The 58062-nt window shown below is 36.8% G+C and overlaps 3 protein-coding genes across 3 annotated transcripts; 2 read left to right on the top strand and 1 right to left on the bottom strand.

The window, feature by feature from the left end:
- The first annotated feature begins 2110 nt into the window (after positions 1 to 2110).
- LOC311098565 (uncharacterized protein) lies at positions 2111 to 7467 on the top strand. The gene is made up of 5 exons (XM_084138810.1): positions 2111 to 2333; positions 3514 to 3562; positions 3647 to 3715; positions 5300 to 5384; positions 6282 to 7467. The coding sequence occupies exons 1-5, from the start codon at positions 2262 to 2264 to the stop codon at positions 6334 to 6336; spliced, it is 330 nt and encodes a 109-aa protein (XP_083994936.1). The 5' UTR covers positions 2111 to 2261; the 3' UTR covers positions 6337 to 7467.
- A 157-nt stretch (positions 7468 to 7624) lies between these two features.
- npc1l1 (NPC1-like 1) lies at positions 7625 to 24738 on the bottom strand. Its single transcript, XM_084138809.1, has 19 exons — positions 24506 to 24738; positions 21860 to 23177; positions 21025 to 21289; positions 19991 to 20091; positions 19734 to 19906; positions 19519 to 19647; positions 18945 to 19127; positions 18079 to 18193; positions 17513 to 17778; positions 16569 to 16658; positions 16239 to 16429; positions 15461 to 15588; positions 15242 to 15374; positions 15064 to 15122; positions 14566 to 14716; positions 12948 to 13179; positions 12742 to 12855; positions 12472 to 12634; positions 7625 to 8801 (listed from the first exon to the last, which is right to left on the bottom strand). The coding sequence occupies exons 1-19, from the start codon at positions 24566 to 24568 to the stop codon at positions 8587 to 8589; spliced, it is 4089 nt and encodes a 1362-aa protein (XP_083994935.1). The 5' UTR covers positions 24569 to 24738; the 3' UTR covers positions 7625 to 8586.
- Positions 24739 to 49626: 24888 nt separating this feature from the next.
- On the top strand, positions 49627 to 51438 carry LOC311098508 (general transcription factor II-I repeat domain-containing protein 2A-like; the record flags this gene model as incomplete). Its single annotated transcript, XM_084138744.1, has 1 exon — positions 49627 to 51438. The coding sequence occupies one exon, from the start codon at positions 49627 to 49629 to the stop codon at positions 51436 to 51438; it is 1812 nt and encodes a 603-aa protein (XP_083994870.1).
- Positions 51439 to 58062: the final 6624 nt, after the last annotated feature.

Genomic DNA, 58062 nt, shown 5'->3' with positions numbered 1-58062 from the left:
AAGGCACAAGGCTGAAATCTATTCTGTTTTGAATGTGTGGTTCACAGTTTTGACAGCAGTGTGTTAGCATTTGAACAAAGTGCTGTAAATCCACAGTGTTGTGCAGGTTGTGGTTAAAGTCATGGGATAAGTGTGTAGAGTTTTGAAAACTGTGTTCAAGCAATGAAAAACGAACTAGAGTTTGGTCCACATGAACTGCTGCTGTGCAGACTGTAGTTAGAGTTTTGCACATGTGACTCCAGTTGTGCCCACTGTCGTTTACCAATCGAAAAAAACTGTATTGCATTGCTCATTGTTACAGTGTGTTATTTTCAAAATATTCAGTGCTGGTTCACATGCTGTGTTTAAACTTTAGTTCATAAGTGAGTTTTTTTCTCTCAGTGGAATTCAGGTGTGAAGGTGTGCTTTTTGAATGTGCTTTTTGAAAAATTACACCCCAAAATAAAAAGTCTTCCATTATTTACTCACCCTCATGTTTTTTTCCAGAGGTGGACAGTAGTGAAGTATTTTTACTTTACTCAAGTAAAATTTTCAAGTTTTCTGTAGGCTACTGAGTGTTTTTCTTTGGAAATCTTTTACTTCACTACATTCCAAAGCATATGTTGTAGCTACTTTTTACTGCACTACATTTCATAAATAAAAGTCCATGGTCCATTTTTTTTATTTCTTTTTTTTTTTTTTACCCTTACTGAGTACAGTTGAGACACTTTTTGCGTTTTGATACTGAAAAGAAGTGAATATCCACATGACATGCCACATGACATTTCATTAGCTTGTAGACTAAGATATTATCAATCAATAATACCCACAAGTAGTTTATATTTTCCACAATTAGCTCATAAAAATAAGGTGCTTTTTGTCTCAACTTTGTCTCAACTGTACCCATATGTGGTACAACTGAGACAGTGCCATGGTACTGTTGAGACACCCATGTTTAATGATGTAAAGGTAACTAACCATTCATTGTAAATATAAAAAATAAAGACAAATAAAGAAAATAACAATTGGCAACATTTTTGTTTATTCATCCATTTATATTCATTAATTTTATTTAAATTAGCACTGGCTAAAATTTATAAAGCAGGAACAAGATATGAAACAATAGGCCTATTTATTAATAATACACAGTTTAAATATCAAATTTTATTTTCATTTGCGTCCTATGCTGGCTAATTACGACGTTTAACCTGTTAGCATAACACTGAACAACTAAACAGTGTGTGACCTAATAGAACTCTATCGGGGGTACAGTAGATACACGTGTCTCAACTGTCCCCCGCTGGCCCACATTTCTCTAGATTTTGCAATTACCTTGCATGACACAATACCATGAAATATGCCAGTTTTTAGGGCACAGAATAACGTTTGTGGTGATACAGTTACGTTTAACAGTCACATAAGGATAATAAGCTATTCATTGTGGAGAGTGCATGGTGAAGTGAACGTCATACCTTAGAAAAAAAAAACTTTTCCGATATCTTCGGATCGGAGATGCGTTGTTCAAATTTCCCACGATCAAAGAGGACACTAATACGCATGTGCACAGCAAAAATCACAACTTGTGCTTGCTGCACGCAAGTTATTTAAGGTGTCTCAAGTACATGTCTCAACTGTACACAGTCTACCCTACATTATACAAGTACATTATACATTTTGTACTTTCTTACTTGAGTAAAAGTAAGAAAGTACTAGATTTCCAACGTAATTAAGTATGTAAATGAAATTAAAAATGAAACTTAGTGCAGTAAAAGTACGACATTATGCTTTGGAATGTTGTAAAGTAAAAGTTTTCCATAGAAAAACGAGTTGAAAAATGTAGGCCTACTTAAGCCAAGTAAAAATACTGAACACAAAAGAGCACAAAAGAGGAATTTCAAAAGAGGAATTTAAGACTTTGCAGTTCTACACCATGTCAATTTGTAGCTTTTATAACTCCTTCTGAGAAATATATATTGTTTATATATGTTTTGTAGCATAAACACACTTTTATAGTGTTTATAGTCAAACCCTTTTACTTTGTTATTCTTTAGCCTACCTAATGAATCCGAATGAAAATGAAGTCTGCAAAATAGGGTGAAGAGACTATAGATAAGTAGAGGCGGGTTGTTGCCCCGCCCACTAGATTTATGTACCACGGCCACTTTAAGAGCAAACTCGGAGCGAATTTACAATTTTTTTTATTTTTTTTTTGGAGTCTCTTCGCTCTTTTCACACTGGCCGCCTCGTGATGATCAAGGGAAGACACACACACACGCTGAAACATGTGGACGGAGGTTAGAAACAACAACAACAGCTCTCTTCACGAAGAACCACAGGACCACAGTCTCAAACAGGTAAAGCAAACGCATGAGAAACAATGCAATGCAATACTAAACTATGTTCTGCAGTATGTGTTATACATGCTCCACCTGTTGAAAGGCTTTTTAAAGACAGTGTCTTTTTAAGATGAGGAAAGTAGTACTGTTTCATATACAAAATAGGTCAGTGTATCAGCATAGCTAACCATTTATTTATTTATTTTTTTGTTAGTATTCATTGACATAAAGTTACATTTTGCAAGACAGATGACTGCATTTGCAGCACAGATCAACTGTTGTTTTGAGGAGCGAAACTACTTCTTGGGAAACAGTAAACTCTCTCTCAATCTCTCTCTCTCTCATTTCCTGTCTTCCAGCATGTTTTGGAAACTTTCAGTCATGGCATAGTTTCTTATCTTTGTTAAACACATGCACTAGAGTGCCCTCTCTCTTTGTCCTTTAAAGCCAGCATGAAATCAAAATGGACTATTCTTTTTGAATTTTTTTATTGAATGTTTCAGTATTTATTATTTTAAAAATAATTTTTTCCAAATTCACTTCCCCATGTAATCTTTTCTCAAAATAACTTCCCCTCCCTACTGGAATGACATTTCTTCTCTTCTCTGTTGACACTTTTTTCAGCGCAAGGCCCTACATTTTTTTCTTTTTTGAAACGCACTTGGATACGTTGCAGTAGGGTTAGAAACGACCATCGTAACTTTGTTTCATGCTGACTTTAAGCACATATCACTGCTTGGATAGACAGGCTCTGTTGATACTTTTGACAAATATGTTTAAAATTATGTACACTTGTATTTCATGATGACTACTTCAGCTATATCAGTGGCCTAGACAATTCTGTTTTATTCTACGTGATGGGGCAGGTCCCCCCTCACGGGAGCTGCCATTTTGGAATCACATGACTAGCTACCCGCTTTATCTCCATTAACAGACATGCTCTTATTAATCATGGCAGAGAAATAAATGCTACTTGTGAGAAGGTAATATCGAGAATGATATCTGTTGCTGTCATACAGTTACAGCATATAGGACATTATATCAATGCAATGTAATGTCACTTTATGCTTATTTATTCAACTCCTCCCTCACTCCCTCTATTATGGTATTTAACACCCACTTTTCCCAATTCAGTCGGGTAAAATCAAGCCACACCTATAATTTTCTCACTGAATATCCTGTTCTTTTCTCTCCCCAGATAGTTTCCCAAGTGTCTTCATGGCTCCCCTTCAACTCTGATAGAAATGGTAATGCATTAGTTAGCCTAACCCTAACAGCCTTAATTACATCATGGTGTGCATGCTTTAATGTAATCTTCATTGTCTCCACAGGCTCAGTAACGGCCAGCCCACCCCCTCTTGCTGAGACCCCCGTGAACAGAGAGAGTGGAATCATACCAGGTAGAGTTTCACTCTGATTTCCTGAGGTCACAATAGAGTGCAAAAGTGATCGCCTTTTCAGCTACACTACCATTCAGTCAGTTTTTTTATTAATACTTTTATTCAGCAAGGATGGATAAAAGTGATCATATATAATGTTACAAAAAATCCAGTTTAAATTAATGCTGTTTTTTTTTTTTTCAATATATTAAAGTATCCTGGAATTTCAATGTTGTTAATCATAAGAAATGTTCCTTGAGCAGCAGATCAGCATATTAGATTGATTTCTGCTCGTACATTTGAAGTTGATTCTCTGAGATTTGTTCACCTGTCAGTGATCTGACCTGCCCTTCCTCTTTTATTTCTGTTGTCTTCCTCACTCTCATTCAGTCAGTCTTTGGCCAATTTTCCTCAGTCCTACCATGTTCATTATCTGTTTGTTTACAAAAGAAGTACAGTTATAAATGTCGTCATGTCTTTCTTATCATTATATGTTTTAAAACATACAAGTCCTGTCAAAATACAACCTTAGGGAACATGATTTATCTGACAGCTCTCTTTTCTAATTGCTCTTTTTCTTATGGTTCACATTTTTTTGTTTTTCTCTTCATGTTCCGAGAAGAGTGGAAATCAAGCATGAAATTAATCATTTGATTTCACAACTTGTATGACCTTTTGCCTGAGAAATGCAAGGGGTTTACAGTATTTTTGTAGAAATATCAAACTCAACGAATTCAAAAAAAAAAAAAAAAAACACCATACTGTATGTATACACAACATTTCTAGAGAAATCTCTCTCTCTCTCTCTGTGTGTGTGTGTGAATCGTTATTAAACTTGGAATTTCTGGACAAGGGCAGAATATCAGAGGCTGAGCTGATCATTTGAAATGAGGACATAAATGTTTGTTTTGCAAAATGTTTATGAAAATATAATTCATTGACTACACATAGGTTGGCCCCAGAAGTATTTGGACTCCTATATCAGACTTAAACATTTCAATATTTCATTGCATTCCATAAAAGAGATGAAACCATGCAACTCACCTGGAAAGAAATGTCGCTAGAGCTTGTCTCAGAACTAATATGATTTTGTTTTGTTTCCAATACAAATCTTTCAAATGTATGGAATATGTAGTGTTAAATCATTGCTAAGGGCTGATTTTCCTTTTACCTGCTCACAGGTTTAAACAGGTTTCCATGTCATAACTGGAATTTTCCTCCTCCTCCATGCTTCCTCATTAGAGTATATATCTCTTTAAACACACAGGGTTTATGCCTTTCTATGTCTTGATTCTTAAATAAAAAACACTAATTAAAAATGTTCTTTCTCATTTAGTGAGACCTTCGACCTTTTAGAGGCCTAAGATACGTATATAAAGCAGCTATGATGTTTCATAAACTGACAATATGATATGGAGATGTTTACTAACAGTACCAATGTATCCACTAGGAAGACCAGTGACTGGATTGCAGCCTCTCATTCGGTCACACTCTATATCAGCGTTATCTCATCTCTGCGTACTGTATAAGATCCAGATTATGTGCCTCTTCAAATGTTTTGAAGACTGCAGACAGCGGTTTAACAGGCGTTTGGTGTGTTTGCAGGTGCGATCGCTGCCGCAGTGTTCATAGGCCTTCTGTTAGCCCTCTATGCTGTTCTTTGGAGATGCATGGGTACGCAACCGAAAAGGTATGAACCAGACAAACCTTTCACAAGGTACAAGTGCAATGCTGCGTTTTGTTGTATTTTGTTTAGCATTTTACTTTTTTGTTTTGATTTTGTTTTGTTTTGTTGCAATTTGTTTAGCGTTTTTACTTTTTTGTTGTGTTCTGCTTATTGTGGGGACCGAAGTACCCCAGCCGAAAAGTTGCGAACCAAACAAACCTTTCACAAGGTGCAAGTGCACTGCTACTTTTTTGTTTTGTTGTGTTTTGTTCCATTTTGTTTAGCATTTTACTTTGTTGTTTTGGTTTGCATATTGCTTGCATCTTTTTTTTGCACTCGTAAAGGTACAAACCAAACAAACCCTTAACAAGGTACGAACCAAACAAACCCTTCACAAGGTACAAGTGCAATGCTGGGTTTTGTTGCATTTTGTTTAGAATTTGTTTTTGTTTTGATTTGCTTTGTTGTATTTTGTTTAGAATAATACTTTTTTTTTTGTTTATTTTTTGTTGCATTTTTTTTATTTATTTTTTTAGAATAATACATTTTGTTACATTTTGTTCAGCATTTGACTTTTTGTTGTGTTTTGTTTAGTGTTTTTGTTGCATTTTGTTTTGCGTTGCAGTGTGTGGGGTTCACAAGTAAAACAAATCAACATTATAACATTAAATGAATGTGGCATATTCATTCAAAAACTGTTGTTCTCATTAAAATTTTATGACATTTTGAAATAATATAATTTTCCAGTTTTTTTCAAGTTGTTATACTGATATTTTAAAAAAAAATTCTTTTAAAAAAGAAATGAAAAAACAAAATGTATATTAACTTTAGAAAAAGTAAAGCAGCAGCAATTTCGGATCCACTGTAAAAATAAATAAACAATAGTATTTTAATAACGAATTTTTGTTTTGTCTCTGTTAGGAGGAAAAAAAGAACAAGTTTGAAGGCTCGTGAACAGCGGTCTCTTATGTGCTGACCCCTGGACGGGAAGTCCGCCTGTCTACCAGAGATTCTGAGTTACTGTTCTTAGGTCAGATCTTCTCCTGCTCTGTATCAGCACCCTCATGAACTGTGTTTAGGTCTTAACTCACACTATTTGAGGGAACATTTTGAGGTGCTTCTGTTTTACAGTTCTACATGGTCCTCAACAGATCAATATATGCGGTCTTTCATAAGTCACCCATCAAGTTCTTAATCGGTCTGCTTGGCTGATCACCAGACGTTATCCAATTGGACAGGGGGAGTTACATTTTGGAAAATTGTCTTGATAATGTGGAATTTAGTCATTAAACTGAATAATTTTGTGTATATTATATGTATATATAGAAAATAACAAGCCCACATGTGCTCTTGAGCTACGTATGAATAGTTTACTTGTGTATGAGATATTTCCAGAGTGTATAATGTAGGTGTAGTGATAGGCCACTATGGCACAACACAACAAATGTCCACCAGATGGCAGAGGGCTCTGTGTTTTTTCACTTGATGAAACCAGGAAATCACGGGATGTAGGTTTATCTTCATAGACTTGTGTGTTTTGGGACGTTTATTTTATTGCTGATAGCGCTACGCTAATTAATCCATGGAAGATATAATAAATGTTAAGAGACTAGGCCCTTGTTTTCCTCCAAACTTCCCCTTTGACCATAGTGAACTCTGCACCAGTGAATGAGTGCATGTGTGTGTGTGTGTGTGTGTCTGTGAGTGAGAGAGATTTCCCTTATGCAGCAGTATTGGGCAGAGAACAGCACATTTCTGGGTTAAAGGCTTTGGGATACGTGCTAGTTTAACATAAGAAAAGGGAGTTGCAGATTGCAATTTTTTTTTTATCGCAGGTGCTTTGTTTGCACAATTGCTGTACTGTTACTTTATTTTATTTTTTGTTTTATTTTTTTTATTTTATTTTTCATTGTGAAGGTTGGATTTCCTTTTATTTTGGATGAATTTAAGTCGATACAGTATGGCTCTGACTCTGTGGCTGTATAAAACAATTTTTTCACTGCATAAATGTTTAGTATAGAATGTTATGATCGATATGTACCTGTAAATGTGAACTTTGATATAATGACTTTGCACAATCACATTAAAATCATTTATTAAACGCTTAGCTCTGGTCCTTGATTATATTCTGATTGGTTGAGCTGCGTTCAAAGCCGTTGTAAATTACTCTAGTGTACAAACATACACCAAATAAATATTTTTATGGACTAACCACTCCGCGTTGGGCCTTACAATGTTCTTAATTCACTGTAAACCACTGCTTCATAGGGATTATTGCTTTATTTAATAACAGGCTTAAACATAATACTTGATAGATAGTATTCATGTGAGAAAAGGCAATATTACAGTATAGTTTATTATTTAATTCATATTTCCTGCAACAGAAATATAACTATTTTCATTTAATGTGCCATTTGACAGTGTTTGAAAGTATTACAATCATGTTTTTAAATATTTACACTGTAATACATGTCCTTAAAAATTAAAAATGAAATGCCTCTGAAATGGGTTTGCCTACAATCATACAGTCATAAACTGTCGTAAAAGTGCTTTTTTGTAAGTTTAAACTTTGAATGCAAAGTTGAAATCTATTTAACATTCAATGAATTTTTGCAGAATGTAGAAATACACACAGTGCATTTAATATTACTACAGTAATGCTTACAATACAAGAGCGGACACTCTTTAAACTGGAGTGTTATTTGAGCTACTATGTTATTTGTTATTTATTCTATTATAAACAAGACAATTACTATCATGCAAAAATGACAATATAAAACCTAAACAACAACAACAATTAAATATAACATTCAACAAATATTGCGTAATAAAAAACTAAAATAATTCTCATCTACTGTAGTAATTTCCTTATTTCTAAAACAGTGGAATTGAGCTCCTCATTTGTATCCATATCACTTTGTCTCATATGTGACCTGGGCAAGTCGATCTCGCTCTCGCTCATGAACATCTTCAGAAGGAGACGGACAGGTTGATAGCAGCAATGCTATTGAGAAGCCCACATAAGGAGGTATAGAGCTGAAATACTGTAGCATGAGGTGATTCTGCTTGGAAAGTTTCAATGTGGTTGGTTGTTTTCCCCTCCAATGCTTACATGCAGTAGTGTATGTAATGGCAATCTTATGTCTGCCTTTCATGACTGCAAATTCAGTGTAATAGGTAAATGAACTGGAAGGAAGAGGAAGAGCAGTTTGTAAGAGGTCTTAGGCTACAATATGGCAATATCCAATTGGGTGGGTTCTTGGGTGGTGTTGAAGATAATGTCGGACTTTACTGGACACGAAGGCTCTACGGGGATTTCGCCGTTCGATTTCTCGTGGTTTTCGAAGCTAACATTGTCATATGTGGCTTTGTTGTTGAGCTCCATCTCCTTGGCTTTTTTCTCTTGAATCTGCAGCAGAAGTGCGTTGTTCACACCAGGACCTGAGCAACACAGACATTCAATTTTATTCATTCAAAGTTAATAAAACCGTTCCATTTTGTTTAATCCAAACCTGTTCTAACACACACACACACACACACACACACACGCACACACACACACGCACACACACACACGCGCACACACACACATGCGCACACACACACACGCGCACACACACACACACACATTATATATAAATGTATTTACAGTGAGGAAAATAAGTATTTGAACACCCTGCTATTTTGCAAGTTCTCCCACTTAGAAATCATGGAGGGGTCTGAAATTGTCATCGTAGGTGCATGTCCACTGTGAGAGACATAATCTAAAAAAAAAAATCCAGAAATCACAATATATGATTTTTTAACTATTTATTTGTATGATACAGCTGCAAATATGTATTTGAACACCTGTCTATCAGCTAGAATTCTGACCCTCAAAGACCTGTTAGTCTGCCTTTAAAATGTCCACCTCCACTCCATTTATTATCCTAAATTAGATGCACCTGTTTGAGGTCGTTAGCTGCATAAAGACACCTGTCCACCCCATACAATCAGTAAGAATCCAACTACTAACATGGCCAAGACCAAAGAGCTGCCCAAAGACACTAGAGACAAAATTGTACACCTCCACAAGGCTGGAAAGGGCTACGGGGAAATTGCCAAGCAGCTTGGTGAAAAAAGGTCCACTGTTGGAGCAATCATTAGAAAATGGAAGAAGCAAAACATGACTGTCAATCTCCCTAGGACTGGGGCTCCATGCAAGATCTCACCTCGTGGGGTCTCAATGATCCTAAGAAAGGTGAGAAATCAGCCCAGAACTACACGGGAGGAGCTGGTCAATGACCTGAAAAGAGCTGGGACCACCGTTTCCAAGGTTACTGTTGGTAATACACTAAGACGTCATGGTTTGAAATCATGCATGGCACGGAAGGTTCCCCTGCTTAAACCAGCACATGTCAAGGCCCGTCTTAAGTTTGCCAATGACCATTTGGATGATCCAGAGGAGTCATGGGAGAAAGTCATGTGGTCAGATGAGACCAAAATAGAACTTTTTGGTCATAATTCCATTAAACGTGTTTGGAGGAAGAAAAATGATGAGTACCATCCCAAGAACACCATCCCTACTGTGAAGCATGGAGGTGGTAGCATCATGCTTTGGGGGTGTTTTTCTGCACATGGGACAGGGCGACTGCACTGTATTAAGGAGAGGATGACCGGGGCCATGTATTGCGAGATTTTGGGGAACAACCTCCTTCCCTCAGTTAGAGCATTGAAGATGGGTCGAGGCTGGGTCTTCCAACATGACAATGACCCGAAGCACACAGCCAGGATAACCAAGGAGTGGCTCTGTAAGAAGCATATCAAGGTTCTGGCGTGGCCTAGCCAGTCTCCAGACCTAAACCCAATAGAGAATCTTTGGAGGGAGCTCAAACTCCGTGTTTCTCAGCGACAGCCCAGAAACCTGACTGATCTAGAGAAGATCTGTGTGGAGGAGTGGGCCAAAATCCCTCCTGCAGTGTGTGCAAACCTGGTGAAAAACTACAGCAAACGTTTGACCTCTGTAATTGCAAACAAAGGCTACTGTACCAAATATTAACATTTCTCAGGTGTTCAAATACTTATTTGCAGCTGTATCATACAAATAAATAGTTAAAAAATCATATATTGTGATTTCTGGATTTTTTTTTTTAGATTATGTCTCTCACAGTGGACATGCACCTACGATGACAATTTCAGACCCCTCCATGATTTCTAAGTGGGAGAACTTGCAAAATAGCAGGGTGTTCAAATACTTATTTTCCTCACTGTATATACAATTTTGTTCTCTTTTTCCAAATTCTAACACAATATATACAAAGAAGCACACACAAAAGTGTTTGGTTTGTTCAGGTTTTGGAATTGAATACTAGTGTACTGCATATAGTTTGGACTGTATCATTTTTATTTTTTAACATGATCCCTTTTATATTTCTTCATCAGTTACACTATGTATTTTCTCTTTTCTTACACACTTTATTTGCACTATTTAGATTTAATAATACTGTTTTATTTGTATGTACTGTAGCTCAGCTGCAAGTACAACACAAATGTACAAATATTTTAAAAATGCTATGCTGTGTCTTGAATACAGTTTTTCTAAATTCAAACAGTGGTGTGCTACATTGTTGTAAGATGACCTCTTTAAAATGCATTTAATTCAGCAATTGGTGTCTAGTTATCTCATTTACGCAACCGTTTAGGGTCAGTAAGATTTTTTTTTAAAATAAATTAGTGTTAGTTTTAGTTTTATTAAGCAAGAATGCATGCATTAAATTAACCAAAAGTGAGAGTAAAGATATTTATAATGTTACAAAAGATTTCAATTACAAAATGCTGTTCTTTTGAACTTTCTATTCATCAAAGAATCCTGAAAAAGATTTATCTTGATTTCCACAAAAATATTAAGCAACACTACAGTTTACAACATTGATAATGATAAGAATCGTTTTGAGCAGCAAATCAGCATATTATAATGATTTCTGAAGGATCATTTGACACTGAAGACTGGAGTAATAATTTAGAAAATTCAGCTTTGCCATCGGAGGAATACATTACATTTGATCATATATTCAAAAAGAAAACTGTTATTTTATATTGTAATAACATTTAATAATATTTCGGTTTTACTGTATTTTTTGGTCAAATTAATGCAGCCTTGATGAGCATAAGAAACCTCTTTTAAAACCATTAATGGCCGTCGCCATCTTGGCGGCGCGTCACTCACGGATAACCGAAAATAGGCAAAGAGGCGAGATTAGCTGAGGTGACGTGACGGCTAACAAACAGCAGACAAACGGCTAATAGTGACAGCAGCGGCAATCCACCTGTCACTCAAAGTGGCCACGCCCTTAATTATGCAGAAATTGAAGGCTTGATATAATTTTAATGGATAAGTTATAAAAAAATCCACCCCCCTCACAGTTGTCTTGAAGGGCAAAATCAGCTATATAGACCAAAACCACTTTGTACAGGGCTGTAAACATGTTTTCTGCTGTAAAGTTGGGCATATTAACATGGGATTGACTAACGCTATCTCACGACCAATTCGTACGAATTCGTCCGACCTCACTCGTACGAATTTATACGATTTGTCTAAACCCACGTGATGGGTAGGTTTAGGGGCGGGGTCAGGGGTAGGTCATTCGTATGAATTCATACGAATTGGGCAATTCGTAAAATATGTACGATTTAGCAAAAATCTTACTAATTCGTACGAGTGAGGTCGGATGAATTTGTACGAATTAGCCACCTCGTAGAATTCATACGGATTGCCATGAGATCAGGCTTGGATTGACTCTCTTTTGGAGCCTGTCTCTAGAGGCCAGTCAGTGAATTGCAGTTTAAGTCACTTCCATGTTGGATTCAAGAGAGAGACCGCAAGGTTGCTGCTAGGTCCTACTCGACCCGTTCCAAGCTTGTTTCAAACTCGATTTCGGGAAGCGGACGCATTAACAATGATGATAAAGACCCTAGTCTCCAGCATCAGTAGCTACCGTGCCTCTTGAAGCCAGGTGAGTCTGAACATAGCCTTTGTTTAGAATTAGAATTAGTCTTTTTGAACTTGATTAAGCACCAATGACATAAAGACTGATTATGTAGTTATGCGCTTGCAGTCATTTTTGCAACATACCGAAGAAACTGAGCAGAACAGGCAGAAATATGAGGCCATGGACCATGCCGAGTAGAGTGATGACCAGATTGAGTCTGAAGAAGAAGATCTGGATGAGCTGGGCTTTAGCAAATGCCAAAACTATGATTCCAGGTAGGTTGGTCATTGCAACTCCAGCAAACACCTGGAAAAGAGAACATAGACATATGTAATGGCACCACAACTAGACTGGAATAGCATAGCTGAGCACAGATTCATCAAGTCTAGCATCTTTGTTGTTCTGGTACTCACAGCACTGCCCATGTTCGCTGTGGCTTCCTTTGCTCTTTCCACCTTTGTGTGGGCAATGCTGAGAGCAAATGAGCGTGTTATATGAGATACAAACTCCACCGATATACCAACAGCCTGCAAAACAAACCGTGCGTTAATAATGTCAGGGATTGCTAATGACACTGTCATTGGTTTTATGAAATGCAAACATTCTCCGACACACTCACAGTCACAAGGTTAATAAGCGACACAGCGTTGAAATCGATACTCCACAACGTCATGACGCCAACCGTATCCACAGTGATCATCACTATGGTGAGCAGGTTCAGAAAGCCTGATCTCAAGTCCATGCCGAGCAGGATGCAACACACAACGAATGTGGGGAGAAGACACAAGGCAATGTTGAACAGACCCTCATTCACGATGGTCAGGTACTGTTCGTAATACACGTACGTCACACTGCGAAATGAAAGATCACAGAGTCAGGGCACAGAGATTTTTGAACCTGGTTCTTCTTGTGCATTTAATGAAAACTTTAACGCATGTCTTTTACTTGTATTAAGAACTAAGAACTTTTTTTTCTTTGGCCATATTTTATCTTGGACACCCTTGTGAAAGAAGTACACTTTAGCATACTTTTAAAAAGAGCTGTTATTATGGATATGATATACTTTAAAAGAATAATATTAAGTGGGAACTAAATGTAATTTTTGCACAATTAACTGCATGCCATTTACTTAATGGCAACATAGTTTAAATGTATATTACAATGCAATTAGTTGAACTTAAGAATGCTTTTTGACATTCTTGAGTAGGACTTAAGAACATCTTTAAATGCAATTTCATAATTACTTATTGTCTCTGAAATATGGTTAAAGTGTACTGCCGAATGTACTGACAAGCATTTATGCAAACTAAAATATATTTTAATGTCATTTCTAATGAAATATGTATGTCATGTATTTATAAATACACATTTGTAATAATGAAGTTGCAATTTAGTACATTTAAAATATTTTTTAACTTTAAATGTAATATTGAATAACATACTACAGTTAAAATTTAAATCAAGTACTTTACATGTGCTTTACCATATGTTTGTAAACATCAAAATAAGTGTACAGTACTTCTTTAAAGCACCACAAAAAAAAAACAATGATTTAAAATGTACTTTAAAGTAAAGCTTTTAATTTGTCATTATTACAAGTGCACTTTTTAAAAGTGTATTTAATTGTGTCAAGTAACAGTCATGAAAGTTGAAAAATCTCTTTAAAGTACACTTGAGAGGCCTTTTATTTCATTAACAATATATTAAAAGCAAGTAGAGTTAGTTAAAAATATACTATGAAGATCTGAAGTACTCTACAAGTGCACATTCAATATAATTAGATAGGGCACCAAGTGAGCCACCAATCACCACTCAGAATTTACGCATATATCACTTTTCATGACTTTTAACACGAAGGAGGAAATGGCTCAGAAAAATTAGGAAAAAAAGACATTTATTTTAATAATAAACATAATGAGTGGTATTGCTGTTTTCATTGATTTCATTAATGCCACCAGCACATATCTGTTAACATCTCAAAAAAGAGATGTGTTTTAGGGTTTCATGACCCTTTCAAATAGATGCGTGACATCCCTGTTCTATCCTGGAAATGGAAGAAATGTATCAAGTAGCTCAAGGATTTCGTGATGTAGTTTTGCAATTTATGAAGTAGCTCAAGGACGCGTTATCATTCAATAACATTACATTTCCTGATTATCGCTTCTTATCTTATCCCGTAGAAGAAACAGCAAGGGTGAGGATGGTAAGATAAGGGAGGATTAGAAGACGACACCTACGTGTAAGGGAAGACCTCAAAGTCAGGAGAGGTGCCGGGGATTTGCCTCATGGTCAGCGTGATATTACGCGCCAGTTCTCTGACCATTTTCAGCGCAGCCGTGTACTCCTGCGAGTTGACCAGAGGAGTGTGGTAGGCCATGAACCGAGAAGCTGTAAATGGAAAGATGTCATGATAAATTGTGAATAGACTGAAACACTTAAATGTGTCTTAAATGAGCTGTTTGTAGGCCTTAAAAACCTAGAAAAGAATTAGCAGTTTTCAGTTTATGAGTAAAATAGAGTCTGTGGCTTCGTCACATTTTATTCTATAACAAATTACAGTCATACCTCAAACATTGTGAACAATTCACCAAATAAGGGCTTCAACTACCATAAGGATGTGAGTTGACGTGTATAACGAATTGAGAACTGTTGTAGCCATTGTAGCTTAGCGTCTTTTTAGCTTTTAAAAAAACGACAGTTTCAAAATGTTACATGTACAAATTGATGTATCTCACCTATTACTTCCCCAGTTTCATTGTCTCTAATTACAGCTTTATCATAAGCTCCCAAACCACTGTAAATGAAATAAAAACATTTTTAGTAAATACGCTATAACCATGGACGTGTTTTATTCTAAACATTCAAAGCTTCTATTCAGTCCTTCAGATGACCAGATGTAGTAGCATTTCTTACCCTTTTGGACACTGAAGGTCAGGTCTGTTGCTCAGAAAGTCTGGCAGGAATCTGTAAAACTCTTCAACACTAGGCCGCAGAACCCCATCTTCGGGGTTTTTCATGCACTTCTCGGTACACGTAAAAAAACCCGCTGTCAAAAAGTTTAAAATTTACATTTGTTATACATAAACATAAAAGCTTTAATAGTTAACTGGTAATTTATACATAAACACTTACTCTCATTGGCAGGACAAAATGTTCCATTGTTTGGGCCAGTTGTATAGATACGACAACATTTGGATCCAGGGTTCAGCCAATCAATATAATCATCCACCCAGGAGGATGCTGGGACAGCCAAATAAGATCTAGAGCAATCAGCGAGATTGTGATTTTGTGAACTTGAACTCCTCGTATTTTGTAAAAATGTATGTGTGTAATGAAGCAGCACAACTATTTTCAATATTTTTAATGATTAATTAAGTAATGATTCTGAAAATTCAGCATTGCCATCACAAAAATATATTAAAATGGAAAAAAAACAACAAATAGAAAAGTTGTTATGTTTTACTGTTTTTTGATCAAATAACTGCATCCTTGGTAAGCAAAAGAGACTGAAAAATCTCAACACCCAAACTTTTGTATGGTAGTAAAGCCATAGCTCATAATTTATCTGGCTCTTTACCAGTATTATAAAGATCTTTATCTCTATTCTAACATTATAATTAGAATGACTGCAGAGGCAGTATTCAAAGAATACTAAGAGGTAGAAGTGATAAAGCTTTTTTGTCATAGTCATTTCATTGTATAATTCTCAAACACTAATAATAGTATCTTGCCAGGACCGTGTCACTGTGGACTTTCAAGATCGATAACACAAATCTGTAAGTTCAAGGTCTGATGTGATGCAAAGTAAGGTAAAGAGTAGAGGAGTGCAGAACACCAAATCACATTTTTAGTTCACTGAAAGCAGAAAGACTTATAGTGGAGATATAAAGGGGAGATATATAGTGCTCACCGGTCAGGGTACTCAGTGGCGTATCGGATCTTCTGGGTAAAAGAGAACTGGTCACATCCCACACTAGAACACACTGCATTTAAGCCCTCCGCACTGGTGAAATTGAACCCTTTGGTCGTGATAAAATACGTCGGCACGCCAACCTCAAAATACTTATTGAGGTATGCGAAGTAGTCCAACATGTAGGAATCCTGGTAATATTTACACACAGGGGAAGAGAGAGACAACACGGTAACTAATTATTGAATAACTGAAAGTGTTTTTAATTGGCATTTTGGCATATTTGCTCATGTATTTTTATTGGTGTGTTAAATAAACTTCTGTACTTACAGTTGGCATGGACAGTTCCTGATCTAAGCCCACTTTTACATTGAACAAGAGGAACACAGAGGCACAGAACATCACAAGGAACACCACCATCTAAGAGAACAAGACATCATGATATTAAACTATTACTAATTGTATTATATAAAAGCATGTAAAGAACAAAAAAAACACACACCATACCATCTTTTTTTTTGAAAGATATGCATGAAATTCTAGTGTTTTAAACAATGGACACTTGTTTTACTTTTTTAATTTACATTTATACTGGAATAAAATGTCTGATTCCTTTATTCTGTTAAGGTTGATTTCATATTTTTATGTAGCCTAAAAATAGTAAAATGAAATGAATGAACATTTTGAGAAAATTATAGCTTTTAATAACTTTTATTAGTGGGCAAAATTGTTGGTTGTGTTGGAAATCAGGCCAAGGACAGCTGAGGAACTTGTAAAATGTATATAAATTATAAAACTTTACTTAAAGCCTTTATATATGATTCATTATAAAAGTATTTTAATGCATTAATTATGTCTTGTATGGTCAATATAAATAATTGTAACCACAGTTATAATACATATATATTCATTGTTAAACCTTTAGAAAGCATTAAAACACGACAACCACTTTCAGATGTAACAAGGAATCTGCAAATATAAAAATAATGATTGCTTTATGAAAAGATTTAATGCATTATAAAGTATATTATGAATACCTTTATAATGCATTATACATAAAGGCTTTAAGTGTTAACACAATATTTTTTTACAAGTTGTTTAATTTTATATCTTTATGATGAATTTTCATATTTTATGACTGAAAGTCTAGAACTGGGATAAAGGTAAATCCATTGAATATATAAATAAAAGACATTTGAAAAGTAGCAATTGTAATAAAAATCATAAAATGACTGTAGTTAAAGAAACCATAATACTGTAAAGTAGGAACGTACCACTATTACCCTGCTGACAGGGTTGAGCAGTGCAGGGGCGTAGTATTTTTTCATTAATGGGAGCAGGATGCCCTGGTTGGGTTTGGATGGGTGTGGAGTTGTCACAGTAACACAGCAAGCTATCTCACAGCGGTTTGCATCTTGTCGTCGAGCATCAAGTGAGAGCAGAGCCACAAAGGCAGTCATCTGTAGAATGAAGTCCATGAGCACAGCCAATGCCGCGTATTGGGCAAACGACTTCACCGCCGGCATAGTGCTCAAAGCACCTGTAAAGAGACAATGAGGGTGTGTTTACTCGTACATGGAATTAATCTGAACCCATTGACTGCATTATATATGACTCATTCAAAGTACATTATTGCCACTATACATCAATCATATCTCTATTTAATTAGGGTGGTACATATCTGATGCTTTATGTTTCGCTGACATGCACATGTGAGTAAAGTTCAGGCAATTTAATAAATGTTCCTCGTTTCTATCAATAATTGTATAAAAATACAATTTCTCTTGTTCTTGTGTTTTATGGGATGAATCAGAGTTAAAGATTAGTGGGAAATTCTCACCCAGGAAGAAACAAACAGATTCAGACAAACTGCAAAGGAGCATGCTGGGAGCCACATTTCCAAGAACTCTCCCGATATGTTCCTCCCTCTGCTCTCCTGGTCTGCGCATATCTCTCTGATTGAGATTCAACATGGAAAAGACAGAAAAAAAAAAAAAAGCGTGGTTTATGAAGTTATAGTCAGTAGTGGAGACAAAGTAATATCTTCTATTTCTAATATATGTATGCATGTATATATATTTATGCATGTATGTGTATGTATATGTACTGTATATTTATGTATATGTATGTGTATTTGGATGGATGGATGGATAGATGGATGGATATACACTACCATTTAAAGGTTTGGGGTTGGTAAGATTTTTTTAGATTATTTTTGTAATGCTCAACAAGGTTGCATTTATTTGATCAAAAACAGAATTGCGAAATATTATTAAAATTCAAAATAACTGTTTTCTATTTGAATATTTAACAATATAATTTATTCCTGTGATGGCAGAGCTGAATTTTCAGCATCATTACTCCAGTCTTCAGTGTCACATGATCCTTCAGAAGTCATTATAATATGATGATTTGATGCACAATAAATATGTTATATTATTATCACAGTTTAAAACTGTTGTACTGCTTTTTTTGCACATTTATTTTAATTGAATGTATCCATGCAGAATAAAAGTATACATTTCTTTAAAAAACAGAAACAAAACCAAACCCCAAACATTTGAACGATACTGTATAAAACTAAGAACTGTAAAAGAAGTCTGTAAGTGAAATAAAGTGATTTGATTCACCATTTAAAGCTGGCCCCTAGAAAGTATGTCAGAAAGATAAGTTACAAAGAAAAACAGAATGAAGAAAGAAACATACCTGATATTCTAAAACCAAAATGAAGATGTTATCAGCTCCCACAGCAAGCACGAGGAAGGGCACCACCTGCAGAATGACCAGTGAGGACGGAACCCCAATCCAGGCATAGAAACCCATTGAGGCCAAGACAGAGCAGCCGACGACCAGAATACCACCCAGTCCGACCAAGAACTTTGAGTCTACCTAAGAAGACAACCATACAACCATGGTTTGTAGAAGCAGCATTAGAATATATTTAATTGTCAAACTATGGATAGTTTATCTGAAATACTTTTGGAAAGTGGAGATAAACCTCAATCTATAAACTAAGCTTATTACCTCCATACTATATCAACTGAGAAACAAATGTGAAATATTTGGAGAAAAAGTCATTAAAAACGGAAAATATTTAAAATATAGGTATGTGACTTAGTTTTTGAAATCCAGAATGTATCATTTGAATTGCTCAGAACAGTTTATGTTGAGTTTCCATTAGGCCTTCATTTTGAGAAAATAAATGCTTCTTCCTTTATTCCCTGTTATCAGAAATTAGGAAATTCCCAGTAAGCTATTAACCACTCCGTTACTCACTCACCAGGATACGCTTCCAGGACGAATATTCCCCAAGAGCCACAGCAATGTAGAGGAAGATGACAGCATAGCTTATCATGAATATGGGGATATCCTCTGCAGTCGTTCTGTTAATCTCATCTTCCAAAGACCTCTGAGGAGCACCAGATTGTTCGATTATGAGACTGTTAAACACTGGCATCTTTGATCTATACAGCATATGGTCATCCAGAATCTCACCTCAGCCATGTAGGCAAATGTGAAGTTTGTGCTTGTGTTTTTCTGATATTCCTGGACAATTTTGAGGAACATGCTTTCCCACTGTTGAACCACCTTAAATTTAACGTCGGATCGTGCGTAATTGTTCAGGGAGAAGGTGAGGATCAGGGCCTCAGCAATGGTGTATGCCTCATCTGAAAATGTAATGGAAAGCTGAACGTCAGCTCAGTAAATCTTTAAACAAAGATGAGATGCTAGCAGACAGTTTTGTGCCTTACCCTCATATCCTCCTACAGCCAGGAAGGGGAAGACAGGACCGCCATAGTCTGCCATGCAACTCATGCCAAGAGCTGTGATGTCTTTAAATGATAATGGAGAGCTGTGGGCGAGCAGAATGTAATTATGTTATGTGTGATATTGTTTGGAGTTACTTTGTCTATTTTTGCGGCAACAAAAAAACATTGTTTCTAAAAGAAGCTCAATAGGTGCTGTTTCATTCCTGAATGATTCAGTGATTTTGAATGATGAAATTGGTTGAGCGAACGATTCAATGACTCTCTCATAAAGTCTTCATTCGAAATACCATACTACTCTTATTATTTATTTTATATTATAGTAGTAGTATGCTATATAGTAGCCAGTCTCTGGCTTCAACGAATATGCATGCTATATAGACTTAACTATACTATATAGTTGGCAAAAACAGTATATAAAAGAGTAGTGTTCAAATTCACAGTAGTCATAAAACACAAAGTATGCCATGAGGCCATAGAAGAGGATTAGTGACACAACTAATTCTGGTAGGTCAGATGACAATGACAATATAAGGAAAGTAGTATTTCATCCATTTGGATTACATTCATACACATTCTTACTAAAACATTTATTTTTAAAAACTTATTTAAAAGAAGTACCTACTCAGAGTATGCGAGTATGTCATAAAGACTGTGACTGAATTCGGAGTAGCATACTAGCATATATTAGTTATATTAATATAAAATATTTTATATTGTAGTAGTAGTACGTATTAGCTTAAGAGAAGAGTATGCTACAGAATTCTGAATTGAACCAGTTCTTATTTCGTTCCTGAATGAATCATGTATTTGAATCAATCGGTGAGCAATAATGATTAAATGACTGACTCATAAAGAGTCAGTTGATGCAGTTTATGATGTAAACTGCAGAAAGTCCCAGCATTCAAAAACATGAAAAGTCCCAGTGCTTGAAACAACAACTTGTTCAGTGGAACTTCAAAAACCTGGAAATGTTCCTAAGGTAATGTAACAACTACAGATATGGACATGTGACTTACTTTACACAGTAGATGAAATGGTCCCTCCAATCCACCTCCTTAGTCACGCCGAGCTCGGTCATGTTTGCTTTGGCGTTTAGGTTGTCCAAGCTATTTTGGAAGTACTGCGGTAGACTGTTGACAGCACAGTCTGTTAAAGAGGGGTTGTCTGGATTGAGTGGCGCATAGCAAACATCTTTAAGGCTTGCAGTTCGGTTTAGATCATCTGACCAGAATTCAATTGCCTGGATTTTCTGCTGAAGCTCCAGCAGCTCTATGATCAAATCTGTGAGAAAGAAACATACTTATAGAAACAAATATAGTAAGCCTATATTTGAATGACTGAAACCTAAGATTCAGGAGAACAGAAAATTCTCAAAAATGAAAGCATTGCTACATAAAACACTCATTAGGACTGCTTGAGGCTAAGGCTACACATCCCAACTTCACAGTGGTTATTCCAATTGTGAATGGATTATATACAGAAAGCTATGAGCAAAAACTTTTTCCAGTGATATTCTCACCGGTGAAGTACAGTATGCTGGACTTTTGCAGTCATGTGGTACAATGGACTGCAAGCTCACATTCAGATCTATCTCCATTCAATCAACAACTGATGGATAGAACCCATCCTACACCTTTTTTCTTTTTTCGATAATCCATTGTACATTACAATACGGAAGAGATCTGTCGCTACTTCTCTAGATCTAAATAGTATGCGTAATACTTTTGACACGTTTCACAATGAGTTCATTTTTGACAACCTTATTGGTAATCACAATTCTTTTTTTTGATTGATTGTGTAGCCATCAAACTAATTATTTTGACTAACAAGTGAAACAACAGGAAGTTTTACCTTTAGAGATGATGCCACTGAAGTTCTGTTTGCCAAAGAGTAAGGAGTCATAGTAGTGGCTGGGCCGGTCTGGAGCGGTCAAGATCAGCTGATTGGTGCGGTAAAATGGATCAAAATGTGTATCATGGAAGTCCTTCTCACGCATGGCACGACTTTGGGGTGCTGACCAGAGCTGGACAGGATCTGTGGTCAGTTCTATGTCTTTTATTCCCACTGTGAATACTATCACAACCACAAGGCAGACCGGAAGCACAAACTGAGGATACCGTGCCATAATCGTTCCCCAGGTCTGGAAAAGAGACCCTAGGAAGTCCTGAGTGGCAAGACTGGCTCTGTCAGAGCACGTAACATCTTTAGGACTGATTTTATGGTTAATCTCATTTTCGTTTTGGTCCGTGGTGCTCTTGTCCTTCCGAGCGCTCCTTGACTTTTGGTAGTAGGTGGTGCACTCTAAAACTACGTAACACATAAAAAGGAAAAAGATGCAGGCAAAGACTGTGATACAGATGACAAGGACGCCGTTAAGTCTACCAATCATGAATGGTTTTGGTAAAGGTGGTGGCGGTGGTACAGCTGGACAAGATTGCTCACAGTCCTGACAGGAACAGGCCTCACCCCCTGTAGGTGTCATCTCGTTGCAATTCAATGCTCTTCCTGCAAACGGAAACGCTCCTTGTGGGAGTCCAGCGGTCTGTCCTTCTGGCAAGAGCCTGAAATTAATATCCAGAGGAGCCAGTCCGTTGCTTGAGTCACCCTGGAAATCTAACCAGCGTTGCGGTGTACACAGAGTCGCACCATAGCGGCCACACATCGTGGCAATAGCGAACCCTCCGGTGGCTGGGATTCGTACATTTCTGCAGGATCTAAACGAAGCATCTGAGAAGTTGGTGGATATGTAAGCCTCGTAACCTACCACAGCTTCCTTGACAATGCCAGATGGCTGCATGATGTTCGCAGTTTTGGTGATTGTTAACAACTGACTTTGGTTGGGACTGCAGGTGGTGGCACAGTGGAGATGTGCAAAGTTCTCTGCGCAGGATGGGCATCGGATCAGCACGGCTTTGGACAGCGTCAGGCTGCTCTGTAGAGCTGTGAGCTGCCTGATGGAGCAGCAGCCCAGTGTTTCACCATCACCGTTGGCAAACATTGGGCATACAGATTTGAAAAGTGCATAGTGGTCTCCCGTCACATTAACGGCTTTTCTGTAGTCCTTACAGGGTACCCTAGGGGGAATAAGAGACCCCACCACACCAGGGTTTTTGCCACAGTCCTCATAAAACGAACAGTAGCCTGGTTCATGCTGAGCACCGGTGAGAACCTGCAAAAGACAGAGATATAACATAGATAGGGATGTAACAATATGTAGTTTAGTCAAGTGTCTTATACAGTAGATCTGTATCGAATCTTTAGCACTCAGAACTCTACAATAAGGATTTTTCCTGCTGAGTTCAGTTTCTTGCCTGCATTTACATCAAAGATTTTTCAATGTTTTTGAAAGAAATCTCTTATGCTAAAGTCAAAATGTAATTACAATTTAAAAGAAATGTTTTAATATAATGGTAAAGCTGAATTTTTAGCATCATTACTCCAGTCTTCAGTCACATGATCCTTCAGAAATCATTCTAATATGCTGATTTGCTGCTCAAAAAACATTTATTATTATTATCAATGTTCGAAGCAGTGTTGCTTAATTTTTTTGTCGAAATATTTTTTTCAGGATTCATTGTATTATATATAAATATATAAAGCAACAGTTTAATTTAATACATCCTTACTGAATAAAAGTATTAATTACTAACCACAAACTTTTGAATGGTAATGTATTTATTTATTTTTTTTTTATTCAAAAAATGACAATGAAAGGAAATTAAATGTTTTCTTTACAATTTGTAACAAATCATTTTCAGAAGTATCTACACTCTGGCTCACACACATTCCACAGTGAGAAAAAGTGTGGATGTGATCAAATGTGCTATTTGTTTCATATTCACAAAAATGGATCCACAAATAAATCTAAAGTGATTCACAAAAATTACAAACAAATACACAAATAAATCAAATGAGATTACCAAGCATACATTGATAAATGTATTGTGTTTCATGCAAACAGATTTTAAACTTTTGCAAATGCCTCTGACCAATCAACCAATCATATTTTGTACCACAGTTATAGCAAGAAAACTTTTAATGAAGCTAGAGGTGGCGGAGTCTGGATGGGTATCGTTGGAAAAAGCATAACGCCAACTGTTCTGAATTTAATGATAACCAGAATCCATCAGCAAAAACCATGGGCATGAATGTTTAAACGTGGAATTATCATTTTTCATTTATAGACAATATTCATTCTCCACATGCTGACAGACGATTTTGTATGGTCAAAATTCCAGACATATTTCAATATCTCATTATTATGAAATGCTTCACATTTATTTGTGGATCAATTTTCTACTTCGGAAAATGAAACAAATAAGTATGACCTCAACTTATACTATTGATCCCTATCCTGCATATAAAGGAGACTTGTGGAAGACAAAACTCTTCACTTTGCTATTTCAATATTTAAAGCAGCCCGTTTCAGATATTTTGTAGTATGATTCTGCCATTCAGATGATTTAGATATACAAAATATGACAAGTGAAGACTTACCACGCAAACAGCAAGTGACAACAATGTAACGGACCATTCCCAGCCCTTTCTTTGGGAATACATTTCTCTTCCTAAGTCTTTGCTTTTCTGTGTATGAGGAGTGTTAGTTCCAGTGGAGAGATGAAGGCAGGAGGACGTCAGGAGCTTCGGGTAGCTCTACCTCTGCCTGTGCTGATACTGTAGAGTAAGACAGGGGGAAATGAAAGCCTTCCTCACTCTCATTGGATGAATATAAGTGATACTGGTGATGACCAGAGTCTTATCTGGCCTGATGTTTAAACCACCAACCAGAATGGACAAAAGCCAATCCAGCTCAATGATCATTAACTAGATGGGCAGACTAAACCAAAGGTGTGTTACAGATGCAATGGAACTTAGAAAGAACAAAACACACCCATCAAAATCTGATAACCACCCGGTGACTCTCATTAATAAAGTGCATGAAACTATGGTCTGAGCAACTGCAAAACAACTACAATTTTATTTCCCCTTTTCAGTGGGGTGAATCATATTTGTACACAATGTGTGACATAAAATTATGTCCTTCCAGTGCTTGCTATTTTATTTTTATTTTTTATTAAAAAAATACTTTTTTTCTTGCAGTGACATCACATAACCATTTATTGGTAGAGAGTCTAATGAAAGACATTCAATCAAGACCTCTGGAGTTTCATCAGTGCTGAAAAACAGGTAATGTAATATTTACAGTATGACAAGACTAAAGAAGTTTAATGGTTTTGTGTGGCCATGAAATCACAATTGACCATTTCATATTGTTTTTTTTCATACACTTATTTTTTTTTTGTATTTGGTATTGTACACTACCATTCAAAAGTTTGGGGTCTGTAAAATATAATGTTTTTGAAAGAAGTCTCTTATGCTCACCAAGGCTGCATTTATTTGATAAAAAAAAAACTTTTTTTCTATATTAATATATTATAAAATGTAATTTATTCCTGTGGTGGTGAAGCTGCATTTTCAGCATCATTACTGATTTGATCCTCTTTTGTGTAAACAATTGTTTTTTTGTTTGTTTTTTCAGAATTCTTTCTTTGATGAATATAAAGTTCAAAAGAACAGCATTTATTTGAAAAGTAAATATTTTGTAACATTATAAATGTATTTACTGTCACTTTTGTTCACTGAACAAAAATGCATTAATTAAAAAATAATTCATTGGACAATAATTTTAATTGAATTAATTATATGCCATGTCTCTTGAAGCTGACCACTTATGGCATTACTTCTAAGCAGAAGCTTTAATATAATTTAAAAGTAAGCTATATAATTATTTTAACAATGGTTATTAGTTATTTGGTAAGAAGCTTAATCGCTTTTGTTGTAGCATTCCTCATTTAAAATGCCTTCAAATGAAAGTGTTTGCTAAAGGAATAAATGTAAATGTAAAAGGTATAAGGGGACAATGCAAAATAAACCAAATAGATTTTAAAAAAATCAACAAATGACAACAACAAAGAGAGAAAGTAGAATAAAACTGGAGGTGTTTGGAGGAACAGAGTACATGTAGGCTACGTACAAGTATGCAGCAGTTCACTACATCGTGCAACATGTGATCTGTTTGGAAGAAATCTATCAGCAGAATTATTTTGTAATCTATCAGTTTTCAGGCATCACACTGGTTTTTGCTAGTTCTTGTAACATTTATAATTTCAAAGAATTTCTTATTTTTTTCATTAATAAAAAGGGGTTAAATTAAGTAATGTCATGGTAAAAACATGGTAACATTCAACACTTAAAAAAAAAAAAAAAAAACTGTGCATTCACTCATTAATGAGAAGTTACTGATCAGATGGTTTTAGTTCAAAAATATTAAGTTATGTTTTATAAGCTTATATTCCACAGGGTCCAAACAGACCAAGAAATGCAACAGAAACATAGCCTAGTTTTTATTCTTTTATTTTTATGTATTACAAGGGACAGGCACGTGCACAGGTAGGGCTCAACCTGTGCAGCGCACATTCCCTTTTTGCCCTTAAACTCCGAAGTGCCCTTTTTTTTGGTGGTGTTTTTATTTTATTTTTTATAAATCAATGCTTTTGTTCACCCTTTACGTCTGTCTGTCTGTTTTACAAATATTTAGCCTAAGAAAGTTTTTAAAAAGAGCTTGTGTAAATCTTGTTCGATCCTCAAACTGTCAGTAAACCTGATAACTCCGCCCCCTCTATGCCGCACAGCAGACAGCAGCTGAAGGTTTGCAAGGGTAAACAAATATCTTGTTGTTTGAATAAGTACTAAACACTATGTCTATAAAGGCTCATATTTTATTTATTTGATGTCTGACTGAGACATGTGAGACCTGAGAGAGAGGTCTAGCATTTGCCATAGTCATAGCCAATACATAGCCTACACTTAAATAGCCTGTGCATACAGTAGCATTATCATCTTTTATAAAATGAGATTTTGGCCAAATGTATTTTACAACAAGAAAAACTGAGCGCCCATATAGCTATAACAAACTAGTTTGTAACCCGTTAATGAAAATGTAATGTGATGCCGCCGGCGCCATTTTAATGACAAAAAGCACATTTGCACTCATTCGCTGGTCAAAACCCCCCGTAATCGCATTTGAGTTAGACTTTTGTAAAATGTTAACAATATATTGATAAGTAATACAACAATATAGCCTATATAATTTGTTTTTACCATCGGAAAATAAGCACAGGTGCGCCCATGCCCCTTGCATGATGATCTTATCATCAATCTGAAGTTAACTTATCCAATTGCTTTAACTGATACTCCTGAAGGACGACTATGTAAACCTTTGTCCTATCTGGTACTGGTTCATGGGAAGTGGATCTAACCCTCAAATCTGTTATTTTTCAAACACAAAATTAAAAATTTGTGTTTTGCCTTTAGAACCTCACATCCTCACTACTGGAAACTTTTTCATTGGCCATCAACAAAAAAAAAAATCCTAACAACTTTTGCTAACAAACCAACATCAGTACTACTCTGAATTGTTTTCAAACAATATATTTATTTTACTTGCATAAACAAAGAAAAATAAAAAGATGATAAACAGCCTGAATCTTCTTTTCATGCTGCAATAGTTCATCAGGTGGCAGCAGAGTGAAATGTGTTCACTCTTTCCTTTTTTTAAATTTAGGCTATTTGGTCTATGAAATTTTTATATACAAACAGACATTCATTTTAAATATCATTTTATTTTAATTTCAGAATTATTGTATGTGTGCGTGTGCAAGCATGTTTAGAAACAAAACACAGGACCAGTGGGAAGGAAAAAATGTGCATGTGACTGTAGGAAAGAGTCTAAATATATTTAACAGAAGTAATTTGAGACAAATCCAACTAATAGATGGATAACCCGCATAATTTCACGTGTTTCATAAGTTCACTCAAAACGGACCTGAAGGCAAAGGGTGTAACAATGTAGATTAAATGGTTATATCTATTACATTTTTTTTTTTTTTTTAAATCTGAAAAAAATAAATGGTGTACTTTTTGTAATGTTTCATTTTCGTACCAAAAAATATGTAGTTTAAAAAAACTTTTTTACCTCTCCTTAGTCAAAATGGACTTCCTTTGTATTATTATTATTTTTTTACTATGGAAGACAATGGCTACCGTCAACTGTCTGGTTACCAACATTCTTCAAAATATATATTTTTGTGTGTTCAACAGAAGAAAGAAACTCATGCAAGGCTTGGAACAACTTGAGGGTGAGTAAATGATGACAGAATTTTTGGGTGAACTATCCTTTTAAGAGTGTTAAGATTAGACAAACAGTGCATTTTTATTTATGTTGTTTGATGCAGATGTCTGTATGTATAATGTATAAATACAATTTAGAAAGAATTCATATATATTAGTTTTAGTTATGGTGAATGTATGTAGACCTACATTATTATAGCAAAAAGGGCTAAAATACAAACATTACATTCTAAACATAAAACAACTGATTACTATTTTAAAGCAGAAATTAAAATGACCAAATTAAAAATGATAATACACAAAAACAAAAGCACAACATGTTAACTTTTACGAGCTCATGAGGAACACTCACTCCTCACTAATTGAACTAATCTGAATTAATTACACTAACGGGTTATTCCAACAATAGTGCCTTTACTGTTACTGCTCTCATAAATATGATTACTTGTGTTACATGTATATTTTTTAAAACTTAATTTGTTCATTTCTAACAAAAAAAAAAGAGAGCAAAATTCTATTTCGTTTGACGCATGGCTCTCGTGCATTGAAGTCTGTGAAGTTTAAAGGGGTGGTTAATTATGATTTCACTTTTTTAACTTTAGTTAGTGTGTAATGTTGCTGTTTGAGCATAAACAACATCAGGGACAAAGAGAGATATTTTCTTTTAAAGAAATTGCTTTTAAGGACTACATCAAATGACTGGTAGGGACTACAGGAGCTTCCTCCCAGGTTAGTGACATCACAAACCCTAAAATTTACATAAACGCCGCCCCGGGAACACGATTTAAGCCGCCTTTCCACTGCGCACAACATTCGCATTCGATTGTCGCATTTCACCCCCTGGTGCCGGCTATTCACAATTGTAAAATTAATGATTTTAATGAATATAATGCATGCATGAATATATCCACACAAAACGAATGACCCTCAATACATCTAATATAAAAAACAGTCGATTTTATAGAGCTAATCAATATAAATATTGATTTAATAATGATACAAATATTTTTTCAGCCATAATTATTAATAACCGTCATTTTGCAGGAATAGCGTTTACATTAAAGTATTGAAATATTGGTAATTCTAGCTTCACGCTCATAGTTTTGATAGAATACATCACATCCGGTCGACCGGTCGCATATATGGTCTAGCCGCAGAAGTTCAGATATTTCAACGCATCCGAAGCTCAAATCGGATCCGAAATTTCCGCATAGGTATATGATCGGAACTCCCCGCAGCTCCCGTACGACTCTCCATTGGAAATGAATGACTTCCGGTCCGACGGCTGTCGTTTGCATTGGAAAGGCGGCTTTATAGATTATCATGACAGAATATGCTAATCAATGACTAGAAGATAACTACACATAAGCTACATAAATTCATCAACTAACCATTCAGAAATGTTGTCTACATGTTGACACTGGTTCTTGAGTCTCTCCATCTTTGTCTGACTCCTGTTTGAACCATAGACTGTGGTTTGAACATAAAAGGCTAAAGCAGGGCTGCCAATTTGCGTGAGAGTTGGCAACCCTGCAATAGGATGTTATAGCTGTGTGCAGAGGCTGTGTGTAAGCAATGCTCGTACACTTGATATACCGTCGCATGCGCGCGCACAGCTCTTCGTAGCGATTATAAATATTAACATGCCTGTTGAGGTGACCAGATTTCTGAAACGGAACATACAAACAGTATTACTTTAATTTAACATGAATAGTTAGTATTTTACTACCTTGAAAGCGATATGAAGATAATTGCATTCTGCTCGCGTCCAGGTCACGTTCTTCATGAAGTAGCGGCGGCGCGCACGCGACCAAGCAGAGTCAGCGTAGCTCGCAACGCCATCTTTTGGTGAAAATAATCACTACATCAGCAGTCTGCTGTATGTTGGTCGGGCTCTCTTGCAATGTAGGCTAGTGACAATGCCCCCAAATTTTTTGAGATACCCCTACCGGAGGTAGAACTAAACCCAACAATGTTTTTCCTCATCTTTAAGGTCTCCCATATATGAAATGGATTCTTGGCTCAAAATATTTTACTATATTTTAGATAGTTAAATTAACAGATATTTTTATACACCCTAAAACCAAAAAAGGACTTAAATATTGCCTGTCTGTATGGGAGTTAAGGCATATAAACTGATGCAGATCAATCACACAACCTCTGAGAGCTTTGAAACTTGGCATGTTTGTAGTCAGGAAGTTAATTAAAAGACTAGATATACATAAGGTTCTTTTAAGTTTCAACTAAAAAAAATGGTTACTTACTACTCAGCACTGTCAACATTAGTATCTTAATATTCTGATTTTAACTTCTTTGTAATAATTGCACTTAGTTATTTGCTTTCTCCTGTTTTTTTTTACCTCTCATGTAGCACAATATATGTTTAGGCACAATTTTCTGTTAATTTCCACGTGGAATCATGTAGGCTACTTGTATTTTTTATTTGATAATGTGATTGTTTTTTCCCCCTCTTTTTTCTTCTTTCTCTTTTGCGTGTGTATTAATGTAAGATGCTTTGTTTTTAGGGTGACTTTTTTACATTGTCAAGGGTCTACAGATGAAAATTGCATTTTTGGCTAATTCTATGTTTATTAATGTGCACTGCCCCTGTAAACAAATAAAAAAAGTAAACATGAGAGACTGCAAGACTGTAAAGGAGTCATCAAGTCAGCACAGCCATATTTTGCCTTATTTTAAAAGCAATTTTTGCATAGTAGTATGATTTTGCACTGCTTTATCTATATCTATACATCTTTATATTTTGCTGGTTTTTTTCTCCCCTTTATTGGACTTGTGTGTGTATATATGTCATTGGTCTCTTACTTTGTATAAGCAGCTATGTCTTGTTAATAATAAAAGGTACAGAAATACAATAAAATAAAAGCAAATGTTTTTTTTTTAAAGTTAAGACAATCATGTCATACAGATTGTTTCAAAGCAGCTTTACAGTTATAAACTGGAAAATGATCAATGATGAAAACATTCAGTTCTCTAAGATTCAGCTCTAAGACAGTAGTGTCATTATTCAGCTGCAGTCAGTTCATAGTTGATTCAGTTCAGTAATTGTGTAAAGTTCATCAATTATGTAATGAGTTCATTTCAGCTGTAAAGCAGCTCTGCAGAAAAAAAAGCTCTGTCATCATTCAGCTAAAAAAATCTTGACAAACATTTTAAGTGGATCTTAGTGGGATTATAAAAAAGTATGAAATGATCCCTTTAAATAAATGCTTTCAAAGAATAGAAAAATTAGGTGCATGACAGCCCTCTCCATGGTTTATATATATATATATATATATATATATATATATATATATATATATATATATATATGTCAGCCTCTGTTTTCATTTAATTTCTTGTATTATTAGAAAGATTCAGGTCTCAAATCTTTAAAATTGAAATAATGGTTACACAAAAGCAAATTCTATCACTTAAAAACAATCTTATCATCACTACTCACCCTTATTTTGAGTTTTTTTTTTTTTTTGTCAGTTTGAAGTGAAAAGACAAAGGGATATTTTTGTGCTTCCTGAAATAAAACTCTTTAAAATCTCAATCTACATGCTGCAAACTTCAGTGCACTGTAGAACGTCTAAAACATAACCCTAATAAATGAGACTATCCTGTGGACAAAAATGATAAAAAAAAAAAAAAGCACTTTGGTGCATGGCACCCTCACTGGTTATGTAGCTATTATTGTATTATTAGAAAGATTTAGATCAATCTTGAAGCTTATTGGAAGAGTTACCCAAAAACAAATTCTATCATCATTATTTACTCCAAAGTCATATAGGCCTACCACTATTTTTACAGTGGAACACAATTTTGGGAGGGCAATTTTGAAGAATCGTTATGCAGCTCTTTTCCATACAATGCCTTTTCATATAGTCACCATGTCTGTAAAGCTCCAAAAAGGCATGCGTGTCACATGAGTATCCATATGGCCTTATACGCTGTATATGTCCAAGACTTCTAGCTTTGTATGAGAAACACTTGTTTTTATTCACTGATTGTATTTCCATAGAAGTTTCCAAGGAAGTACTGTGTCTATTAATGGGTGAAGCTAACGTCTTCAGCTGGTGAATGTCTTTCCGTCTGGTGAATGTTTTATGAGCTGTTTGATGAACTGAACAATACTTCTAATCTAAAGCATTTATTAATCTTAGTTAATGTTCATTTCAACATTACTAATACATTATAAAACATTATTAAAAGTTGTATGTTATTCATGGACCTAAGATAACAATGAACAGTTGTATTTTTCTTTTTTTACTAACTTTAAACAAGGATTAATACATTCTGTAACACATTTATTGTTCATTGAAGTTAATGCATCAACTAATATTAATTACAGTTTTGTACAATTGCTAACACACAATTCTGCAAACTAGGCTGGTTTTATCAAAATACTACACAATTCACAAAACCACACCGCAAAATACCTAATACATCCTGCAAAATGAAGCACTGCAACCAAATATAGCATTATCAAAATCAAACTTTTGCACGAAATGGCACACACTTTATTCATATTAGCAGATTTTTGTCTAACCAACTACACACTGTTGGGCATGATGAAAAGCACTCTCATCTTTAGTATGCTTTGCCATAATACTAAAATAGTTCAAATTGTAGAAAATTCTTCAGATTGTTCACATGCACAGAAATATTTGCAGATACACACACATGCTGTTGAAACATTTATTTTTTTATTTTTCACCAAACAAGTCAGTGCAACATGCACAGCAGATATATTTACATTGGACTGAACAAAAATATGCTCACAAAAAACAGTAAACTGAAAAAGATTGAAGTGTTAACAATTAACCATTGAGGAGTTTGGCCAGGTGCACATGTATTGGCCAATCAGCTCATGTAGTGTCATTTTGAATGGCAGTGTTTTGAAATGGCAAACATGTGACTTTATGTCAGATTGTTGTGTCTTATGCAGAAAACCGTGTTCAGTGCATTTAAAAAGTGCCATTTTGAATTGCAAAATGTGTGTAGAGCAGAAAATGTGTTGAGACTTGAGAAGAGGTTTTGCTCTCTGTGTGTCAGTTTAAATAATTGTGCTGTGCATGTCATTTTAGTGTGTTAGCAATTGGAAAAAACTGTAATGGGACCTTATTGTAAAGTGGTACCGAAACAACTAATGAAAGGTATTAACATCTTACCATCTTTGCTGCTTACATATCTAAACTACAGTATATTACTGTTTATTTTTTTATATTGTATCCATTATATAATGCAATTAAATTACATTTATGTGATAAATTTTTGTGTTACATTAATACATGTTGCTTTTATGGAAGCAAATGGCATATAGTGTTATTTTGCCACAGTACTGTAATGGCAGGATTAAAAAAGCTTCCTGAGAGAAAGACAGAATCTTAAAAAAGACAGATTGATATAACCTCAGTGAGATATTTGACCTTTTTACCTAATAATACCAGTTGAAAGTTGAAACCTTAAGATTTTGTGCCTCTTTGGCAGCTGACACCTTTCAAATAACTTAAATATTTTAATAGATATGCTATGCTTATCTTTTGGCACTTAATGACTTGCAGGCCTATCTACAATGTCTAAAAATCCACATTTTTCTATGCACACAAATGGGCTGTGTGACCAATAAATAGACTATAATGACAATATATGATTTGTGTATATTCTTGAATCTAAGAAAAGTAAATGGACGGGCATAATTGTACAGAATCAAAACAAATGATTAATAAATACGATATTGTTGAATTTGAATTCACACATAGGGGAGAAGAGTGAGGGGGTTTGAAACTGAGAAACATAGAGTGAATATAAATAGTAGACTCGATCCATATAGCATATTAACATTTCATTTAATACAATAGTGCTCAACAAAAATCATTTAAAAAAATCAACAAAAATGTCTGCAGTGAAAAACACTTGCCTGGATTTGTACTAGACCATTGCCAGACTTGTGGCTTTCACTCCATTGTGTTTCAGATTAGATACAACCACATGCATTTTTCTATATACAACTATTTTAAGTATTTTAAAAGCTTGCCAATGATTTTAAGCTTCTGTTTCTTTAGTACCGTAATAGTTTGAGTAATTCAGAGTCTTGGACAGTAAACTCTCAATGTGCTGAATTATGCTTATAATACACCAACACTCTTAAACACAAACATGTTTTGCACTGATTACATAAAAACACAATATGAGTTGGGTTAATATTAAATAGAAATGCCTGTTTTGTTTAGTTTTTTTATAGGAGAGATGAATTTCAGCATGAGTATAAAAGAAGCTGAGTGAAATTACTCCAAGAAACTTGCTTGCTTGTAATTTTGAAGTCTTCTAGAAAAAATATATCTGTATAATCTGCATATTATCTTCAAATGTACAGTATCTTGTCTTCATGTAAATCATATAATCCCATAAACTTGTGAATGATTACCTGCCCTGTCCTTGAGAATCCAATTAATTAAGATGAGTGTTATCAGTGTGTGGTATATGACTGATAATGCAGAGACTCAGGAAAGAGTGACCGTTGCCATAGGGAACAGGAAACATAAGGTGTTACGTGATAAATATGAGAATCTCTTATGAAAGGGGTTATGCTTTTTTTAACAGGGCTTGTTGTATAAATTGAACTTATCTGTCGGCTAATGAATAAATGAACATACAACATATAACTATTTTTAGAGGCACCTTTTAACGCTTTATACAATCCAGATTAGCTTCACAGTGATAAACAGTAAGTGATCAATGATGCAAACTTAAAATTCAAACTCTAAAATTCAGTTCAGTTAGAAAAACTGTAAAGTTGATCAATTATCAAATGTTTAATTCAACTAAGCAGCTCTACAGAAAACAAAAGTGTCGTTATTTACTTTGAGTCAGTTCAGTGTTGATTCAGTTCAGGTTAGAGATGAATTTCTCACATGACTTTATGAATGTCAAACCACCAACATTTTCATGGACTATGTTAATATCACAACCAGTAAAAATCCTAATTATGTCAAACTTGAGATTTATTAGTTTGATCAAACTATTTAAAGAAATGAGGAAATATTATTTGAATGGTAAAAATCTTGCAAATGCTGAATAATGACAGGGGTTTACCAAGCAAAAGGGGATCTGAGTAAGTAAAAGTGAATTTGAATCACATTTCAGTTCAGTCATCCCAGTTAAATGCAACCACTGAGAGGGGCTTTCCATTTGTTCTGCTAAAGGTGAGTGTACCTTTAACACTTGTTTCGATCTTCAAACGCATGATGCATCCTGCCATCAGAGAGCGAGTTCTTCAGCAAACACCTGGCTGGACATTGAAGACTAGGCACAACAACTTTATTATTTTAGGTGTGGTGCCACACAATGATTATAGTTTCTTGAAGGGTGTGTGAGAATGTTTTTTTCTTTAGTGTCATTGTTTGTTCTTGAGTCTGAGAGTCTTGTATTGTGTTTTTACTGTATAAGCTGTAAAACGGTTGTAAAAACACCATAAAAAGCAGTTTTGGTTTATGCACTATACTAATAATGGTAACACTTTATTTTGATAGTCCACTTTAGACATTCTACTAACTATAAGTAACTTTGCAACTACATGTCAACTAGCAGTATTATTAGACTGTTTGTTTAATATCTGCTAACACTTTATTGTGATACTCCACAACAGACATTCTACTAAGTAACTTTGCAAGTACATGTCATCTTATTACCCTAACAGTTTGCTAATAGTCTAATAAGAGTTAGTTGACATGTAGTTGCAAGTCATCGAAATAAAGTGTAACCCTAATGACTTGAAACTTTCAGGAAAACAAGTAATGCATCTGCATGCAGTTATTTAATAATATACTCAGATTTAGTTTAAGTGAACTGGTTTAATGCATTTTAGTTTATTTTAGCTCAAGCTTAATTAGAAAAAAGCACCCTCTTCCAGCATGCATTGGGGCATAGATAATTAATATATGTACATTGTTTGACTGTTTATTTTACATTGTTGTTAATTACATTGTTACATTGCTCTTGTCACAGTAACTTGTCTTGTGATGTAGGAGTAATTTTTTTTGGACTAAATGTAATAAGTTAAAGAAAATGTTTAAAAGTAAAATGCCATGCAAACTTTTAACAGTTTTAAGTCTTGTGTATTTCATGCAAGGGGTCAGTTTAAGTAAATGTGCACGGATGAAGATTTGCACAGATTACACGCTGTACACTTATTTAAACGCACATATAGACATGGTTATGCACACACAAATTAACTTCTGAACATATAGTTTCTTTATGGTGAGACAGTATGCTGAACTTTACCCAGGATGTTCTGGCAGGTGATAAACTATCAGGTAACTACATCTTTTCCCTGCTTATAATCTTTTATCCTTTTATAAATGTTATCTTCTTGGTTAAAATAGTGTCCAAATATCTTTACATTTGATTAACTAAAAATTATAAATTTCTAGATTGCAGGGATGTCTTGAAAGGTTTAGCATTTCTGCTTTTTGTACCAGTGGGTGGCAATATTTCACTGATATTGACTGATTTTGACTTCTAGAATATTTTTGTATGACTTGTTTGACATATAATAATGTAGAATCTTTAATATGTCATCTTCATTTTATTTTTATAAAGTTTCTTTCTTTTACATTTTTCAAAACTCTCAATTATTACCAGGTTTGAATTATATTTCAAAGCCTACTGTACACAAATGCACACGCATGACTACGTGTAATTTGATGGTTTGGGTACATGGCAAATTTTCCGATGTGCTCATGTTCATGTGATGCCCTGCCACTGTCATGGTTAACCACTGAGTGGACTAACTTACTGTGACGATGTACTTGGACATCAAGACTCCGATCTAGAGGAAGTAGCCTGCCTGAACCCTCTTGTCTGCATCTGACATAACCTTGATGTCTTGAAACAATTGATGAACATTGGGAGTTCTTGATTTTAACTAAAATGAGAATTTAGGACTGTCAAATTAAAAAAGAGTTAGGAGTATTGGAAAAAAAAGTGGTAAAACTTTATTTCGATGGTCCACTTTAGACATTCCAGTAACTTTGCAACTACATATCAACTAACTCTCATTAGTAGACTGTCTGCTTTATATCTGCTAAATGCTAACACTTTATTTTGATGCTCATCCAACAGACACTCTACTGACTAACTTTGCAAGCATTTATTACCCTTTGTTAAAGCGTAACTCTCGCCAAAATGCAACCTAGGGTCTTTTTGTGAATCTACCCGAGGCAAACTTTAGTTTAAAAGCATAATTAGGATGGAAACGCTACTTTTAAGATTGACCGTATTTTCGTTTTCGGTCAAATTGCCTTTTGAACGGGAGTGCTAGGGGCACTACTATGATAGCATCAAAATCGAACCAATCAGGCCGCTTCGCGCTCTAGCGCATCATAGCCCGCCAGAATGGACGTGGCTTGTAATTATATAAGGGCCCATTTTTCGCCATAAAAACCAGGTTAAAATCGACTGAAGTGATCGATCTAAGCACAGTAGCATGGCGGGTTATGCAATACTCGTTCCTTTCTCTCAGGGAACCGAGGTTACGTTAGTAACCGAGACATTCCCTTTAGAGAGGTCTCTCGTATTGCGTAAGCTTACGCTATGGGAACCCCATTTAAGATGCTGTGCGTGCTTAAAACTTCACTCTCCACTATAGCCCAGGGAAGAAGTCCCGAGGCCCAAAGTTATGAGTCCTATAGAAGCCAAACCCATGTTGGGCTCTCTATAGGGAAAACAAGGAATGGGTCTCTGAGAGAACCAGTCCTTATAATTCGTATGACTAGGACCAGATAACATTGGCCTCATAGTTGTGTGCTTTAACATTTATTATATCAAAAGAACCTTTGCTTGCAAAGCAGGAACTTCCAGGTTATAAAATCTGAGGCCGGCCGCCGCACAGATATCTTCAATCGGAATTCCACTCGACCATGCCCGAGATGAGGCCATGCCTCTCATGGAATGAGCTCTGATGCCTATGGGACACTGGAGGCCCTTAGACTCATAAGCCAGCAAGATAGCGTCCACTATCCGGCTTGATAATCTCTGCTTTGTGACCGCAAGCCCTTTGGAGCGACTGCCAAACCATACAAAGAGCTGTTCTGACTGCCTGAACGGGGCAGAACGCTCTAAATAGGCTCTGATGGTCCTAACGGGGAAGAGCAAATTTGCATCTCTCATCCTCTGACGAAGGAAGAGCTGATAGTGAAATGACCTGTGCTCTAAACGGAGTGGAGAGCACTTTAGGAACATACCCATGCCTTGGCTTAAAGGGGTCATATAATGTCATTTTTGTACAAGCTAATATGATTCTTCAGGGTCTAAATTAAAAGTTTGTAATATACTTTAATTAAAAATTCTCATTAGTATTGTAATAAAACACTAATTTTACCTGGTCAAAAACAGCTCTGTTTTCAGCACGCCGTTTCAGTGCATGTGTCTTTAAATGATAATGAGCTTTGCTCACCCTGCCCCTCTGTTCTGTGCGTACACCGTTTAAAATAATAATACAAAAACCATAACGCGTTGTTCATTATAAACGTGGGATTATAAATTATATTGAGAACGTCGTACATAGAAAACATGCCATAATGTACCCTGAGTGTAAAAATAGCCACATTCATCGTGAAGCGTGCAAGCTATTTGCAAAGATTAATATAAAGATTAATATAAAGGTCAATAAAACGTTACACTCACTTGTTCTTCTGGAGGTTCAGCAGGAACACGAATAGTTGGTACTGATCCTTTTTTCTGGAGCAGCTTCTTAGCAAAAACAGCTTTATACTGACCCTCGTTTGTAAAGCAGTCTGGTGAAATGATTCGCGCAAACATGACAGCATTGACGTTGATCGTGGGGAATATTCCCTTCGAAAACAAACTCAGCCACTGCGTCTTCAGCTGTACGGATTTAGGAACATCATCAATATGACCGCTGTGTTCGTTATTACACCCAAGAACAGAACACCACAATCGTTAGACGCCATTCTACTCAGCACTCCAGCTATCAACAATGAACGCGCGTCGGCGCGTGCTATGATTGACAGCTCGCTCACGGGGGCGGGTCTGTGTTTGAAACGCTGCTGTCAATCACCCATCGTGGGAGGGGCGTCGATATTGTGACGTCACAATATCGAACAGCTTGATTTGAGACAGGAGGAAACATATAAGGAGATTAAAAAAAAAACACTGGATGGATTTTTATCATTTTATGATGGTTGTGTACAGGCACTGCCAACACACATTTCAGTACAATCAACTTGTAAAAGTGCATGTACCATTATATGACCCCTTTAAGGACGACTCTGGAGTCGTAAGGCCCAAACTCAAGTGGGCACGCATAGTCTGCGACGCTTTCTGAGCCTCGGTGTAGCATTCAGCGAAACCTTTGATTGCTGGCCCGAACAAACCGGTGGTGGAAATAGGGGAGTCGAGAAAAGCTGCCCTATCCGCATCCTTGATCTTCGTTAGGTTTAACCAGAGATGACGTTCAAGCACTGTCAAGTTTGCCATGCTCCTGCTGGTCACCTGTGCGGTTGCCTTGGTAGCTCGCAGAGCTAAGTCAGTAGCGCTGCGCAGGTCTCTAAAAGCTTCCGGTTCAGGTCCAGACTCGTCCATCGAGCGGAGAAGTTTTGCCTGGAAAACTTGGAGGACAGCCATGGTATGAAGCGCCAAAGCAGCTTGGCCAGCGGAGGTGTATGCACGGCCCGCGAAAGCTGAAAGCAAGGCTTGGACGGGTGAGTCCCTTTAGCTTTCAATCACGTGGCGGTGGGTGGGCAGAGGTGTGCGGCCACCGCTTCCTCGAGGGGAGGTATCGCCTCGTAACCTTTTTCAACAGCGCCGTCGACAGTCGATAGCGTTGAAGAAAATGAAGGCTTTAGACGAGCTGAATGCTTTCCACGACTTTGTGTCTTTCTGTCGGCGCCCCTGCAGGAACCATTCGTCCAGCCTGCTACACAAGGGCTGCACAGGCGAAGACCACTCGAGCCAGAGGTCTTTGACGGCCTTAGTCAGCACGTGGAGAAGCTCTGCGTCGAGGCTGGATCTCACATCACTCGTGCTTGCGTTGAGGGGGCGGGGTCGGTCACAGAGCCCGTCCATTCCTCGTGTTGAGATGCAGCGAGAGAAAGACTGTCATCTTTGTCGTCCTCCTCGTCTGATGCCCCAAAAGAGAAGAGACCGGCCGCTCGCTGAGAGGGGCGCTGGTCCTCCTGTGTGAACAGGACCGACCGAGGGGGTTTCTCTGGGCGAGAGCGAGGTGTGCTCGCTCGTAACAGTCCGCTCAGACATCCTTTGTGCACGGCGTTTCTTCTTGCACGGCTCGAGCAAAGGGAAAGGAGCGGATGCAGGAGCGGATGCAGGGTCGTCGGCGGCGAAACTGGACAGTCGAGCCCACAGTGTAGAGAGCGCCATCTCATCGCACTCCGGGCAGCCGCCCTTAGAGAGTGCAGCTTCCGCGTGGTCACGGCCTAGGCAGGAAGCGCAGAGGATGTGGCGATCTCCGCCGAAGAGCGGGCCTCTGCACGAGGAGCAGGAGACCCAAGGCATTTGGAACAACGCCTAAGAATTTGCTCTTTTAGAAAGAGAGTCGCAGCGGCGAATACTCTAGCTTGTTTTTTAAAAAGGATATAGCGCCGGATGGCACAGCAGAACAGCGGGCTGAAGGTGGCGTCGAGCTGAGCAGGAGCCGGCGTCCTCAGACTGCGTTGCAGGTGCGTATTCCGCTGAAAAGCCTTTTCGACGGCGGCTACGGCTTCAAATCCAGAGGTCAGCGAAGTGAAGACTCGCTGAAGGAGATTAAATCTGGTTTTAATGGTGAAAAATGGGCCCTTGTATACAGTGGGGAGAACAAGTATTTGATACACTGCCGATTTTGCAGGTTTTCCTACTTACAAAGCATGTAGAGGTCTGTAATTTTTATCATAGGTACACTTCAACTGTGAGAGACAGAATCTAAAAGAAAAATCCAAAAAATCACATTGTATGATTTTTAAATAATTCATTTGCATTTTATTGCATGACAAATAATAATTGATTATATTGAAGCAGAACATTCTCACATTCACTTGCACTGACAATTTTTCAACCTAGAGGTCCAGTGGGGTTAGCGGAAGGGGCAGGACTTACCAGCTCTATAAGGTCCCATGAGCCGGAAGCGGAGGGGAGGGACTTAGGCTCAGCTAGGTGTCTGCTGTGCAGCTGCACTGTGTGTTAACATTTTTTGGCTTCAATATTCTCGAGAAAATGAGTTTTTCCATAGCGTAAGCTTACACAATACGAGAGACCTCTCGAAACGGAACATAGTTTGTGTACACAGAGTTTACTAAAAAGAAAGGTTTTGAACAACTCACTGTAGCTGATGTTGCCGGCATTTTGTCAGTCAAAAATATTTGATCTCCGAATGCGAATTAACTCCATAGGAGGAAATGTCATGAAGTTGTAATTTCAATGAAAAGCATGATAACGTAGCCACTTATCTTTTCTATAGATATAGCTACAATATCTATTCAAATAATAATAATAAACAAGGGGTTTCATGCGGCCGTACACACACACACACACACCTCTCTCCCTCTATTAAGTTTTTTATGTTCAAAGGAATGGCTACTGTTCTCTGTCTTTTAACAAATCATTTGCACACACATTTCCGTCATTTTTCTATCGCTCTCTGTGTTTAGCGTGAAAGTTCAAGTGATTGCCGCCGGCTCGGGATAAAATTTGTGCAGGACAGTAGCTGCTTTGACGCGATTATCAGTTTAACTGTGTCAGAACTCGCACGGTGTACGCCAGCCTTTCCACTTCGTAATATCTCATCTATGGCTACATTCAAGACTCCGCTAAAAACATATCCATTTAATATGTATTTTGGATAATGTGACTATGTCCTTATGTTATGTGATTGTAATGTGTGTGCGGGTGTGTGTAAATGTATTGCAATGTACAAATGTAAAGCAGCCTTGAGCTACGGAAAGGCGTGCATAAATAAAACTACTTCTTCTTCTTCTTAAGTTAACAGCACTTTGTGTTTTCTGTTTTTAAACCTGTCTCCCTCAACGAAACTTAAAGGAAGTATATACCCAGCTAACAGGGAACGTTCCCAGAACTTTCACTAACGTTCTTTAAAAGTTGTGTAAATGTTAGCACAAAACGTTATTAAAATAATGTTTTCGGAACGTTCATACAACGTTATTAACGTTCTTGTAACGTTGAGAAAAAAACGTTCTTAGAACAACGTTCTTGGAACGTCTTTATGACGTTATTTGTGATTGATGAACGTTCTCATAACGTTGATAGAAAACGTTCTTAGAAAAAGGTTCTTGGAACGTCTTTTTGACGTTATTTCTGATTGATGAACGTTCTCATAACGTTGATAGAAAACGTTCTTAGAACAAGGTTCTTGGAACGTCTTTATGACGTTATTTGTGATTGATGAAAGTTCTCATAACGTTGATAGAAAACGTTCTTAGAACAAGGTTCTTGGAACGTCTTTTTGACGTTATTTGTGATTGATGAACGTTCTCATAACGTTGATAGAAAACGTTCTTAGAACAAGGTTCTTGGAACGTCTTTTTGACGTTATTTGTGATTGATGAACCTTCTCATAACGTTGATCGAAAACGTTCTTAGAACAACGTTCTTGGAACGTCTTTATGATGTTATTTGTGATTGATGAAAGTTCTCATAACGTTGATAGAAAACGTTCTTAGAACAACGTTTTTGGAACGTCTTTTTGACATTATTTCTGATTGATGAAAGTTCTCATAACGTTGATAGAAAACGTTCTTAGAACAACGTTCTTGGAACGTCTTTATGATGTTATTTGTGAGTGATGAAAGTTATCATAACGTTGATAGAAAACGTTCTTAGAACAAGGTTCTTGGAACGTCTTTTTGACGTTATTTGTGATTGATGAAAGTTCTCATAACGTTGATAGAATACGTTCTTAGAACAAGGTTCTTGGAACGTCTTTATGACGTTATTTCTGATTGATGAAAGTTCTCATAACGTTGATAGAAAACGTTTTTAGAACAACATTCTTGGAACGTCTTTTTGACGTTATTTTGTGATTGATGAAAGTTCTCATAACGTTGATAGAAAACGTTCTTAGAACAACGTTCTTGGAACGTCTTTATGATGTTATTTGTGATTGATTAAAGTTCTCATAACGTTGATAGAAAACGTTCTTAGAACAAGGTTCTTGGAACGTCTTTTTGACGTTATTTGTGATTGATGAAAGTTCTCATAACGTTGATAGAAAACGTTCTTAGAACAACGTTCTTGGAACGTCTTTTTGACGTTATTTTGTGATTGATGAAAGTTCTCATAACGTTGATAGAAAACATTCTTAGAACAAGGTTCTTGGAATGTCTTTATGGCGTTATTTGAGATTGATGAAAGTTCTCATAACGTTGATAGAAAACGTTTTTAGAACAACATTCAGGAACGTATTTATGACGTTATTTTGTGATTGATGAAAGTTCTCATAACGTTGATAGAAAACGTTCTTAGAACAAGGTTCTTGGAACGTCTTTATGACATTATTTGTGATTGATGAAAGTTCTCATAACTTTGATAGAAAACGTTCTTAGAACAAGGTTCTTGGAACGTCTTTATGACGTTATTTCTGATTGATGAAAGTTCTCATAACGTTGATAGAAAACGTTCTTAGAACAAGGTTCTTGGAACGTCTTTATGACGTTATTTGTGATTGATGAAAGTTCTCATAACGTTGATAGAAAACGTTCTTAGAACAAGGTTCTTGGAACGTCTTTATGGCGTTATTTGTGATTGATGAAAGTTCTCATAACGTTGATAGAAAATGTTTTTAGAACAACATTCTTGGAACGTCTTTATGACGTTATTTTGTGATTGATGAAAGTTCTCATAACGTTGATAGAAAACGTTCTTAGAACAAGGTTCTTGGAACGTCTTTATGACATTATTTGTGATTGATGAAAGTTCTCATAACGTTGATAGAAAACGTTCTTAGAACAACGTTCTTGGAACATCTTTTTGACGTTATTTTGTGATTGATGAAAGTTATCATAACGTTGATAGAAAATGTTCTTAGAACAACGTTCTTGGAATGTCTTTATGACGTTATTTGTGATTGATGAAAGTTCTCATAACGTTGATAGAAAACGTTCTTAGAACAACGTTCTTGGAATGTCTTTATGACGTTATTTGTGATTGATGAAAGTTCTCATAATGTTGATAGAAAACGTTCTTAGAACAACATTCTCAGAACGTCCTTATAATGTTATTAGTATTTTCTGAATGTTATATTTAGGCTATCATAAAACGTTCTGGGAACATGTTGTTTGCTTCTTAACAGTTTACAATCACTAGATTTGTATAATATGACTATATATATCCATATAAACATTTTAAACATCACAGTAGTTTATAACACCACCCCAATAAACCAGCACTATATATATTTTTTTTTAGTGTTTTTAGTAATTGTTGTTTTGGTGTGTTTGAGTGCTCATTGTTACAATTACACAGCAAAAGTTCAGTGACATTTTTATTTGTGTATAGTAGAAAGCAAATACTGATCCTGAAATAATGGCATAAAATAAATGTGGAAAATTGAACTAGACAATACAGGGAGCAGACTACACAGTGAACTCAGAGAAAATGCTACGCTTGAGTAAAAATAGTTTGTGAATAGGCTACTACAAATGATGCCCATGAAAGAGATTGTGAACGCATTGAATAGGATATGTTTTGTTGGTTAATAGCATGCTACTATTACACAGTAGTGATAATGTTAAGCACCAGAATGAAATATAATATTCAGAAGCAAACAGCATAGCTGACTTACAGATTCGGTTAACATGCACAAATGAGTAAGAGTGACGATTCAGGGAGCAGGCTACACAGTGAACTCAGAGAAAACGCTACGCTTGAGCAAACAGTGTGAATAGGTTACTACAAATGATGGCAAACTGCCCATGCAAAATCAGTTTTTGTGTGTGTTTTTAATAATTTTTGTTTTGGTGTGTTTGAGTGCTCATTGTTACAATTACACAGCAAAAGTTCAGTGACATTTTTATTTATGCATGGAAGAAAGCACCAAGGAAAATTTAACTACACGATTCAGGGATCAGGCTACACAGTGAACTCCGAGAAAAGCTGTGAATAAAATCTATTCAGAAGTAAACAGTGTAGCTGACAGAGCGTTATGCCAGAATGTTTAAACAATTACCTTCTTTTACCGATATATTTAACAATATCTTTTGCATTTCTAATCCAAACAACGTCAAACTTTACACTGCACTTACTTGTGCCCGTAGCAAAAAACCTGTCAAGTTTGAAAATGTTGTTAACAGACAGACAGACCTTCCTAATTTATAGATAGATGTATAGATAGATATGCTTTTCACATACAGTGAGGAAAATAAGTATTTGAACACCCTGCTATTTTGCAAGTTCTCCCACTTAGAAATCATGGAGGGGTCTGAAATTGTCATCGTATGTGCATGTCCACTGTGAGAGACATAATCTAAAAAAAAAAATCCAGAAATCACAATGTATGATTTTTTAACTATTTATTTGTATGATACAGCTGCAAATAAGTATTTGAACACCTGAGAAAATCAATGTTAATATTTGGTACAGTAGCCTTTGTTTGCAATTACAGAGGTCAAACGTTTCCTGTAGTTTTTCACCAGGTTTGCACACACTGCAGGAGGGATTTTGGCCCACTCCTCCACACAGATCTTCTCTAGATCAGTCAGGTTTCTGGGCTGTCGCTGAGAAACACGGAGTTTGAGCTCCCTCCAAAGATTCTCTATTGGGTTTAGGTCTGGAGACTGGCTAGGCCACGCCAGGACCTTGATATGCTTCTTACAGAGCCACTCATTGGTTATCCTGGCTGTGTGCTTCGGGTCATTGTCATGTTGGAAGACCCAGCCTCGACCCATCTTCAATGCTCTAACTGAAGGAAGGAGGTTGTTCCCCAAAATCTCGCAATACATGGCCTCGGTCATCCTCTCCTTAATACAGTGCAGTCGCCCTGTCCCATGTGCAGAAAAACACCCCCAAAGCATGATGCTACCACCCCCATGCTTCACAGTAGGGATGGTGTTCTTGGGATGGTACTCATCATTCTTCTTCCTCCAAACACGTTTAGTGGAATTATGACCAAAAAGTTCTATTTTGGTCTCATCTGACCACATGACTTTCTCCCATGACTCCTCTGGATCATCCAAATGGTCATTGACAAACTTAAGACGGGCCTTGACATGTGCTGGTTTAACCTTCCGTGCCATGCATGATTTCAAACCATGACGTCTTAGTGCATTACCAACAGTAACCTTGGAAACGGTGGTCCCAGCTCTTTTCAGGTCATTGACAAGCTCCTCCCGTGTAGTTCTGGGCTGATTTCTCACCTTTCTTAGGATCATTGAGACCCCACGAGGTGAGATCTTGCATGGAGCCCCACTCCGAGGGTGATTGACAGTCATGTTTAGCTTCTTCCATTTTCTAATGATTGCTCCAACAGTGGACCTTTTTTCACCAAGCTGCTTGGTAATTTCCCCGTAGCCATTTCCAGCCTTGTGGAGGTGTACAATTTTGTCTCTAGTGTCTTTGGACAGCTCTTTGGTCTTGGCCATGTTAGTAGTTGGATTCTTACTGATTGTATGGGGTGAACAGGTGTCTTTATGCAGCTAACGACCTCAAACAGGTGCATCTAATTTAGGATAATAAATGGAGTGGAGGTGGACATTTTAAAGGCAGACTAACAGGTCTTTGAGGGTCAGAATTCTAGCTGATAGACAGGTGTTCAAATACTTATTTGCAGCTGTATCATACAAATAAATAGTTAAAAAATCATATATTGTGATTTCTGGATTTTTTTATTTAGATTATGTCTCTCACAGTGGACATGCACCTACGATGACAATATAGCCGCTTTCCGACCGGAGGAACCTTTTCACAGTTCCTAGAACTATTGGCTAAAGTACCCGGATGTCGGCGTGTTCGCACCGCAGGAACTAGGAACGATTTTAGTTCTAGGAACTCCATTTGTAGGAACTAATTTAGGTCCTACTTCAGAGTAGGGTCTAAACCAGCACTATAGGAACTATCCGTGACGTTAGTGTACACTGATTGACCGAACGCACGCGGAACACCAGCACCCGCCATTTCAGCTAGAATGTAAACACACAGATTATAGCCTATATATTTACTCCATAAACTAACTATACAAACATGGAAAACAGTGATAGATGGGTCTCTAAACCTTTATGCTGAAGAGAAAATCCAACGCAACTTTGAGGGGACCAAGCCTAACTTGATTATGTTTATCTGCCCAGCTAGCAACACTGGACATCAACCACACGGCATAGGCTAAAAACCTTTTTTCATATACTGTCTACTTTATATAACAGTTCTATCTAATAACATATTAAACAGTACTGTTAGACAGATTGCTAACTAATAAACACAGAGAATGCGAGCATTGTTTGCTCTGGCGTTCTCAGCGCCGCCAAAATAAAGGTCCGTCGCGCCGTCAAAATAAAAGTCACCGTGCTTGCGTCACTCCCTTACCCCTCCTACCAGTTCCTATGGCCACTTGGCCAGTGCGAACGCAAACAGCAAAACCGAGTTTGGGGGAGAGTAGTTCTTAGAACTGTTTAGAAGTGGACAGTTCCTAGAACTAAGTTCCTATAACTACTTGGTCGGAAAGCGGCTAATTTCAGACCCCTCCATGATTTCCAAGTGGGAGAACTTGCAAAATAGCAGGGTGTTCAAATACTTATTTTCCTCACTGTGAAGCACTGTTAAATATATTGAAATACATTTTGAAAATATATTATTTCAAAAATACATTGAACATACATCTTTTAAATTGTTCCTCATGTTACATCTGTAAATATGTGTACATATTGTGTATATTTCACAAAATATATTCATGCCTTAGCCTATATCATGTTTAGTTTTTAATAAATGTTTTTGCAATTTTATTTCTACACCACGTTAACCATTTATAAAGCTATATAATATTATAGGCTATTACATATTACATTATATTATAATATAGCCTATTATAACCTACTATATAAATGATTTTGTAAACATACACTCATGCTTCATATACTCATTCCGTTTACAGTTTGGTGATGGCCACTAGCCTATACACTTAATAATGTAAACCTCACATTTCAGGATATTTTATCTGATTATCAAATAATTCCCTCCATCAATTCTTCTTTTATGTAAATTCTGCGTGACTTCTAACGTTACGTCTTTTAATTGGCCCGCGCACTCGAGTTACATTTGAACCAGATTTGAACTGAGTTACCATGGAAACGGGCGGGGAGCTCAACTGACGACAAGCAGCAACTCCGTCTCTCACCTGGAGCCGGTAGATCTACGCCCCAAGCACTGTTGTCTTCGCTAATTTCAGGTAAGTTTATTGAGTTTTGTCACCAACATTACACAAATAGTACATAAAAATGTTTCTGACACATTCTTTCATGTAAATGACACGCTTCCGTTGAATATTTACTTTATAGAAATGGTTTAGTGCATACATGGGCAATATACGGCCCGGGGGCCGGATCCGGCCCGCATATTGCTTCAATCCGGCCCCCGCGATGCGCTCGATGCACTCGCAATTTGGACATTCATTATTTATATGAAAACCCCAAATCGCACGAAAATCACACACAAAACACATAATCGTACAAATACTTAAATCGTGCATTTATTAGCTTCTTGTTTCAGTGAAGAAATGTCACTTTAGCTTAGTTATCACGCATGAGAATGAGGAAGTGTATACAGGACGCGTCATGAACCACGTGACGTGAGATGATTGACAGGTCAAATCTGACGCAAATCAGGAAGAGACGCATCTAGCTCCGTTCGCTGTTTGAGCTCTTCAGATCGCATAATTCAGTGGAAAATGAATAGAAATGTTTTTCTGTATGACGAAATATTTTACTAACATGTGATAACTAATCATTATTTCTCCAAATATGCGCACCATTGGACTAATAGGCTGTATTTTTTATGTATTTGAACACAAATAAACCGGAGAAGACGAGAATAAATGTTGTGTGAGTAATGATTTCTATTCAAAATAACGATCGTTACAGATTAACTATTTTGCACTCCTGGCATAAATTAAGAAATGAATGTCACTGCAAACCAGTTTAATCATAAACAGTGGTCAAATATCGAAGCTGGAGTCTTAAACCTTTCTGAAGTTTCTAAAATGATGCTCAGATTGTCCAGAAGTAATAGTGTGATGTTTTGACGAGTAATGAATTTTGAACAACAATAATCTGTGATCTTTGACGTGTAAGGGGTTAAAAACAATCCAACAGATGTCGCTGTGTGAAATTACAATTTGCGCCTTTACTTCTCTTCTTCACTCCTCAAAGTAACAAATTCTAAATGGCTGGCGGCATAAAAAAATTGTCAAAATGAGTGCAGTAAAAAAGAGAAAAGTTGACTCTGAATGTCGAGCATTCAATAAAGAATGGACGTCAAAATATTTCATCACAAACGTCGGCTCAAAGGTGATTTGTCTGATATGTCAGGAGAGCATCGCTGTCTTTAAAGAATATAATATTAGCAGGCACTTCAATGCTAAACATGCTAATTATGCCGTGAATTTCTCCGCAAAGGAGAGGGAAGAAAAAGCCACGAGATTGTCCTCCAACTTAACTGCCAGACAGAATATTTTTACCAAGCAGTCTAATGCACAGGAGTCAGCAACAAAAGTGAGCTATATGGTGTCACACAAAATTGCCAAACACAGCAAACCATTTTCAGATGGTGAGTTTGTAAAAGACTGTATGGTAGAGGCAGCTAGCGTGCTGTGCCCTGACAGCAAAAGTCAGTTCGAAAATGTGAGCCTGTCTCGCCGTACAGTTACTCGTCGCATCGAGGTAATTGATGATGAGCTGACATCTGCATTGCTAAAAAGGGCCACCGATTTCACATACTTTTCAATAGTGCTGGATGAGAGCACTGATATTAAAGACACTGCCCAGCTGCTTATATTCATCAGAGGTATTACTGACACATTTGAAATAGTGGAGGAGTTTCTTGCGATGGAATCACTGAAGGGGACAACAAGGGGTTCAGACCTCTATGATGCGGTGTCAGGATGCATGCAGAGAATGAACCTACCGTGGGCGAAGTTACTGAACGTGACCACTGATGGCTGTCCAAACCTCACCGGGAAGAACACTGGGCTATTGCGTAGGATACAGGACAGGGTGAGAGAGGATGACCCTAACTCAACTCTGATTTTCTTGCACTGCATCATTCATCAGGAGGCCTTGTCTAAGTCGGTGTTAAAGCTTGATCACGTCACCAAAACTGTGGTGAAACTTGTCAATTTCATCAGGGCCCGGGCGCTTAACCACTGCCAGTTTATCCAGTTGTTGGAGGAGAGTGAGGCAGAACACACTGATGTCCCATACCACTCAAACGTCCGCTGGCTGAGCCTGGGCACAGTGCTACGCCGTGTGTGGGACCTGAGAGATCAGATAGGGGTGTTTCTGGAGAATGTCGGGAAGGCTGGTGACTTTCCAGAACTTGAAGATTCTGATTGGATGCTTGACTTTGCATTTGCTGTGGATTTAATGGGCCATTTGAATGACCTCAATCGGAAGCTGCAGGGGAAGGATGTGTTCGTGCACGAACTGTATTCCTACGTACAAGCATTCAGAGCAAAGCTGACCCTGTTTTCCCGACAAATGACAAACAAGAGCTTTACACATTTCCCAACTCTCGCCACAATGAAGCATGTGCCATCCCGACTCACTGTCAAATACACCACTACACTCGAGGATCTGCACACTGAATTTAACAGGCGTTTCTCTGATTTCGGAAAAATTGAAAAAGAGATGGAGCTGGTGTCCGCCCCCTTTTCCTTTGACAGCGACCAAGCGCCTCCGGAAGCTCAGCTTGAGTTGATTGACATGCAGTGCGATCCCACTCTCAAGGAGAAATTCACCTCGTCATCATTGGACAGGTTTTACGGTGCATTGAACGAGGGCAAGTTTCCTAACATGCGGAGGCATGCGCAAAGGATGCTCGTTTTATTCGGGTCCACGTATGTATGCGAGCAGACTTTCTCTGTAATGAACTTTAACAAGTCATGCTACAGATCACGACTAACCGACACACACCTGTCGTCCGTGTTGCGCATCTCAACGTCGAACACGACCCCAGATTTCAGTGACTTAGTAAAGAAAGGCGATCGTCTCAATTGTTCACATTGAGTTACAGAACACCGACAAAAAGCTCTTCATCTCAGTTGCATAGGCCGAAATACATTTTTCTAAAGTAGGCCTAGCCAAAGTTCCATTAAGTTACCCTTGATTGATGATGTTATTTTTACAACATTGTTCAGTTTCATGTTGCCATTTCTTATGCATGTCCCGTAGATAGTGATGATACAGCTAAATCAAATTTAAATTTTGTGAGATGCATAGGCCTATATAGGCCCTTTATATCTTTCAAGCAAACATACGTGTGATGAAGTTGATCTGCACTTAAATTGTGTTCTATTTTATAAAAGATTTTAACAAAATATGTGAAAGAAATTACAAAAAAAATTAATAATCACAACTGAAAACTGAATATGTTTTTCATTCAGTGATGAAGGTCTCCCTCTGATATATAGCCTCAATTAAATGAGATAATTCCAAGCCAGATTGCCTGAAGTCTGTATGTTAATGTTACTTGCACACATACATTTGCAGTTTTGTTAATAGTTTTCTATCTTGAAAAGCTACAGCTGGTATGAATGACAGTTGAACAATATGCAGGGTAGTGTAGGAAATGAATCCTTGAAAGTAAATCCAGTTATTGTAACCTTAGAGTAGCCAGACAGGCCTAGCAAAAATAAGTATCAGGCCTTGAAATAGGCTGTCAAAGTAACTGTAGAGTAGCCTTATACATATTTTGCATTGCATTAATTTGTACCATTTAATCATGTAACTATGTTTAATTGCAATTGTCCAAAGTGTGGCCCTCCGTTTACTTTGCCAAAGTAACTGTGGCCCTCAGACTAAAACTGTTGCCCACCCCTGGTTTAGTGTCTTTGGGAAAAGTCCGTTAGCATCTCAACTTTTAGGCTAACGTTAACTAACGATAGAGGTAAGGTTAGGTTGATTAGACTTTAGCTGTAAGTTTAGGCTTTAGGCTTTTAATCTTATGTGTTGATTTGAGGTTTTGTAAAAGTTTTGCTGCCAATTTTTCAATGTGAATGGATGTAAACTAAAAAGTATTCACTGGATGGTTAATTCATAGTTTTCACGTGACGGAATGCCCACCTGGAGGGCAAATTGGGGTTTTATAATGCCATCGTGCCTAGTATTAACATTAATGTCACGCAACCGCTTAATTCGCAGGCAAGTTAAGTTGAATCACCGTTTTATATGAATGTGCTCTTTTAATTTAAGCATACAGCCGCACACACACACACACATACGTTACACACAGATTAATAACCTTACTTAAAAAAAATTATATATTCCTGGACAAGCTACTTTTTTTTTTTTTTTTTTTACAAGTGAATGAACGATTTATTTGTCCAAAGGACAAGTACAAGACCAGGGTTAATGCCAAGCCCTGGTTTATACATTTTTATAATTTTATTATAAAAACTTCAGAAGACCTTTCTCAATGCTGCTATTGTCATACAATGAAAGTATTATATTCCTACTTCCATAGTATGGCAAATTAGTACAAATTAGAAAAGTTTAGTAGGTACAGTATTTTGATGCACATTATCTTATCCCCCCAATGATGGAAGTTTTCATTTTCAGGTGTAGCTAATCCTTTACAATGTGTTATTAAACCTTTCCATTGTATAACATTTGTAAGCTACATTTTAATCTTGTGTGGTTTAATATTTATAGTACTCAAAGCACAGCCTAAATAACTTAAGGGTTAACATTTATGGAGTAGTCACACTGTTATTATTAAATGTTTATGAAATAATAAATCACCATTAGTAACATCAGTCAATCTGTTCACTTTACAGACAGGGCATGAAGAGACTGGACCACAGACTGGACCCCAGCATGAAGAGACTGGACCACTGACTGGACCACAGTGCTAGTTTGGCACCCCCACACTACTTATATTTAAGGGTTAGTTCACCCAAAAATGTATATTCTGTCAGTAATTATACACCCTCATGTTGTTCCAACCCCTTAAAGGATAATTCCGGTATTTAGCACTTTGAGTCTCTTTTCTGGTTTGTTTTGGATGAACTAGAGTGGTGGACACAGAAATGTTGACGATGGGTCCTGGCTCGACTTTTTGACTTGTTTAGAATCGCCTTTGACCACTTCAGAGTAATAATAAAAAAAAAAAAAATCTGTGTTATTTGCTATAGTGGAACTATTTTTTCAGATAACTCACAACTGCGTATAAACTTCCGCTCGATATTTGAGTCTGAAGCATCTTTTTCGTTCCCGGTAGCGCAGTAATATCAACGAGCAATGAGTCCTCCAACAGAAATCAATGGGATTTTACAAAATGGCAAATAAAACACGACAGAAACTGTATTTCGCTACGCTACTTGTTTTTAATCATCAACGAACACCACAAACCACTCGGTGAGTTGCACAGTTTTGAAAACGAACGTTAAGGGTTGTTTTAAGGACATGTTCGGGCATGCCCGTAGTCAGCCACTCTGAAGCGGTCAAAGGCGATTCTAAACGAGTCAAAAAGTCGAGACAGGACCCATCGTCAACATTTCTGTGTCCACCACTCTAGTTTATCCAAAACAAACCAGAAAAGAGACTCAAAGTGCTAAATACCGGAATTATCCTTTAAGACTTCCGTTCATCTTCAGAACACAAATTAAGATATTTTTGATGAAATATGAGAGCTGCCCAGAAAGTTAGTAAAGACATTGTTAAAATAGTCCAAGTGACTGGCTCAACCTTAAGTTCAAGCGACAACAATAATTTTTGTGTGCAAAAATAACAACTTTATTCAACTATTCATTTTCTTATGTGTGGGCCTCTGAGTGAGTTCACAAAAGTGCCGCACTACATCGAGACCCATCTGCGTCATCTTCTCAGTTCTTGCTGCTCTCGTGAACTCTAAGGCTGGGACGATACAACTATCTCCCGATTCGATACTATCACGATACTTGGGTGCTGATACTGCTGGTATTACGATTTTTTTTTAAGAATTGCGATTCGATATTGCGATTTTTATTTTATTTTTAACAATAGACCATCAGAAAATGTTAAATCATACACTTTTACAGACTGTATAGGCTACATGATGTATAAGATGAGTCATATTTACAAAAACAATTCATCACATCTTTCTGACTTATTTCAGAAGCATCATACAGTTAGTACTACATTCTCTTTAATAAATGATTCAATAACAAATACATTTTGTAACATTCACTTGTGTTTATGCGCCCTAGGTGCCTCGCGTTTAACTGCCGGCTGCGCCTCACATTTTTGGAGTTGAAAAAAAAATCAATTTGAATCGAATGAATAGAGAGGCGGGTCTTCCGTTGTAGTGATGAAAGCTACAGTTGCTTTGAACGCCAGAGAGTGCAATGATGGAGGATAAACTTGTGGTGCTCTCGCGGGTTACCAGGAGCTTAATGACTTCACGAATCGTAACTACCACAATGTTAACAGAAAATAAACAAAGTTAATAAAAGTCTGATTTGACGTTTACTTGACTGACAGGACAGCTGTTTCTGTGTTTGCCTAGCAACAAAAAACGCAGTTCACTGCTCGTTCTGTGTGATTGGGGCAGTGCTGTGCGCCTCACGTTTTCGAACCGGAAAAACGCGTTAGGTGTGATTGGGGCTTTACTCTATTTTGATCGCTATCATAAACATCAGTGTTTATATTTGAAATTTAAACTTTTATCCTAGTACTTCTATGATAATTTGAACTAGCCTATTGTATCACAGAAATAATGATACTGTGAGGTTGAAAAGACTGTTTGTGAAGCTGTTTCATGACGACTCTCTCCGGGTCAGCACAGCTTTAAATGTTGCGATATGATTTTGTCAAAGGTTTAATAGACAGACGAAATGGAAGCAGATTGTGTGGGTGTTTGAATCGAGATCACATTTTTTTAAATATGAATCGTGCAGCTCTATTGTCTTATCTCTCTCCCAGTATATGAGTAGCGCGAGGGCTTATCAATGCATTTAATCTCACGTCGCTTATACGCGTCCACTTGAAAGGGATATTACGTTACTCGACACTCAAAATTTAACAACACATTTCATCCTTTGTTGGAACGAAAGTGACTTACTTCGGTCAACCTCGTCTATAAGCAAGGACAAAAATAAAGCAATTTAATTTGAATTAATATCGATTCTGTAATAAAAAAATAATCCATTTTAAGATTGTTTAAAAAACAACAACACGATACCTAGCCTAGGTGAATCAATTTTTTCTCCCAGCACTAGTGAAGTCACTCAGAGGCCCATACGGAAGAAAATGAATAGTTGAATAAAGTCTTGATTTAGTTTTTTTGTGCATAAAAATTATTGTCGTCACTTGATAAACTCACCAGAATAAAATTGCCTAGAAGCCTATGGAGGAGTGAGCCAGCTCTCAGATTTCATCAAAAATATCTTAATTTGTGTTCTGAAGATGAACTGGAGTCTTACGGGGTTGGAATAACATGAGGGTGAGTGATTACTGACAGAATTTTTTGGTGAACTAACCCTTAAACACCGTTTTCATTTCATTTAAATGCTTATATGAAAATATTTGTTGTTGTTTTTTTAAGCTATAATGTAGTGTTTAAAATGTATGATAATCATATGAAATTCGCTTATAATTCACATGGTTGTGTTAATAAAAAAAATAATAAAGTTGGACGAATTGTGCAGAATTTTTTTTCTAACCTTAAAATAACATTTTAACTTGAAAGAAAGTGGACATTTTAATGTTCTTTGAATGTTGTATTGTTAATAACATTTTGGGGGAAATAACGTTGCAGGAATGTTATGCTTACCTTAAGATGATGTTCCAGCAACGTTATGCCAATGTTCCGGCAATGTTATGCTAACCTTAAGATAACGTTGCATGAACGTTATGCTAACCTTAAGATGAAAGTTATGCTAACCTTAAGATAACATTCCATGAACGTTATGCTAACCTTAAGAATGTTCCAGCAGCGTTATGCTAATGTTCCGGCAACGTTATGCTAACCTTAAGATAACGTTCCATGAACATTATGCTAACCTTAAGATAATGTTCCAGCAACGTTATGCTAATGTTCCGGCAACGTTATGCTAACCTTAAGATAACGTTCCATGAACATTATGCAAACCTTAAGATAATGTTCCAGCAACGTTATGCTAATGTTCCGGCAACGTTATGCTAACCTTAAGATAACGTTCCAGCAACATTATGCTAACGTTCCAGCAATGTTTTTCTAACATTAAGATACCATTCCAGCAACGTTAAGCAAACTGGACATTTCAACATTTTTAGAACATTTCAAATCAACGTTCCCACAACGTTCTTAGGACATATTTTTGTTAGCTGGGTACCTCTCAAAATCATTTTGCTATCAGAAGTTATCATCTCGGCTCACGCGGGGCCCAGCTTCGCTTGCCTGCAGTGAAGGACAGCTGTCTTTCCTCAACGACTGGTGTTTGGATTTCATGTGATTTGTCATTGTGGTGATGATATTATCTCAGATTCATTCATTCATTTGATCAAAAGTAATTCCATTTTGTAAGATCATTTTCATCATTTTCAAATAATTCCAAACTTCGCAAGGCAGACGACAACATTATGTGGTCAAATACAAACAACTTGTTAACACGCTCCACAGCGCCGCCCAGTGCATTTAATTATAACTGCGAGTTAGTGCTTGGGATTTATCATGGATTCACTGCATTTACGGCCAGCAAAACAATGTAGTAACATCGAATAGTGTTTTATTTTTCGAATAATAATTACACACCCCTACTTTAAAGCACATGCAAATAATTAACTTTTGTGAATTGCTGTGTCCCATGAGTGTAACTCTACCTCTGCATTAGCATGTGATGATGTGAATGCACGTCACGTAGTACAGTATGTTGATATGGAGGCGCCAGAACTGCAACTGATAGAATGCACTGTAAAACGATACTATTATAGGGGAGCGCGGGGCATTACACATTTTGTTTTTGGCCAATGAGGGGGGTCCCATGGGAAATCAGAAAATTCAACTGGAAATAAGTTTGTTCAGAAAATATTAAGCACGATTTCAAAAATCTTTGGAATGCCCAGTGCCCTAATATAGATGGTATTAAATGTGCCACTGCATTTATTGGACCACACAGTTTTGTTCTAATAAAAAAAAAAAAAAAAAAAAAAAAAGACTCTAGACACGCCCCTGCTAGGATTTTTGTAATCTACCATTTTCGTACAGTTGCACTGACAGTGAAAGAAGTGCAAATGTTACAACTTACCCCATATGCGGCCCACATCTGGTACGCGTTGAATCCACATGTACCAGATGTGGCCCAGATCTGGGCCGACACTATGTTGCTGTCTGGGTTACTTGTAACACTTGTGTGTAACACACATAATGCAGTACTATTGTATCTGTATAGTTTGATATTGTTTGTACATCTGTATAGATAGATATCCATACATCCATCCATCGTCCAATCATCCTTCTATTATGGATCCATATCATGGATGAAAGAGCTTCAGTTTTGCAATAAATAAAATAATCAAATATTGTAATTGCTATTGAATAATATTTGTGTGTGGCAGCTGCATGCAAAATTATTATTATTATAACAGTAATAATAATAAAAACGAGCTCAAAAATCACATTTTAAAGGGTTTTAAAAAATGTATTGCATGAAAAACAGGCTTTTTAATAAATAA

This window comes from Abramis brama, assembly GCF_963993115.1.
Source record: "Abramis brama genome assembly, chromosome: 16".
Taxonomy (NCBI): domain Eukaryota; kingdom Metazoa; phylum Chordata; class Actinopteri; order Cypriniformes; family Leuciscidae; genus Abramis; species Abramis brama.
Note: the sequence above shows the minus strand (reverse complement) of the source record. Positions and strands in the feature narration are given on the sequence as shown.

Coding starts and splice junctions, on each gene's coding strand:
- LOC311098565 (XM_084138810.1), top strand. CDS start 2,262: ATGTGGACGGAGGTTAGAAACAACAACAACAGCTCTCTTCACGAAGAA. Junction 2,334..3,513: donor AGGACCACAGTCTCAAACAG/GTAAAGCAAACG, acceptor TTCTCTCCCCAG/ATAGTTTCCCAAGTGTCTTC. Junction 5,385..6,281: donor ATGGGTACGCAACCGAAAAG/GTATGAACCAGA, acceptor TGTCTCTGTTAG/GAGGAAAAAAAGAACAAGTT.
- npc1l1 (XM_084138809.1), bottom strand. CDS start 24,568: ATGTATTCCCAAAGAAAGGGCTGGGAATGGTCCGTTACATTGTTGTCA. Junction 15,375..15,460: donor ATTTTGTCCTGCCAATGAGA/GTAAGTGTTTAT, acceptor ACTTTTTGACAG/CGGGTTTTTTTACGTGTACC. Junction 14,717..15,063: donor TGAAACTGGGGAAGTAATAG/GTGAGATACATC, acceptor TTCCATTTACAG/CTTCTCGGTTCATGGCCTAC.